The sequence below is a fragment of the Nuphar pumila genome, chromosome 11 (genome assembly GCF_984573655.1).
Source record: "Nuphar pumila chromosome 11, dmNupPumi1.hap1.1, whole genome shotgun sequence".
Lineage (NCBI taxonomy): Eukaryota > Viridiplantae > Streptophyta > Magnoliopsida > Nymphaeales > Nymphaeaceae > Nuphar > Nuphar pumila.
Window position 1 is genome coordinate 11,174,816 of NC_143259.1, and position 72,089 is coordinate 11,246,904.

General features: G+C 38.0%; 1 protein-coding gene and 1 pseudogene across 3 annotated transcripts in view; both read left to right on the forward strand.

The window, feature by feature from the left end:
• LOC149821950 (uncharacterized) overlaps positions 1-2,691 on the forward strand; it is a 2,865-nt gene extending 174 nt beyond the window's left edge. The window contains exon 1 of the mRNA XM_089980948.1: positions 1-2,691. This exon is cut by the window's left edge and continues 174 nt beyond it. Coding sequence (XP_089837074.1) covers positions 91-2,373 — 2,283 coding nt within the window. The 5' untranslated portion in view covers positions 1-90 and the 3' untranslated portion in view covers positions 2,374-2,691.
• Positions 2,692-45,590: 42,899 nt separating this feature from the next.
• LOC149821951 (uncharacterized) lies at positions 45,591-53,437 on the forward strand (annotated as a pseudogene). 2 transcript variants are annotated; one of them, XR_016425992.1, is made up of 3 exons: positions 45,591-45,754; positions 46,101-47,739; positions 53,098-53,437. The product of XR_016425992.1 is annotated as an uncharacterized LOC149821951, transcript variant X2 (transcript). The 2 variants fall into 2 exon arrangements; XR_016425991.1 differs by lacking the exon at positions 53,098-53,437 and having other exon boundaries at positions 45,593-45,754; positions 46,101-47,904.
• Positions 53,438-72,089: the final 18,652 nt, after the last annotated feature.

The window sequence follows — 72,089 nt, forward strand, 5'->3', positions numbered from 1 at the left end:
TGGTTCTTGAATCTAGAACAGTGCAAACTTTTGTATGGATGGGAGAAACTCATTAATTGGATCACCTCCACACTCAGAATCTTGTCCAAGATGCAAACAATGAGTGTATTTCCGACGAATTTGGAGTTTCTGGCTACACCCAAGTTTCAGTGCGAGTTGGGTGCTTCTTACATCCCTAGAAGGAGGAGGAGAAGGCGCAGAGAATTTGGTTTTGGTGTTTCCTTTAGATGCAGTAGCTACAGGGACTGTTTTCCCAATAATGGTTTGGGTTTGTGTTCTTTTCTTGGAAATTCAAGGGCTCATCAATGTGGGCAATGCCATTTTAGAGGTGGGTTTTGGGTGACAAGTTGTGATAAGATTGATTTTGGTTTCAATGTTGAGTATGAGCACCACCATTCATTGAGGGTACCTTCTGCTTTAGCTTGGCTTGAGCAGCAGCACTCAGTCAGTAAACAAACTGATGATGATGATGATGGTAATGATCGTGATGATGAAGAAGATGGAAGTGATGTTGTCTATAAGAAGGCTGTGAGTTGGAAGTTGGATTCGATTGTTGGTAAAGAAATCAAAGCTGGGTCTGAATCAAATAGGGAGAATTCTATTTCGCCTGATACAGAAGATGGAAACAGGGGCTCTAGTGATCGAAGTAGTGCTAAAATTGACGTCCAGGATCTTGCGCAGCGGTTAAGATTTGCGGAAGATGTAGAGGATGTGGAAGAGGTTTTGAAAGGATTGGAACTGCCTCTTCCTGTATATTGCTCAATCATCAAGAGTTTCGGGATCGACCGAAGACTGCCACCTGCATTTGCCCTTATCGAATGGCTTAAGCAAAAGAAGGCGGCCAAGCAATTCAATGGTGTTGACGTCCTAAACATTTACATATACAACAGTCTCCTGGGTGCAGTTAAGGCATCTCAGCAGTACGGTGAAACACAAAAGATCTTGCAAAACATGGAAGATCAGGGGATCCCTCCAAACATTGTCACCTACAACACGTTGATGAGTATTTACCTAGAGCAAGGAATGACTAAGGAGGCTCTTAAAATTTTTGAAGAGATTCCAGCAAAGGGCCTTTCTCCAACTTCGGTTTCCTACTCGACAGTACTGCTCATATATCGGAAAATGGAGGATGCAAATGGTGCAATTCGGTTTCTTGCTGGGATACAAGATAAGTACCAAAATGGGGAACTTGGACAAGGGTCGGATGAAGATTGGGAAAGTGAATTCCAGAAAATGAATGATTTTATAGTCAAAATTTGCTATCAGGTAATGCGGAGACGGCTCGTTAGTGGAGAAAATGTTACTTTTGAGATTTTGAAACTTCTTAATGATATGGACAGGATGGGGCTCCAGTTCAGCAGAGCTGATTACGAGCGCTTGGCATGGGCTTGCACAAGTGAAGATCATTTTTCTGTAGCAAAGGAAGTTTATAAAAGGATAAGAGAGAGGGGGACAGAGATAAGCCTATCAGTGTGCAATCATGTAATCTGGTTGATGGGGAAGGCTAAGAAATGGTGGGCAGCCCTGGAGATTTATGAGGAGATGCTGGACAAGGGACCGAAGCCGAACAATTTGTCATATGAGCTTATTGTCTCTCACTTCAATGTTCTTCTCACATCAGCGAAGAAAAGAGGAATCTGGAGGTGGGCCGTGAGGCTGATTGACAAGATGCAAGACAGAGGTCTAAAACCGGGTAGCCATGAGTGGAATTCTGTTCTTATAGCCTGTTCAAGGGCATCTGAAGCATCAGCAGCAGTTCAAATATTCATGAGGATGGTAGAGCAGGGTGAAAAGCCTACCATCCATTCTTATGGGGCTCTGCTGAGTGCTCTTGAGAAGGGTAAGATGTATGACAAAGCCATCACTGTGTGGCAGCATATGCATAAAGTCAATGTCCAACCAAATTTGCATGCATACACAACTATGGCCTTGATCTATACCGGGAATGGAAACTACAGAAATGTGGATGCGCTTGTACAAGAGATGATTTCACGTGGGATTGAACCGACTGCCGTCACTTTTAACGCCATAATTAGTGGGTGTGCACGTAATGGTTTGGGAAGTGTTGCATTTGAGTGGTTTCATCGTATGAAAGCAAGGGACGTTATGCCAAACGAAATTACCTATGAAATGCTGATCGAAGCTCTTGCCAAAGATGGTAAGCCAAGACTTGCATATGACATCTATCTGAGGGCAAGAGATGAAGGAATGGCTCTTTCTTCTAGAGCCTATGATGCTATTCTGAGGTCATCCCAGATCTGCAATGCAAACATAGAAGCAAGTCTTTTGGGACCTCGGCCTCCTGGAAGGAGGATGGGTGCAAGGACCAGATCAGACTTATTTGGTGTAGAAGATGCAGCTAGGAGAGGGTAACACTCAAAGGTGTAGAGGTTTATGAATGACACAAGGAGAAAATAATGGAATTGAAAGTTATACAAGGAAAGCAACACTGCCTGGCAGTTTCTCACTCAATGTACATTTTCTTTATATATAATTTGCTTAATGGTGTGTTCATGATGATTTTTTTTGCATTTTATAGCATTTTTTCTTATTGTTTGCATCAAAAGCATATAGAGTTGCTCATGTTCTTGTTTCCTTGTACATGAGAGCTTGAAGATCTCTGTACTGACATGGTTCATGTACAAACTGTTCCTTGGATTTAAAACAAGTTCTAATGTTACATCCATTTAACATCTTCTTATGACTTGTTTCAGTGTGGACCTGCTTTGTGAGTGTAAATCCACTGGGTTTTAAATTTTTTGATCTGATAAAAGTGGAATATGATTTCTTAAATAATAAAACTTCACATGTCTCGAACCTCAAACATGGATGCTAGATAGTACATCTATCTGTTGGTTAAGGTAGGCAATTTTCTGTTGATTTAGTAATTTTTATATCAATGTAAATATCTATTCTCTTCCATGGTACAATCATCTGATTCTGTGAAAATATTATGAGTTCTTTGTGATTTCCATTGCATGTACAAAACTAGTATTCTTATATCATACTCTATCACTTAATAGATCCCACTTGTCTTTATTACCGTCACTGGCTGCAATTTCAAAATGATCACATTGTATAAAACCTTGGAAGTATCTCACATTTTGGAAACAGTCACTTTGCTTGTGATTTAGGTTGGACATTTTTTCTATTTTATTTCAGAAGACCTGCACAATGCTACTCTGAGTTTTATCCAATTATTAGCGAAAATGTGGCAGTATTTTTTGTACATATAGGAGGGAAGGAGGGACATGGGAGGGAGGACTGCAGTATCCTTAGTGTATTGCTTAAAAAACAGGGAATACTTGGATATGCTTTTAACATGTCAGGTACGGTATGACATAGGTAATCCATGTACATAACCTTAGCAATTCACTTAATCATGAAAAATGAAAGTACGGATTATGAAACATATGATGAAGTGTAACGCCGACCAGGTGGACGTACCCAGGTGGGTCGGTTGCTGTGAGGAGAGGGCAGTTACCCCCCTATCTCCCACGTATGGAAAGTGGGGAGAGAGAGGGGGGAAGACACCTCTTAAAGAGGCAAGGGGGGGGGGGGGGAATTGAGCAAAGCAGGTTATATGTTCCCCCCCCCCCCGAACAGGGCAGTTAGCTACATCTTATGATCGGGGGTCCCAAAGAGCACCACGTATGTAAGCATGTGCGTCTCGTATCCCCATGTTTGTCAGCATTAATTAGCGTTGGAGTTTGATGCGATTGCAAAGACTTAAGTATCCTCTCCTCCATTGGTGCAAAAAAAAATGGCGGTTCTTGAAAAGAAGTGGTTGTAAAGACTTAAGTGCCCCGAAGATGATTATTTAAGACCCAGTCTCTGCACTGCAGGATTATCCGAGAAAGAAATCTCCCCTGGAGGAGGCCATGAACATCAACCCTCTTACTCTCTCTCTCTCTCCCTTCTATTTCTGCTTCTGTGCACATCCATTAGAAGATCATACATTGCTCCATCAAGCACCGACTGACCTGCACAGGAAGAGGGTCTGGGGGCTCCTCCCAGCGTGGGTAACATCACCAGTGTAGGTAGCATCATTCAACTTGAAGAGTTATGGAGTCTGATTCAGAGCTTTTACCCTTACAGAAGGGGGGTCTAAGGGCTCCTCCCAGCGTGTTCATGGCCTTTTGCCCTTACAGGAGGGGGGATTTACATTTCGTAGAACACCCGTCACCGGAACGAGATGAACACCCGTCACCGGAACGACGGCTCCGCTGAGACCTCCTCGCTTGAGAGAGGAAGACGACGTGGTGGAGCTTCTGCTGGCCATCCTCAGCGCGACTGCATCGACTGGGTTGCTGTCGAGGAGGAGGGCGAGAACGGTGACTCTTAGCTTGGGCAATCTTTCTTTTGATGATTGTGGTTGTAATGTATCGTTGAAGTTAAAATGGGGAATGAAATGACAATAAAATTTGCTGAAAATTTACAGAAATAAACTAGACTCAATAACGAAGACCCCACTTTTTACGGATTTGGAACATGACCTCTGGTTAGGGAGATATGGCCCTGACAAGTTGGTCCTAATTCGGGTAGCGATTTACAACGATTTGCTTACTGAATAACATTACAAATCGCTATAGCGATTTGCGAAAACACTACAAATCGCTATAGCGATTTGCGAAAGAATCTACAAATCGCTACAGCGATTCACGGAAGACACTACAAATCGCTATAGCGATTTGCGAAAGAATCTACAAATCGCTATAGCGATTCACGAAAGAATCTACAAATCGCTATAGCGATTCACGGAAGACACTACAAATCGCTATAGCGATTTGCGATTTGTAGTGTCTTCCACAAATCGCTATAGCGATTTATAGTGTCTTCTGCAAATCACTATAGCGTTTGGTTGGAGACCCGAAAATACTACAAATTGCTGTAGGAAAGCCCGATAATACTACAAATCATTGTTGGAAGGCCCAAAAAAAATTTGGTCCGGAGGGCGCTACCCCCCGAGCCCCCCGCCAGGGGCAGCCCCCCCTGGACCCCCGCCTGCTGACCGCGCAGCGGGATCCGCGCCGGGGGGAGCCCCCGGACCCCCCTCCTGTAAGGGCAAAAACTCTAAATCAGACACATAAGTAAAGAGAGAAGGGAGAGAGAGTGAGAGGGATGGTGTTCATGGCTTTCTCTAGGAGAAACCCTTTACCTCCCTTGATTTCTTCTCTAGAGAAAGAGAGGGTTTTACAGTGTTTTACGAAGAAGGAAGAAGAAGAAGATGACGATGGAGCAATGTAGGATCGTCTGTTGGATGTGCACAGAAGTAGAGAGAGAAGGGAGAGAGAGTGAGAGGGTTGATGTTCATGGCCTTCTCCAGGAAGAACTCTTTGTTTCCCTTGATTTCTTCTCTAGAGAGAGAGAGGGTTTTACAGTGTTTTACGGAGAAAGAAGAAGACATGTTTGTCCTTTTTTTGAACAGAAAAAGAAGAAGACTTTGAAGAGTCAACATCATCCTCGACTTTCTGGATGGAGGACATGTTTGTCCTTTTTTTGAACTGTTTGTTTTTTCTTTTTTGAATGAAGGGCATTTTTGTCATTTTCTCAAACCATCACTTTATGAGAAGAATAGCAAGAAAGGGTACTTAAGTCTTTGCAACAACACCAGAGTCCGATGCAAAGTTATGTCAACATACACGGGAATACGAGCCCCATGTGCTTGTATACGTGGTGCTCATTCAAAGCCCCGAACACAGACGTGGGATTCAGTGAATCATCGGGGGCGAACATACACAACCCTCTCGGAATTGAGGGATAAGGCCCCTTACTCATGGCTATAAAAAGCCATGGGTCCCCTCTCTCTCCCAAGTCGATTTTTTCAAAAAGAGGAAGAAAGGGGGACACACAAAGAGAGTGAGAGATTGAGAAAAAGAGGGAAGAGGAGGAGAGGAGAAGAAGCAGGAAATAGCGAGGATCGTCATCACTGACGGACCAAGTAAGTCTTCTTCTGTCCTCTTAGAAAAAAAGGAAAAGCCGACAACCATGTGGTTGTCGATGACTGTAGAGGTGCAGGGACAGGGAGGCAACCTGTTCCTGCCGCCCAAAATGGCGAGGCACAAAGGGGGTTCCTTTGTCCTCACAACCAGCAACCAGCAGGTTGCCGATGACAGAAGAAAAGAGGGCCGCCGGTGAGGACAACCGCCGCGATCGTGGTGGAAGGCAAAAGGGGAGGTGCCTTGCAGCAACCGCTAGCAATAGTGAGGTTGAGGGAGGCAGCCGAAGTAGAGAAGAGGGGGAGACAGAGAGTTCCAACTCTATGTTTTGACCCTAAGTGGGCGGAAGAGACTCGATCTACACCGAGTCGGTTTGTTTTGTTTTGGTAGACCGAGCTAGGTCTAATTTTTTTGGCAGACAGACTTGGTTCAGACCGAGTCAAGTCTGTTTTCGGTAGACCGATCGAGTCAAGCCAGCTTTTCGGACAGTCTGACTCGGTCTAGACCGCGTCGGTCATGTTTTTAAAAAAATAATGCTAAAAATATAAAATGTTTATGTGTATATATATGAATGTGTGTAAGCGGATATGGACATGTATATAGAGCGGGGCGAGAATCAAGACGGTGAAGACCTCGATTTTCCCAATACGAGTCAGATCCGGGTTTGGATTTGAATTGGATCCAAACTAAGATCAGATCCCGTGTACATATAATGGATCCAAAATAAATTAGATCCAGTTGGGTTTAGTTCAAACCCAAGTTCTTTCCATCGTTGACGCTATACTTATATCAAACCTATTATGAAAAGATTTGGATCGATCATACCGGATTCAAGATCCAATCAGGTTTATAGTTGAAAAACTTGAAGGATCCACATAAAATAAAAGTGGATCTAGATCCAACACTCAATCAACAGATCCAGTTAAACTAAATCTGAACTATAATGAATGCAAATTAGGTGTAGTGTAAAGACAAAACGAATATGGAAAAAATTACATGAACCCAGGGATGGTCGAAGAGTAAAAAGATCATTTTGCCCTTGATATGTCCGATTAGTAAATGGGGCTTGACTTTTCACCGTAATATCAAATTCAAGTGATTTTGGGATCATTGAATTCTTCTTTTCAAGTAGAATTCATTAGCAAAGGATATGATGACAAACTTTAAGAAAATAAAGTCAGAGTTTAGCATGAAAGCCTAGGGGCATTTTCATAATTTTCACAAAGATGAGATTATAATGATGATACATGATTTTTGTCTATTTTATATTAGAACTTGCGAGAAGACTAAGGTTATCCCTTAGATTTTGAATTTAAGTGTTTCAGGTAAGTGAACATTTGTAAAATTTTTCTAGTTAAATAAATTATGTGCAATGTGATTCCATGTGTTATAAGTATATTGATTTTATCTTATTTTGAATAGCATGCTTAAGAATCTATAACCTTGATGTTTAGTATGATGCTTAAATATGATGATACATGTTACATGTTTCATGATTTATGACATAATTTAAATTATAAATGTATCCAGTGTAGAGATAATCATGACATCGATGCATATAAAATATTGTTAAAGGTTAATGTATGACTGTGAGAAATGAGTGCAGAATTTTAAAGTTTTAGGATATTATTTGTCCTAAGAATGTCACGCCTATGCCTTGGGAGGGGCATTGTAAGTGTCATGACTTAATGAATTGACTCTACGGTGGGATGTTATCCTTAGATACATGTGTCTACATGTTAAAAGTAGTTAATGAACATACATTGATGATTAAATAAGGCACTAGTGTTAAGAAATGAAAGTTGAAAGAATAATGTGCATAGGATAACAATACAGAGCATGATAAGAAACTTTAGTAGGTGAGACATGATTTATGACATTGTTTGAAATGTGTATATCGTTCGTAGCTTAGGATTGCTCATAATTTCTTAGGTGACCCTTAGGGGTTAAAAACATTGCCCACTAGACACATGTAGAATATAGCATGAACCACAAAACTTTGGGGGGCATATATAACTCCTCGATACTTTGGGGGCAGATATAGCTCCTTGAGTACCTTGGGGATAGGTATAGTTTCTCGAGCTCTTTGGCTAGCTACTGATGAGCACTTTGTGGCTCTTGGCTTGCAACCGACAAGCAGCTGCAACACTTGTAAGTCTATAGTTTGGGCCAGTTTGGACTATGTTACTGTGAGTGATTTATATGTCTGGCAAACACTGTAGACTCTAAGTTGTCTACATGGGTTTCTACGCTCAAAGAGGCTATTTTCGGAATAACCGATTATAGTAAAATATGAAAGTCTACTTTGAGAATGATGATAGAGAAACAGTAAATGAAGTAAAATCTATAAATAACATGTGTGCTTAGTTAACAAACTAAACTAAGATTAAGAGCTTAGAGCTCACTACAATTGTAATGGTCGTGTCTAATTTGTAAATGAAAACTTGCTGAATTGTAGACTCACCTCCTTTCTTGGTTATAACTGTAGGTTTAGGGATGACTTCCAACCGAAAGAATTGACTGTGGACTTGGACTCCACTGCTAAAAGACTTCTTGTCACTTCAAGTATTTTTCATTTTGCTTTTCCTTCAATTATAAATATGTAATTTGGATTCTTTTATTTGGATGGTAGCAGTTGTTGTCGATGGATGTATGAACCTTTAATCCTTATGAAAAAAAATTGACATGGTTTTTTAGTTTATTTTGATAATTTTTCTCTAAGAACTAACGTCCACGAACTCGATCTCAATAGACTCCGATTTGGGTTGTTACACGAAGTAACGGTAGGGCATAAGATATGTGTCATATATCATCATCACAGAACACGTGAATTGTGACAATAGGATTTTAAAGCACCAATTTTAGCTTTTAATAAATGTGGGCCTTTGACAATGCCAAAAGCGCTATTATTCCATGCATAAGTAGCTTGTTTTAGATACTCATAAGCTTATTCAGTTCTGCTATTTTTTGGACTCTTTTTCAGCATAGTCATCAATACTGATTATAGTTGGAAAATATCCCAAATCTAATACCATATATTTAGAAAATTTATGAAGCCCCAATAAAATCATGATATTTTTTATAAATATCACATATGTCCAGACTATCGTGGAGGAAGAGTACTTTGGTGTCTTTATATAAGAATAAGGGTGATATACAAGATTGCACAAACTAGCGTGGTATAAAACTCATGAGTCGTACTATGAAACTTTGGGAGAGGGTGATTGAGTCTAGGTTGAGGAAGGTTGTCATGATATCGGAGAATCAATTTAGTTTTATGCCTGGAAGGTCAACTATGGACTTAGACAACTTATTGAAAGATATAGGGAGAGGAACAAAGATTTGCATATGGTTTTTATTGATTTAGAGAAGGCATATGATAGAGTACCTAGGGACGTTCTCTGGTGGACAATGATGAAGAAAGGTGTTTCTCTCAAGTACATTAGTATAATTAAAGATATGTATGAAGGAATAGTAACCAATGTCCGCACTTGTGGAGGGGTGACAACCAATTTTCCGATAACGGTTGGGTTACATCAAGGATCTGCTTTAAGCCCTTTCCTATTTGCGATAGTGATGGATGAGCTTACGAGATCAATTCAAGAAAATGTACCGTGGTGTATGTTGTTTGCTGATGATATTGTTTTGATTGATGAGTCTAGAGCTGGGGTTAATGCTAAGTTAGAATTATGGAGACAGACATTGGAAGCTAGAGGTTTTAAGTTGAGTAAGAGTAAGACTGAATATATGGAATGTCGGTTTAGTAAGCAACGAAGTAGTGATGAGAGTGTAGTGAAGCTTGGTGAGCAAGAAATACCGGTGAATGATTATTTCAAATATTTGGGATCCATCATTCAAAAGTATGGAGAAATTGATGGAGATGTAAATCATAGGATAAAGGTTGAGTGGATGAAATGGAAAAGTGCAACTGGAGTGTTGTGCGATCGTAGAATGCCATTGCGGTTGAAGGGAAAGTTTTATAGGACGACTATTAGACCCGCTTTACTATATGGTATGGAATGTTGAGCTGCCAAAAGACATCATATTAAAAAAATGAGTGTAGCTGAGTGGCGGATGCTTAGATGGATGTGTGGAAATACAATAAAAGATAAGATTCGAAACGAGGAGATACGTAAGAAGGTAGGTGTTGCACCCATTGAAAATAAGATGCGAGAGAATCGTTTACGGTGGTTTGGACATATTCGGCGAAGGCCTAATGATGCTCCAGTTAGAAGGTTGGAGAAATGGGAAAATATATTAGTTAAAAGAGGTCGGGGTAGGCCTAGGAAGACTTGGATGGAGATGATAGGATAGGATATGAATGCTTTGAAACTCACCGAGGACATGGCATTGGATAGAAATGATTGGAGGAAAAGGATTCATGTGGAAGACCCAAAATGAATTTCTTTTTTGGTTCATATCGCTGACCCCAATTTTTTTGGGATGAAGGCGTAGTTGTTGTTGTTGTTGTTGTATCACATATGTCCAGAAATATAATGATATTTACACACTATTACTTATATGTTACAAAAAAATTATATTTTCTTTCTTAAGAAATTAATTTATTGCATTATTTTCCTTGTGGATAAAATTTCAGTAGTGAGATTTTTTGACATTGTTTTAAGTGAATCGTAATGGATGTGGGCTTAAGTTATTCTTGCAAAAGGCATTTTTGAATTGTACATGAAGAAGTTACCACCATATGCCAAGTCTAAAGAAATAATCGTATACATTATTTCTTGCGACTGGATGTGATTTTTTGGAATAGTATGCTCCATACTGTTGATTGAAACTCTTATCCATGAGTCTGGGTGTATGCTTTTCCAATGTCCAGTTTGGTCAAACTCCATTTCTATATTTGTTTTTTCCTTTTTAATGAGCTAACTACATTCTGACTTTTGATTGTAACACAACAATTCATGTTTGACATTACTTCAAACTTCTTCCTTTCTGCCCTGTATCTATTTCTATTCATTTTGGGTTCTTCATAATGCTTGTTGAATGTCTGGGCAAGGAAAACGTTGGAGGTAATCAAAAGATTCTCATGATATTTTTCATCTTTGAATAATATCTCAGTGGCTGATTTTTTTTGGACGCTATAGACTTCTCCCAAGAACTTATTAAAGCGCCCCTAGTTCCTCGCCTATGCACCTAGGTGATCAAGCATTTAGCACCTAGTAGCAGTTAGGTGCCTAGGTGCGGGTCACCTAAGGTCCTAAACAGTATGTTTATATTCTTTCTCTTATAATGTTTCAAAATTTATAATATTTGGAAACATTTGGTTTATTTATTGTTTCTTAAATTTTTATGAAAGTTCAGTTTTTTATTTTATCATTTTTTGTGGGTTCCTATGCGCTCACTAGCGCTCTTGACTACTAAGCATAAAAAATCAGTTCCATTCTCAATGTATTCCAAGTGTAATCTCTTTTGGATTTTCTCTGATATCATTTTGTAGGTTGAGGCCAGCACGTTAAATTGTTGACCAATGTATACAGCTGATAAAGGTCAGATTTGAGGGAGAAAAGAATCAGTCGTGCATAGTTCATTCATAGACCAATGCAGCAAGCATGAACATCAGCTTCTTCAAATTGTTCCTAAATCTCTCCCGCCCCTCCTCTCCCCACTTCTTCCTTTTTGTTTCATCATTCATCTTGCAACATAGACATTGTATATTAAGATTTTTACTGAAGATTTAAATATTTCATGTGGTCATTCAAAGCTTATTAGATGGTGTTGAATCAATCAGTTAATGGGATTCTCAACTCCCAATAGCTGGTCATGGTCCATCTTTTCTCGAGGCAGTCAAGAGATTCAAGTTGGCATTCATAAAAACAATAATTGGAATGGTAAAAGAAAGAATACATACAGGTAGTCGCCATAGATGAAATATGCATTGGCACATGTGCACGACGTTCTCCTCCGCCTATAATGCCTACGATGAGCCCAAGCCATCAAGTCGATGGTGAGCAGGATTCTAAACCCAATGAGAAAAGAGAAAACCTTGGTTGCCCTCATCAAGCAGTCATGCCTCAATTTATAATGGGAGGAAAGTGAGGGGTTACATACATGGCATTCATGTATGTAAACCATTCACATGTCATATTGAATGTGAACCTTTCACATTCATGTAACTTCTTCTCCACTAATGCTAACTAAAACCTTCATTAGTGTCAAACTGGGTCACACTTAGGGTTGGACTTGATTCGAAATGTACAACATTCTTTCATTTGACTCATTGACACGGAAAGACACAAAATCAAGGATTATACTGTTATCTTGACTTAATTCTTCATGTGGGTTCACATGTTGTCCGGTATCACACGAATGAATCATATGAATTATAGAGATAAACACCTTTTTATGAAATGTCATATTTTCATGTACTACAATATAATTCATTTGCAGTGCTTTAGTATGTTAAGATTATCGTTATAAATAGGTTAATTTCTAACCCATTCTATTGGTCCTTTAATATTGTTATTATGTTATTCTCTCTAACCAAATGAGAGATTCTTTGTACAAAATCAACAATACACAAAGCCATAGAGAATCAATTTAGATTCACAAATGTGATCACATATAATCATAATGTATTGTCATACATCAGAAGGAATTAAATATACCCATCCCCTTTACATGTTGAAAATATAATCTCGGTGCTAGCCTTTTAGTAAGGGGATCCACAGTCATTTCTTTCGTACCGATTGTATCAACACATACCATATGATTCTCAATCATTTCTTTAACAACAAAGTACTTTAACTCTATATGTCGATGTGCGATTAAACTTTTGTTGTTATTCGAGAATGACACAACTATTTCATTATCACAAACGATCTTTAGTGGTCTCTCAATAGAGTCCACAATTTTAAGACTCATAATGAAGTTTTTTATCTAAACTGTTTGAGATAAACTCTTGTATAGAACAATGAATTTTGCCTTCATGGTATGAACATCGGTTATAGACTATTTTCCGTTTCTCCATGAGACTGCATCACCTTCTAGTAGGAAGATGTATCCAATAGTGAACTTTCTACTATCGAGATATCCTTTCAAGTTTGCATCAGAGTATCCAATAACCTCTAGGTGATCAACTTTTCTTTAGGTCAACATATAGTTATTTGTTTCTTGCAAATAACGCATGACCTTTTTTGTTGCCTTCCAGTGCGCAATGCCTGAATTTAACTGATATCTATCAAGCATTCGTACAACAAATGTGATATCTAGTCGTGTGTAGGTCTACGCGTATTGCAAACTCTCAATCGTCGAAGCATATGTGACAACTGTCATCTGAGCCTTTTCATTATCATCTTGAGAACAATCATTTAGGCTCAACTTATCCCATTTCACTATGGGTGCCGAACCAGAAGAACAATTCTTCATCCCATATCTTTTAAAAACCTTATGAATATAGGATTTCTGAGAGAGATCAATGACACCCTTAGTTCTATCATGACAGATCTCAATTCCAAAGACATATGCAGTCTCACCCATGTCCTTCATATGAAAATGAGAGAAAAAAAATATTTTGGCTCATGTAGTATGCTCAAATCATTAGTTGCAAGAAAAATGTCATTAATATATAAAACTAAAATTATGAACTTACTCCCACTAGCCTTAAGGTATATGGACTGATTAACAATATTTTTAGTGAATTCAAAGCTTAAAATTACCTGATTGAACTTTTTATGTCACTGACATGAGACTTGTTTAAGTCTATAAATTAACTTCTTTGATTTGCAAAATAAATGATTTGAGTCATATGCACTGAAACTAGGAGGTTGTTGCATGTATACCGCTTCTTTTAGATCCACATTCAGGAAAATAGTTTTCACATCTATTTGATATAGCTCTAAATCAAATCAGCTACGAGGGTCATGATTATCATCAATGATTTCTTAGTTGAGATGAGAAAAAATCTCATTATAATCAATGCCCTCCATCTGTGTGAAACCCTATGCAATGAGCCTAGTCTTGTACCTTTTCACTTGACCTTTGAAGTCTCTCTTGGTCTTAAAGATCCGCTTACAACCAACAAGTCTTACTCCATCATGTTGAGGTACAAGATCTCACACTTGGTTCTTTGTCATAGAGTCAAGTTATTCTTTCATGACATTGATCCAATGTATCGATCTTTCACTTTCAATGGCTTATGTAAAGGTGAAGGGATCATAATCAATATCTATAAAATCATTAGGCTCTTACAAATACACTACATAGTTTGGGATAATAGATTTTTTTGTCCTCGTAGACCTTCATATAGGTGCTACAGGTAGTTCAAAAGGAACCCCTGCATCATTTTATTGGTGTATATCTTCATCAACAACTTATTTTATTTGGGATTGATGTTCATTGACCATATTTTCTCTCACATCATCCAAAGGGACAATGATAGAAAAAGCAAGGTCTTTATCCTTTGCAGGTATAAAACTTGAATCCTGCATTTTCTCAAATTCAATATTTTGAGATGTATTTATCCCAATAGAATCATTTTCAAGAAATCTTGCTTTATCTGTTTCCACTATCTATGGTGTATGAGATGAAGAATAAAACCTAAAGCCCTTTGATCTTTCTGGATAACCAATAAAAAATTTACTAGTCATCCTACGATCAAAGGCTTTTATATGTAGGTTATATAACTTAGCTTCAGCTGAACATCTCCATATGCACATATATGACAATAAAGGTTTTCTACCAATCAATAACTCGTAAGGAATCTTTTGAAAAACCTTCGTAGGAACCTTATTCAAAATATGCACTATTATCCTAAGAGCTTCATCCCATATCGCTAAACCATTTCTTTATGCGTATTGTTTATTATTTCAACTATACTATTCTGATAAGCACTATGAAGCATGGTATATTGAGGTACAATACTTTTCTCTTTTAAAAACCATGCTAATGGCTCTTCTTTTTGTCCCATCTCAGTAAAACAATCATAATATTCACCACCTCTATTAGTCCTAACCACTTTCATAACTTCACTGGTTTGTTTCTTTACTTCTTTCTTAAAGTCTTTAAAAACCAGAAAGACTTTTGATTTTCCAAATAATAAGTAGAGATACATATATTGTGAGTAATCGTCTATAAATGTGACAAAATATATTTCTCTCGTATAACACGAAAAAAATGCCCACAAAAATCCATATACACAATTTCTAATTTTTCATTGTTGTGTTTGACATCTTTCTTATATGTGCTATACTGCTTAACCTTTATGCAGTCAACACATGGTTCTGTATCTGTGAAATCAAGGGATTCAAGAATTTCTTCTTTCATAAGTCTTTGGACTCTCTCTTTTGAGATATGTCCTAACCTTCGATGTTGAAGCAAATATGATTGATCCTCCTTTAGGTCACATTTATTGTCAATCATAGTATTTTCAATGAAGTAGAATTCGCAAATTTAGAATTTGGTTTTTGAACGATACAAACCATCACATACATATGCAAAACCTATATGAATAAATTTTTTAACAATAATAAGCTTGAAGTTTTTAAATTTAAAAATAAAATCAGACTTATCAAGTTTTGAAATTGAAATAAGGTTTCGACTATAGGATGAAAAACAAAATGTATCAACCAAAACCAAAATGAATCTTGACTCCAATACAACTCTGTAAGTCCCAACGTTCTTGACATGCAAACACATCTTATTTCCTGATAAAATATTTTTTCTTACTTTGTTGGTTCTCTTTTGTTCAGAAATGCCTATAAAGAGTTGACAATATGCACTATGACACTAGAATCAATCTACCAATTATGCAATGGAATATAGATCAAATTGCACTCATGAGAAACGAATTACTTATTACTTTTATTGTCGAGTCATTTCTTATGTTTCAAGCAGTCTACCTTCTTATGTTCATTCTTCTTGCAAAAAAAAACACTTTATAAAAGAAGCACCTGCCTCGGATTTGGCTTTCGCTTGAGAGTTTGAACTTTCACCAGATGTTTTCTTCTTGAAGAAACTTCTCTTTGCCCTCGACGTATGTTTTTCCTTATGAGAGAACATATGTGCACTTGGCACCTTCTTACCCTTCAGTCTTTCTTCCTCTTCAACACACTTGGTCAAGAGGTCATTAAAAGACTATTCATCGTTATGCGTACTATAGGAGATCTTGAAGGGTCCATATTCACTAAGCAATGAGGCAAAAATCAGATGGACCCAAAAGAAGTCAGAAATGAAGAACTTCATGTCATTTAGCTGAGATGCAATGTTTCTTATCTCTAAGATGTACTGTCAAATGTGACTCTCGCTCAAATATTTCATAGACATCAATTTGGACATCAGTGCACTGACCCTAGCCTTATTAAAACTGATGAATTGAGCTTCAATAGCTCTCAAAAATTTCTTCATTGTCCTATAGTGAGGTATAGCGCCTCAAATGTTCTTAGCCACTCGAGATTGCAAAAGCAATAAGCTAAGTCTATTCGAGCACTCTCACTTCTTAGAGGTAGTCTTCTGTTCGATTGTACTCTACTCTGTAAGAGCGTGAGGTTCGTCAATCCTAAGGGCTAAATCTTGGTCCATGTAACCGAGAGTAAATAATATTATTTCTTTCGAATATGAAAATTTGGATCTGTTTAACAAGGGGATGTTACTAGACCTCTTTATGATGAAAGAACCTGATACAATAAAGAATGAAAAAAAAATACTTTATTATTGCTCAAACGAGACTCATGTTGAAAAGGTAAAAATTGAGACCCTTTAATATTTACTATTTCTTAGACAAGCATAATTGGGTCATTATCGTTCTACTTTGGTGGAAACGATAATATTCATAGTTGATTCGTCTCCTCAATTCACAATGAATTGACTTCAATTGGTGAAACTTGCATATCATATCATCAGAGGTAATTCAACACTGTACCTTTGGGTACAAACATACTTCATGGGTTGGTATATATATCTAGTATTACACTCTGTGTGAATTTGGAACACAATGACCTACATTTGAGTAAAATCGTTGTTTAATAAAGTCACATACAATCATAATATTGAATCTTAACATGGTCTAAAGAATCCTCAATCAACACAACTTAGATCACTTTAGTGATTGCATGAATCAGTTAATTGAGATATTTTACTGCAAACATATTTGTATTATGGAGTATGACCATGCATACATGATAATGCATGTATATTCATGACAAAATATGTATTATATCATCAAAAAATACAAATTTATGCTTCAACTTATATGTACAAATAAATTTTAATAAAAGCACATCACAAATGTCATGAATTTAGTTATAATTCATGTTTAAATATCATGCATAACTTAAATAACATATAGCACATGTATTAGACATGCATAAGTCATGCTTACTTAACAATAAATACGTATAAAGCATAAAAAAATGACAAAAACATGCACTTATGGGTAAAACTCGGGGTCCTCAAGTTGGAACCGATCTAAAAATGCTTCGAACTGGTCTGAAATGGCCCCGAACCGAAAAACCAAGGGTCTGAACTGGTTTTCGAACAATTGAACCAGTCTAAAATATGTACAAAAGCTCATAAACCCCTAAACTGAATGAGAAAATCAATTTTCCTTCATAGATTCACGAAAATAGAGTTTCTATATTTAGAAACCAGTGAAAACATGATAGGAACTCGTAAAAAATGACTTTGAATCGGTCCCAGAACACTCTATATCAGTCACAAAACTGGTTCAGTTTTAAATGGGTTTAAATAGTACATAGACCTTATTTTAGACTTGATCCGATTCAATCTGGATCTAGATCCAATTTTGATAAATTTAGATAGGATCCCTTGAGTCTGGATCCAGACCCATAATGATTGGGTCTCGGATTGGATCCCATGATCCAAACCCGATTCAGATATAGATTCGTAACAAATCTGAATCTTGAAACCTATCCAAATCCAAACCCAATCCAAATAAAACTCGAGTCAGATCTGAACCTCAACCCGGTCCCAATCCATATAGGGCTTGGGTCAGATCTAGGAACCCGACCCGCACTAGACCTCGAGGGCCTCGGTCAGATCTGGACCACGGTCCGGTCCGTCATGGTTCCACCCAAACCCAAAACACAATTGGATCCGGGTCTGACCGATCTGGATCAAACCCATACCCAAAACCACAAATGGGTCTGGTTGGATTCGATTCACCAGGTACGGGTCTGACCTACACAATGGGTCTAGACCCGATCCACTCAGTCCATAACGGATTTGGGTCTGGATTGAGTCTGCCCCAGGATGGGTGGAGACCCGATCCACCCGATCCGTAATGGATCCAGATCCAAATCGGGTCCGGTCTTAGGAACATATCTAATACCAAATCTATACGGATTGGGTTTTGAATCGGGCCACTCGCCGGGTCAGGTTCGCATCCAGACCCGACCCATACGGAACAGGAATCCCGATAAGGCAAAAAATCAAAAGCTTTCGGTTTCTGAAACTAAATGCTTTTCAGTTTCAGAAACCGAAAGGTCCAAACGCACGTCGCCCCCACGAACGCGCCAGACTTCTGATGGCCACCGGCACCAGTGGTGCCGCTGGCGAAGGCCACCCCACGGCGACTGCGTGCCGCCGACATGTCCTAACCTGTGCCGGTGAAAGGCAAAGACGTCCCTCAGCATCTCCACCTGAAATCGTCAGCCCTCGTCCGCCACCGATGAAGACGACCGCCGGTCAGCTGATGGCGGCGGTTCCGCCAGCGACGGTGCCCCCCCCCCCCTTTCGGTGATATCAACCCTTTGTTAGCAGATGCGAAGGTAAAAGAAAAGGGTTTCTTTTTTTTTTGTCCCCCGTCCACCGACGGCGACCAGTCGCTATCGGCTACCGCTGTCTTCCGGCGGTTGAAGTGGCCGGAAGAATGTGAAAATACGAAACATGTTTCTGCCGTTTCCCGTCTAGAGCCCATAACCCAAGGGTGGCATTTATGAAAATGATAACTAGAATGTTGAAAGCATTAGTACATACCGGTAGTAGTCATAGATGAAATGTGCATCGGCACAGGTGCATGACGTTCTTTTCAATCTATTGACACCCACGATGAGCTTAGGTCGTAAAGTTCATGGTGATCTGGACCCTCAACCCAAAAGACACCTTGGCTGATCTCATCAAACAATCATGCCTCGTCTTATTGAATGTGAATCTTTGTCATTCATGTAACTCCTTTCTCACTAATTTTCCATTAATACCCTATTAAAGCCTTTATTAGTTTCTAACTTGGTTATACTTAGGGTTGGACTCAATCCAAAATATCCAACAATTCATTCTCTCATCCATTCATAAATAGGTAGGTAAGAATGAGAAAATCCCTGCATGAAAGTACTGGGAGATCTGAATAATATATAGCAAGTGCTTTTTTATTTTTTTGGACAGTTCGGCTTCAGATTGGCTGGCCTCTGGTTGGTAAAACCCTTGAGGTTTCTCCTGCCCATGGGTGAGTACACTCAGTTTCGACTTTGAAGGCAATGGACGCCATTGGTGGGTTTCAAACTTGTGACGTCCAATGCTGATAACAAGGGAATCATGAAAATTTATCCTGCAAAAATAAACTTGGCCCTGTTTGTAAACTGATAGCAGGGATGGAAAGTGGCATCTGCCAAATCCTGGATTTGATCAATTTCATGGTGTAATGTAAATACAATGCCTTTCCATCCCATATGCATTAACTCTCATCCCATGTTACAAGTTTCCAAACAGCGACCAGGCGATAGTTTGACCAACTTTTTGCCAAATGTATTTTACTCCTCTCCAAGTTCTTAGATTCCAAATAGGGCCTATGCAACTCAGAGGTGATAGGTTTCATCCTTATTAGTATTAAGCTTCTATGCAACAGAAGCTCACTTGCTATCAGGAATGGAGGGAATGGAGCTGATACCAAGAGGCCCTCCAGTTATTCCAGTTTCTTTGACAGGTGACGTTCTTGCTCTTTCATGTGTTCTTGACTGAACCATTTATAGATAACCAAACAAACATTGTAATCTCATTCTTCAATTTTGAAACTTTCATACATGGCTGGACCACATATATATATATATATATATATATATATATATATATATATATATATATATATATATATATATATATATATATATATATATATATATATTAAGAAATCAGACCTTTATGAATCGGATTCTAGAACACTTGTGCGGTTTCAGATTTGAAACTCTCATGGTTTAACCTTGAATCCGGGGGTGTATATGTGCATTGTATATATATACACATTAAAATTCATTTTTTTTTATACCTTGAGACAATCTTTTTTTTTTGTAAACACTACATATATTTATCCATTGAAAAGCGTATGGATGGTCCGAATTTAAGGTAAGAGACATATAAAATGTTTTGAAATTAATACATATATTTACATGAAGACTAATCATTCTAAATGCACCTATATTAAATCTAACCATTGAACATATATCCAAAAATAATTTTTCAACCATCGAAAATACTTTTGAATGTAAATAATTATTAAACATTTATTAAAAATATATCATTACTATTGAGCATGTATTAAAATAGATTCCAACCATTCCACATGTATTTAGTCACTCAGCTTCTTAGTGGGGCTGTGCTGTAATCAAGTCAGATTAAGCTTGGTCAAATTATAACCAGCCCTTTTCGGACTTGGGCTTAGCTTTGCCTGAATCCCATTCTGACAAAAGAAACCCAACTCGAACCTAGTGAAGATCATCCTGTTTTCTCTTTCAATTTATTGAATTGTTTTCAAAATCCAAGTTCAAATCTTAATGAAACTTTCATACCTGATCATGTCCAACTCAATTTTCGTGCTAAGATGTGTGTATGTGTTCGCGAGATGTAAATGGTTCGGAAATGGATCTGTCTATCTGGGTATGGAAGTGGGTTTGAGCTGATGTAGACGTGCTTAGGGCTGTTAATGGGTCTGATTTATATTAGGTACCTTACCTGACCCGAACCCAAATTCCCAGGTATGAGCATGGAAAGTACCGATCCCAATAGTATTATGGTCAACCTGAATCCGACCCGAGCAATATGCAGGCCGGGTTTAGGTCATGATTTTTGCAGGGTACCCAACCCAACCCATTTATTTGCCAGGTAGAAGTCAATAAAAAATTTTGCCAAATCACTTGCTGGACTCTTGATGCCGAACTTAGGTCATGTTATTCCTTCAAGTTAACTCGAACTGGAGTGTATTGACTAGGGTTGGACAACAGGCGGGTCGGCTGGCCCAGCCTGGTTAGTGGATGAGCTTGATGGGGCAAATGACGGATTAGGCCTCGTCAAGATGGACCTGCTAACCAACCGGGTCAGGCCTAAGTCTGGTTCTAATACAAAGCCTGTGGCCCGCCCGTATGGCCCATGGCCCTAATTTGGGTCGGGCCCGAACGGGTTACAAGTCATCTTATACACAATATTCCTGGTTTATTTCCTTGAATGCATAAGTTTTTTTTTTAATAAAAATTTAAAAAATACAATAAAAAAAAACAAGAGTCCAGCGTTGATGGAGTTACTCTCATGGACTACCAAAAAACCGGGTAATCTGACTATTTTTTATTGAAAATCACCTATTCAGTTTATGAGGCCTCTCTCTCTCTCTCCCTCTAATGTGTTCTCTTCTTGCATGCACTAGCATTTAGCTTTAATACCGGGGATACACGTCAGATCACAAGTAGAACCAATGCACGTTTGGATCCACATTAGATCCAATGAAGCAAGGTCGTATCTGAATCCAAAAATTATATAGTTTTAAATAAAAAAAGAAAAGACTAAAAACAAGCTTCCTATATATAAAATAATTTACTCCAATTGGATTTTGATATGGATTCAAATTAAATCAGACAAAAAAAATACTTATAAAAAATCCACATGCATATTTGGAACTCATTCTCAAGATTCAAATCCCCAAATAACATGTTGGATTGACCCGATTATGCTCATTCTGTTTGCTCCTCTAATTAGCACATGCCCACCATATTTTTGAAATGGTGGGTACTTGTTAAATAAAGAGTAAATGGATTTGATTCGATCTCAATCTAACGTCATTTCTAAACCTGAATCTTCAAAATAAGACATGAGTTCACGTTCAGATCTGATTTAGATTTGCTAAATTGAATACTTTTTGTGATCAGATTGGATTTGAACCCGTATTTTTTGGTAAGATCTAATGTGGATTATGATAAAATCCAACCTGATTGCATTATTTTACTTTTATGAAGTTTTTTTTTTTACCACAATCAATTTTAGCACATAGATTTCAGATCCAGGTTGAAGCTTAAACATTTGGTTATGAATACGATTTCAGTTTTTACTATGGCGGTTTGGATTCAAATCGAATTTGGCATGATCCATTATAGTGGAGAGAGAGAGAGAGGTCTCATTAAAATTGCGTGTGATTTTAAAGGAAAAGATACTACTTTTTGTAGGTAGTCCATAATAGTTACTTTGTCCACGATGGACTCTCGCTTTATTATAACTAAAGGTGAAAATAGTTAACGTCACTGCTTTCTATTTGAGCGGGCGCTGAAAATATTTTCGATTGAAGGGGCAAGATGCTAATCAACAACGTCCCAATGCTCAAAGTCAAGAAAACTGTAGGGGTACCAAAGAAAAAAAAATTATGAAAATATTGTTGGACAAATCTGCAACAAACAGAATTACTCAGCCATCAACTGTTTCAACTATCCCTTCCAATCCGAAGAGGTTTCTAAAGTCCTTGCCTTAACCATAGCTGATAGCCATGACTCATAATGGTTTTCTGATACTAGTGCCAACCCCCCCCCCCCTGTGAGAGTTAACATTGGTCAGTTGTTTAACCTCAATGATACACCCGGTCATGATAGTGTCATATAGGAAATCGAGAGAACCTTAATATTTCTCATACTAGTAACACTGAGATTAACTCTAAACAGCCATACTTAATCTTATGTACATAGGAGCATGATGCACATCATGATATGCATAACATAGCATATGCACAACATCACATGTATAAAATTACAGGCGTGCAATACATGTTATTATTGAAACAAAAAGTTACAGGTTATGGATCAATATATAATCTCAAGTAAAAGCATAATTATATACTCTAATATGGTGTGTGTTTATCTGATCAAGCTTTGAGACTCCTACATGTTCAACTGATCAATTTTTTGAACCATGACATAAATGCAAATAATAGTTTCAATTCAGAATTACATTGACATGAGGTGTAAAGTCTGTCATTGTCAAAATATAATGAAATAAAATATAAATTTTTACAGTAGATTTACAGATGTGTTAGCTATCTACACCAAAAAACTTTGGTCCAATCTCATTCTTGATAAAGGAGAAATAAATATTTTATTGAAACTGTTTTTTTTCACATAACAAACCTGATCGGTTTGACTTTACCGAATAACCATCAATTGATTAATTTACAAAATTTATTTCAGAGGCTTTCTAATAGATATGTACTCATATACAAACCTATAAGGATTCATAAAAGGATTAACATATTAATACACAAAATATTATCTAAAAAATATTAAATAATACATTAATTTAAATCAATAATTTAGATATAAATAAATAAATAACTACTTCCAACAACACCAACATGTTGGTGATGTTCATTCTTCTAGTCTTTATACTACTCATACTTGCATAGAGGCACGCAAGTGTGGCAACTCCTCATGCGAATTGTTTGATACAATTCAAGTCTGTCACTAGTTCAATATACGAACTAGAGCGACTTTTTCACAACTATCGATGAATACGCATATGCCAAGGAAGTAGAGTAAGAATGCTCTGAGCTTCTTATCTAAAGTATTATTGGTACCGACCTTCCCTCCAACACACAATAGCTTTTACTTCATTCTCCTCACCATGTTGTGGTTAAAGTGATTTTCTAACCATACTAGCTTTAGTCTTTCTCCTAGGAACACATCATCATTGGCTTCCAAATTAATATCACACATGTGTTTCAAATCTCCCCACCAATGTCTACTTACTAGCTTCCTGGGGCATTTTCAACTCTTCTTTTTTGTAAATCCAATCATGTATAGATGTGTTCTGTATGGTGAATTTGCTAGGAATCAACTGTTGGATAATGTATTTTTGATGAAAAATCTGATTTTTGAATGCTTGAGTATTTATGAAGATTATGAATCGTTGATTTTAAAGCCTTAAAAAACTCATTTACGTATTATAATCGGATGTTTCATGAGCTAGTCCCTATAAAACCAAACATGTGGATCACATACATCCATATGATTAGATGTAAGAGAGAAAAAAAACCATGAAAATCACAGTTCACATGGTAGTCCTCATATTTTCAGTTCTCATATTGTAGTTGGATTTGGTTTCTTTTAACCATCCATATGGTGTGGAGGGTACTGATTTTTAAGATTTTCTGGTCATGTTTATGAAATCAGACCCGACAATATGTTCAACAAGATCCAATTGCTAGAAATTAAATTAAGGGATCATTCTTTTTTGACCAAAAGATATGATTTTATGAACTTTAAAATTTATAAAAATTCTAAGCCATTGAGTTTTGAATTCTTATAAAAATCCACTCGCATCATGTCACAATTGGATGATTTAAAAGCCGATTCTTACTAACCAAATAATGTAGATAACATATGTAAGGTTAGATTAAAAAAAAAAAAAATTTGACAGTCCACACCCTCCTACCATTAGGAAAAGCCAATCACTATATATATTCACACGTGCACACACACACACCATCTCATATTGAAAAATACCTTGCATAAAAGTTGAATAGAGGTGGGCATCGGGCCAGGCCGGGCCCTTTTAGAGCGGAGCCTGCAGGGCCTTAAGTGCGGCCCAGTTCTTAATGGGCTCTGTTTTGAAGAGCAGCCCATGGCCCGGCCCATTGGCCCAAAGGGCCAGTGTGAAGTAGGCCAGATCCAGCCTGGCCCGACCCAAATCTGTTTTTAAATAGTAATAATTAACAAGTATCCAACTTTTCATGTACCCAACTAATTATCTTTATAGTTTTTATAAAATTAATGAGACTAATTAGCTAAATAATAATAGTCATTACAAGTTACTATGCAATAGTTATTTTTTTATATTATTAAGAAATTAATAAATAATTTAGGGCTCATGTATATAGCGGGCCGGGTTTTGGCTCTGTACCTAACGGCCCGGGTTTTGGCCCGGACAACCCGTTGCCCACCCCTAGTGTTGTTGAATTGCTTAGTTTGAACTTACACAAATGTATTATATATAATTTACATAGTGGATTGTGGAGTGATATGTAGATGCTTGATTATGTGGATATGTATCATGATTGTATCAAGGCCATTTCAGCTCATTGTTTGTTCGGTCGATTAGTAGCCTGAAAACGCAGAGGTACTTGAATTAGAAAACCGCAAAAGCCATCCGCACTTCACATTTCTACAGGAAGGCTTGTGTTGGCAGAAGCTCATTGAAAGTCATGGTCTGTGCACTCTTATCTATAATTCCCTTTTGGTAGGTATTGACAAGAACAATGTCTTCGGTAAATTCTGTTGAGAGAGAGAGAGAGAGAGAGAGCTTGGATGTGCCTCACACCATATTTAACAGTGTTTCATTGACTTGAGCAAGAACTCTCAGTAGTTATCACACTTGATGAAATGCTTGGCATGTGCGTGGTGTGAAGTGTTACCAAAACTTGAAAATTCATCTTGTAAGACCCTGTTTGGATGACAGAGGGCAAAACCTGGTTTATACCAAATCTAAGTTTTGCCAAAAAAACTGTTTTTTTTATGTTCGGGTTGTTAGGAATCGCTCAAGCAAAAAAACGAAGAAATAAGAATAATCAAATCTCAAAGAAGAGGGACACATGAATTTACATGGAAAAACCTCCCCTCAAACTAGAGAGCGTAAAAAATCATGATTGCCCATAGAGAAATCTTATTGCTCTGTTTTTACTGTTACAAGATAGAACGAAAAGAAAGTATTTATGCAAGGCAACGACGATAACCCTAAACCTAAACAAAACAGGTCTGAGCCATAAGAAATCGGGTCTCAAACATAAGAAACCAAGACCCGCGCCAGCGGGAGCATCCGAACCCTCCTTCCTTCAAGGGCAAAAACTCTGAATCAAACTCCACAACTCATCAATCTCTCACTTGGAGACTAATACAAAAAAAAAGACCTCCATCTACCTTGTCTTCTCAATCTCTCATCAACATCTCCGGAACGGCAACCCTCCCTCATGCTCAATGAAGGAGTCCAACTGAGGCAATGCACAACCTCGGTTTCTCAGTGGTCACACCCTTTGTCAACATGTCTGTTGGATTATTGGCACCAAGAATCTTATCTAATGACAACATCCCATTATTTATCATCTCTCGAATGTAATGATACCTCAATTGAATGTGTTTTGTTCTTGAATGAAATATTGGATTCTTTGCAAGGTACAAAGCACTTTGACTGGCACTGAAGAGAACACTTCTGTCATGTTCTTTGCCAATCTCCTTCAAAAAATCCTTCAACCACACCATTTCCTTTCTGACCTCGGAAATAGCAATATATTCAACTTCTGTGGTTGAAAGGGCAACACATTTTTGATGTCTTGACATCCAACTGATTGCTGTGTTACCAAGTGTAAACACATATCCGGGAGTGCTCTTCTGTTCGTTTATGTCTCCACCAAGGTCTGCATTTACAAAACCTTACAAGTTTGCACTTCTCCCACTTAAACGAAGTGACATACCTGATGTCCCCTTCAAATATTTCAATAGTCACAGCACAGTTTCCCAATGTTCTGGTCCGGGATCCGCCATAAAATGGCTCATAACTCCCACTGCATGAGCAATGTCCGGTCCGGTGCACACCATGGCATACATGATACTGCCAACGACTGAGGCATATGGGACCTTAGCCATTTTCTCTCGCTCCTCGTCTGTCTTTGGTGACTGCTCCTTTGAGAGTTTGAAGTGACTTCCCAACGGGGTGCTCCTAGGCTTTATATCTTGAACTCTAAACCTCTCCACCACCTTTTCAATATATTTTTCCTGTGATAGGTTTAGAGTTCCCTTCTCTCTATGCTGAGTGATCCGCATACCAGGAATCTGGTTTGTTGGGCCCAAGTCCTTCATCTCAAACTCTTTTGACAATTACCGCTTAAGTATGTTAATTTCTTGCATGCTAGAACCTGCAACGATCATTTTCCTTCTCTCTATCCCGAGTGATCCGCTTAAGTATGTTGATTTTTGGAAGGCGTTGCCCCCCACGACCCCCCGTCAGGGGAGCCCCCCTGGATCCCCGCCCGCTGACCGCGCAGCCGGACCGACATCGAAGGGATCCCCTGGACCCCCCTTCCTTCAAGGGCAAAAACTCTGAATCAGACTCCACAACTCATCACGGGTGTCTACTACAAGAGATGTTGTCTTCTTTCTTTCTTTTCTTTTTTGTTTTTTTAGAAGAAATGTTGCCTTTTGTGCTAATTGGTGTTAGCTTTATGTATATTTCATAACTGATCACATTCTTACATGAGAAAAACATGTTCTAGCGCTTGATCCTTAACAGAGGAACCATGTTGAGCACATCTATGTGGTTAGATGAATCTTGATATATTATCACTTGTTGCATTTAATCTTTTAACAATATCTCACAATGTACCAAAATCAAGTAATTAGGTATGATTATGACAAGTTATTAGGTTTTTAAAGGGGTCCAAAAATCAATGTCTTACAATATACCAAAATTTCATAACTCAAAAGATCACATTCTTATATCAGAAAAACATGATCCAAGGCTTGATCCTTAGCAAACAAACCATGTTGAACACATCTATGTGGTTAGATTGAATTGACACAATTTGCACCTATGATTTCTTGCTCATTAGTTTCTTACCTTCATTAGTAGCCAATATTTTTTCATATATATATATAAAGCAAGCCTATATGAATCAAGTTGAGCATGCATGTCATGTTTGTGTCTAACACATCTACCTAGATGAGATGAACTCATGCTTAATTTTTAAAAACTCGCGACAATGTTGAAGACCATTAAACCTTTTGTTGAAAGCAATTTCTCGATCATTTGAGTATACTGTTAGCCACTAAAAATATTCATAATCATTTAGCTTTTTGTTATACAACTCCTCATACAACTGAGATGTCACTACTTTAATGATTTTCAATTGCTCTTCATTGTATGAGAATCTAATGAGAACTTATTCAACCATGTCTTGTTACAGTAAAAACATAAAATAATTATATTGTCCAACAAACGCTTATATAGCTTATACAACATACCAAGGGTTCGACTTCTCAAATATTATTTTGCAGTGTTTTCACCCTCCATTATTTGTCCAATATCAATAGTGTATTGGTCTTCTCTTATCTTTTTGAGCCTAACTCTTCAAACATGGTATAATCATCATTATCGATATCATTTGATTCTCTATTATCCATGTCATCGTTGCTACCACTAATTGGTTGTTTCAGTGCACAAACTAAATCAAAATTCATTGTATCTAGAGCTTTCTGTACTTCCATGTGAAACATTCATGCATTTCTAACTTTTAAGATTAACCATAAAAATATCACATCCATCATCATAACTACATTAAAAGCATAAATTGCAAAGTCTAACAACTTTTGCCTAGTTTTGTCATCTGCCTTGAAAGGCTAGATGTCATCCATATTAGTACAATGAAAATCATCGGCACTTGTTTTTTCATGTGGTTTCACATCATTTGCAGTGATCATTTGATCATGTACATCAATTGTTTATACAACTTCTTCATTACCTGTATGTCAAACATCTATATCCCTAATCAGCTCAAGCAACTGTATGCCTGAGCTCAATGTTTGAGACATCAATATCGTTAACTATTTGAGATAATTGGATATTCTTCATAAGATTGAACTCAATAGATGGTGTTTGTGATAGATGCACATTTTCCACAGGATTTTCATCATTTCATTCATCAACTACTTCAAGTTTAACTTTGTAAGTAATAACTTTAGCTTTGCAAGCAACTAAGTAAATGTTGTGACTAAATAACATCTATTTTACATCATCATTGTCCAACATATCTATCCATATATGTTAGTTATCTACGTTTAGAGAGTATCTACACCGAAAGATCTTTGACTTTTCCACATATACAGTTTTATAAGACATCAAAGGTATAAGTTTCTTATAGCTACTCTTTTTGGAGACCACTATAGATCATCGCAAAATTTTTTCTCTCTCGTAATGTTTCTCTCTCTTCCTTCTCTTTTCCTTTCCAACTTCTATTTCCTCCTTTTTTAAGGGAGAAAATAAAAGACGAAAAGAAGGAGAGAAGAGAAAAGAAAAGAAAAGAAAAGAAAAAAAGAGAAGAGGAATTCTTTTGCGGGGTCTCACTTGACCTTAATTTTGAAAATATTTAAAAAAATGACTCGCCTCCGTTTTGAAATATTTGCGGGAAAACTGGGAGACGGGATCCACTCGTCGGTACGAGGTTCGACCGTTCCTGGCGCCTTTACCAGGGGTAATCGAACCAAAGGTCGAATTTTATGCCTTTTGCTTTGCTAAGAAATTATCTAAGAATCTATTCTAAGTCCAAAATGCACAAAGAATTATGCTTGTGCAATGCAAGGATGTATGCTCCTTTTGAAAATGATTTGAAAAAAAAAATCCCAAATGTTTCTGAAATGAATCTGATAATGGAGTGAAGAAATGATTTTTAACTTTAGAACTTAAGATTTAAAGTTCTAAGTTTTTAGAATAACCAGAGTTTGAGAATAAATCTTGACTTTGAAAGGAATGATTCTGAAAAAGGAGAAGAAAGGAAATTTCAAAGTCATAAATGGACTTTGAATCAGAATAGAGATGAAAATGGAATTGAATTCTAACTTTGAAGTTTGAAAAAAAATGAAATGTGGGAAATCTAAAGGGAATTGAGAAATGGGATTTGATTTGAAAGTTGGAATTCAAGATGGAATTCGAATCCAAAGTCTGGATGGAGTTGAAAATTCAGGATGAGATTTGAATTCTGGTTTTAGAATCCTAAATGGGAATTGGATTTGAATTTTGGGATGAAATGGAATTGGTTTTAAGAATTGGAACTGGGAATAGAAGTTGATTTGAAATCTGGAATTCAAGATGGAATTTGAATCCAAAGTTTGGATTCTAAAATAGAGTTGATATTTAAAATCAAATTCTGGATTTAGAATCCGAAGTGGGAATTGGATCTGAATTCTGGGATCCAAGATGAAATTGGATTCTGATTTTTAAATGGAATTGGATCTAAGATCTGAGATCTGAGATCTGAAGGGGAATTGGGTTCTGGATACTAGAATGGATTTTGGATCTGAAGTCTGAGATCCAAAGTAGAATTGGATTATGGATCCTGAAATGGATTTAGATCTGAAGTCTGAGATCCAAAGTAGAATTGAATTATGGATTCTGAAATGAGTTTTTGGATCTGAATCTGAGATTTGAGATTTGAGATCTGAGATGGAGTTGGATCCTAGATCCTAAAATGTATTTTGGATCTGTAATCTGAGATCCAAGGTGAATTGGATTTATACTTGAAAATCTGGATCCAAGTTGGGATTAGGTTTTAACTTTGGATTCGGATTCTGAAAAGTCCAAATAGGACCTTTAAAGATGGATCTGGGTTTTTTAAAAAAAAAACAGATTGAATCTTAAAACTTTAGGAAGATTTAGATTTTGAGATTCATAATCAATCTCAAACTGTGATTGGAGATAAGAAGATAAACTTAATTTTGGTTTTGAGAATGAATCAGAAACTTCAAAGTTAAATTTGAACTTTGAATATATAAATGAATTTCAAATTTGATTTGGAAATGAAACTTTTGAATACATACATGATTTTCAAAGTCGATTTAGACTTTGAAACTTGAATTTTGGAATTTTTAGAAAATGAATCAAGTTGAATTAAACCTTGAATTTGATTTCAAAGTCAAGATTTGAACTTTGAAAACGAGATAGAATTGAATTTGAATTTATAGACAAGATTTGATCTGAGAAAAGAATCACTTGGAATTTTGAAAAAGGAATTTTGAAAATATGATGCAATTCTATCCCAAATGATGAATGAATTTGAAGAATTTAGAAATTGGATTTTGAAAGTCATATTTCATTCTTTAAATGAATGTAAATAGGATTAATAATATAATACACTCTTGACTATGGTCATTGAATGTATTATATAATAATCATATCTAAATTCAAATGAAAAATACCTTTTGGTGCTTTTATAGAGTTTAAAATGAAATTAATTCTCAATATATCCTGACTATGGCCATTGATATATGTATTGAATCAATTTTAGACTAAACTCTGATAAAAGAGGAAAATATTTTAAGAAAAATATGATGAATTTTAAAAAGGATCCAGTGTTATTTTATAAAGGGTAAAAATCCTAAGTTTTGTTTACATCCTGACTATGGCCATTGATGTAAATCATCGACTTAGGATTAATTACCTCTTACGAAATGGTGCACGTGCCATTCGTGTTCCCATTTGTGAAACTTTGAAATAAAAGAGAAGAATGATATAACAATGGATAATTCATGATATTTATATGCTCATTCATTTTATCTAGTGCAGAAAATATAAATTCTCATTATAATCTAACTTATTACAACATTTGAAATTGAAAATACAACTCCCAAGTAATGACATTTTCCACATATTCCCTGCAAAAAGAGCTAGTACAAAGCCAAGGTAAAGGAAAAGAAATGCACAAATGTGGATGGTTTATTCTAACTTGTATTCATGCTAAACGAAAGATGTATATGGCATATTATGAGAAAATATACATGTATGTGTATATGTATATATATGTATACATGCGTATGTATATACATATAGGCAATGCCAGAAGCAAACGAAAGCCTATACATGAGAGGGTATATGCAATGGATGAAAGCAAGAGCCAGGATGGTCCAAGGTGAACCGTCATGAAATGTGGTAGTTCCTGATGAACCATCATAGAAAGGAAGAGACACGGTGGTTCATGGTGAACCACTGTGAAATATGGCAGCTATGGTAGTTCTTGATGAACTACCATAGAGGAAAGGGGACACAGTGGTTCAATGTGATCCATTATGAGAACACAGCAGTTATGGTAATTCATTATTGAATTACCATAGGGGGAAGAGAAGGCACAGTCATTCGTTGTGAACCACTGTAAAAACACAACCACTATGGTAGTCCATTGTTGAACTACCCTAGAGGCGAAGAAGGCACAGTGGTTCGTTGTGAACCATTGTGAAAACAGCAAGGTGCCGAGCATACGGGTGATATATGAATGAATGTAATGGAAGAATGGAGTAATATGTGTTGTTGGTGTAATTGCAGTAAGTGCGAATGGAATTGAATATGCTGGGCACAGGGAAGGGGTGTTGTAATATATAAAGTGCAGTGAAGGATGCTGGAATGCAATGTGCAGCAAGCCAATGAAGAGTACACAGGTGTTGTGCCTATATGGGCAAGTGCAGCAATGCTATAGTCTAGTGATATGGGGTGTTGTGTAGGGAGATGAGAAGTGAAGAGAGTGCCTGTGCAGCAGGTGAGCAAGTGGAAGTGCCACCAAGAATACAACTAGCTAGGGAAAGCATCTTGGTAACGTGAAACAAATTGAATGAATGCAAGGTTTTAATGATCCTAAGCAAAACATACCAATTTAAATGTTAAAAAAAAATGAAAGATAATATGAAAGAAGTCTAAATGACAATTTCTGAACGAAAATGATTACTAAATGTTAAATAAATCTAACCACTAACTAACTAATTACAAAGCAATTGACGATGCTAATTATTTTACTTAACTAATACCACTCAATTAACTAATGTCCAGCAGTTGATGAACTAACTACTTGCTTAACTAATCAACTAACTAATCTATCTAACTAAACAACTAAAGAATTAATAAACTAACATTAGCACTATTATTCAATCGACATACTTAGATAAAAAAAAACGGTTAACATACTTAGTAAAAAAAATTTAACATTCAAGTAAAAACATTGCAGTGAAACTTACTTGTTTTCCAATGATTTCCGAATAGAGATTTCACCGTTTGAACAATAACCCTCGATTTTCAATGATTTTTGTCAATAAGATGTGGGATACCAATGATCTCCAGCTGGACATATCTCACTGTATTTCCATTCTCCAAGGCTCAGATGGTCTGCCTGCAAAATCCTCTCCTTGGACCTGAAGATCAAAAATACTTTCCCAGAGGATATCATCATGAGTAACAAGGCATTCATCAGCAAATAGCATAAGCATTCAATATTGCATCCTGCTAAAAAGAATGATATCATTGGAATCCCGCGTTATGCTTGGTACATGATCAGGAAAGGGGCATAAGATATCCCACCCCACAATGCTCATTACACTCTTTCCCTCAGAGGCAGCTATTTTAGACTCAATTGTTGGCAAAACAGGAAAATCAGATCACTTTTGACGCACTCCCTTCTCAGACAAGGGGTATTGCCTGAAGCAATATTGTTCTGTCTAGTTTCTTCATCAGCATTGAATCCATTCTTGAAAACCCAATCTGGTGAAACAGAATTTGAAAATTCTGCACCCACATCCAGCTCTAATTCGGATAGCCCCGGAGATGACCAGAAGCACCATCAAATCCACACGATACTCAGTAAATTGTCAAGAACAGGGAATAGGGAAATGAAAATAGTGGAGCGACGCGAGCCAAAGGTAGGGCGTATGCAAATGCAAAAAGAAAGAAAGAAAAAATGTCTATGATAAAATATTGATACACACATGCACTGGTAAACATGTGCAACAGTTAGCTAACATTGTGCAGAAAATTACAGGAATTGCAAAAGGGACTGTGTGCACCCAGTAAAGCGTAGGTGGACAGATACTAATGAAACGAGATGAGGTGAGGTGATACCCTGTCGGATAAAAATGTAAGACTAAAAAAAAAAGAAAACACATCTATGTGATGCCAGAGTGACTGCAAACATGCAGATGTTAATGTTGGAAAAACTAATTGGATGCTCAGAGATAACACAATACTAATCAAGAATTCACTAAATAAAATAAAATAAAATGTGAGATGAATGCATACATAGAAAAAATATGGGCTGTGATGTGGGATGCTAACCCAACATGTGTCTAAGGAGGAAATGTATAAGACAGGACTACAGGGGAAAGGTATTGCAAGAAAATGCAATAAAAGACAATGAAAGAAATCTAAAGCTGAAATGAAAAAAAAAATCAGATGTTGTACAAGAAGGAAAACACCGGATAAGGCGAAGATTTTAACAGAGACGAGAGAAAACAATAAGTCACAGAAATATCGCTCCCATATCACAAGTTGCAGAGATATAGTCTCAGAAGATGAAATCGCCAATACGAGTGACATCCTCCCATCATTATCTGCAGAAAAGTGATCTCAGGGAAAAATGGCTAAAAGGGGATTGGCGACTCTGGCTGGTCATTTACAGAAATGTAATCTCAGAGCACGCATATCGCCAAAATGGATTTAGTCCGTTCAGATTATAGAGTTACAAAACACATATAGCATAGAACGGTATTGGAACATAAGCAAGATAAAAGAAAATAAAGAGTAAAATAATAAAGAAAGAGTGATGCTATGAATCATACCAAGAGCATCGGTTCTGAAGGAAATCCATACTTATACCAGCTAAATAGATCTTGAGAAGAAGAATTGTAAAATCGGAGACAAGATGTGGGAACTACTCGTTCCATTAATGTTGCACAAAGGGAGGGGTTGATGTTGCTATAGGCAAACCAACCCCTCTGTAGTGCGTTAATGAGGTGGTAAAAACAAAAGGGGAAGGAAAAGAGAAAGAAAAAAAAAGAAAAAAAAGAAGAAGAAGAAAGAAATGAAGACTTACCTGTTTTTTTTTTTTTAGAGGATTTTGATCTCCTTTAGGCAATTGTAGAGGAGGAACAGAGAGAAAGGGGGTCTTCTTGATCTTCCTGATGGGCTTTCCCACTTGATTTTTCTTGCGAGGTTCTTGAAGGAGGGAACTCGGATGAAGGCTAGAGCTCTTGGTTTTTGCAGTTGATCGTTCCTCCCCTCCGATGGAAAAAAAAAAAACAGAAGAGGAGATAATAGGAAGGAGAAGAAGAAGGAAAAAAACTTTCATGAAAGAGGGGTGCGGGGGTGAAGATGGACGGGATAATGGGGCTTTCTGCGTGCCCTTTAAAGGAGGAAGAGGGGAAGGTTCGGGAGGGTGGTCGGTTGGAGATGAGCGGAGGAGGAGGGTTTCAGTGGATTTGTTGGAGATGGGCGGCGACAGAGAGAGGCGGGGGGTTTCAAGGGTTTCGTAAAAGGGAAACCGAGAAGGTGAGAAAGGGAGAAGGAGAAAGAAAGGGTTTATTTGTAAAAAAATTTGGTTTTTTCCAAAAAGAGGCTCCTTCAACAAGATTTTTTATAAAAAATGGTTTTAAAATGAATTTTTTTTATTTAGCGAAATTGACTTAAAAGGTTTAAACTCATTCGTTTTTCTCATAATTTTCCCAATTTTTGGTTTTTGTTGCGTTATCTTTTAATTTTTTTTTTGTATTTTTAGAATAAAATCCTAAATTTTGTGAAAAAACAAAGATTAAAACTAATTTTTTTTTGTGTTTTTGCAAAAATATTTACAAAAGGGAATTTTTCTGAGAATTTAAAAGCTATTTTGAGAAAATTTCTTCAGAAAATGCATTAGGATCCGGGTTTTGAGGGAGTACGGATTTAAAAAACTGGATTCGGATCCGGAATTGAATTTGATTACATCAATATGAAATTTAATTCAGAAAATCTGAAGAATGACTGAAATTTAGCTTTGAAATCGCTTTGATTTTCTCAGAAGATGGAGTCAGAGGCAAAAGGGTCATTTTGCAAATCTTTGAAAAATTTGGGGTGTTCACAATCAAGTATGGTGATTAGTGCTACAATAGTACATTTTAACCCTTTTAGATGTCATCATTAACTACCCACACCAACCACACAACATATCATCCATCTAATGAAAATAGCGTTTAAGAAAATGTCATCCATGTATACTTCACACATTCAATTAATATAACTACTTACAACAATCACTTTGAAAATCAACTACCCCACAATAGTCTTTGTTAGAATCTCCTCAAGGTTCGGTTGGATCAGTATAGAGTCTGGACCAAAAGAGAGTCATGGGCTAGCAACACACAAGTACTCTAGTTTGAGCCTGACAAAAGCAAGGGGATCGAAGCTGAGGTTTTTGGCCCTCTGAGGCTGGGCTGGACATGTCTAGTGTGTAGACCCTCACTGAACACGATGGAGAAGTGGTCTAACGATAACTATGGTGAAGGTTTAGAGAGATTCTGGGAAAAGGCCTAAAGATACAAGAAAATTAGATAGGCTAAAAACGCTCTTGAAGGTCAATCAAGAGAAAGTTTCGGTTCAAATCAGATATGGACTAAATCAAGAGCTTGCTGGTCACCTAGGGATATGTGTAAATGTTAGGATAGTTTGTTATAGGTTAGAAAATAGTAAAATAGACCGTTTAAAAACTAAGAAGGTGAAACAATAAAAATAGGTCTTTTCAGGTTAATCAGGTAGATGCAGTTTTAGTTCTAAGGCTATGAAAAGCAATCTAATGCAACCTAGGATCTAGTTACAGGTCTAGAAAACTAATATTAGAGGATTAGAGGGTTGAGTACCTAAGTTAGACTTTAGAGAGGGAGGTACAATAGAACTACGACTACAAAAGCTTTTGAGTCATTTTCTCATCAATGTAGATTTCTTATATATTTGAAAAAAAACACGTAGGATGATTGAGATATTGAAACCATAGCCAAGTGAAAGAACCTCTTATTATCCAATCTCAAGTCTTTGCATATAATCTTTAAGGTTTGTTTAGTAGAAAAGGAGTTTTGAATCAAGTGACTACAGCCCCAAAGGGGTTCGGCATAGTGGGATGGGGCCTAGGCCCCTAGGCAGACTGTGTAGGTTCAAATCAAATGGACATCACCCTTTGTGCAAGCCAAAGTGTGGCGACTTCTTGAGGGCAAGGAGTAAGCCCACAGAATTTTATGAGGCCAAGACAATGACTATAAGTAAGAGTCAGTGCGGCTAGGTCTTTGTTCCTTGGGTCCGTATAAATATAAAAAAAAAGAAAATCATGTGACTACACACTTGATTGTAGGTAGGTTTTGTAAGGACTTAAAAGATCATTGATCCACCATGCATTAAAATTTCATGACTAAAAAATATCATATATTTAGATTGAGATAACATGATCCAAAGGTTGATCTTGAGTAAAAAAACATGTTGAACACATTTATGTGGTCAGATGCAAAAAACCTAGCGAAACTTGTGAGAAAGTTAAAATGCATGGGTAACTCGTTTCTTATTAAGTGAGAAACATATTTCACATCACATGGAAAACCTACTTACTTTATATGGGAAACTCATTTCCCTTATTTGGAAAACACTGGTACATTTCTTTTAAGCTTTTTTTAAATAGGAAATTTCTTTTTTAACAAAAAGTTGGGATATGTGTGTTATTCAAAATTTAAATATTATTTAAAAAACTTAACTTTGTATGTATTTTTAATTTTAAGAGAATGTAATATATCAGATGAATTTAAGAATTTAAAAAATATGTATAATTGAATTATGTTTTCTTATATCCTGATTGATCTAAACCTATGTTGATTTTGAATACCTCATTTATGATATTTAATATTTTATTAAAAGTAAATATAACCAACTTTATAATAGTTTTGTAGTTGTAGTTAATGTAATTTTCACATGAAATTTAGGTCTTGTTTCTCGTTTCCGTTTTCCTTATTAACAACCTTGTTCAATTGCACCAAATACTAACCCTTTTGAAAATATCACAAGATTTTCCAAAAATGTGATTTGTTATAGTGGACATTGGTGCCGGTGGTCAGAGGGTCTCGGACACCTGGTCAGGCATGCACAGGCTTGACTTCGACCTATGATGTGGCCTACTAGCGAGCCAATTGACCTCACCGAAGATGGATCCATAACCATATTAATCATCCAAATAGATCCAACACCTCTTAATAGGGCATGCACTGTCGTCTGAATATGGATATGGATTATGCATGAATCCAACCAGGACCAAACATATCCAACAATATGGATATGACTTCGACCTATGATGTGGCCTACTAGTGAGTCAATTGACCTCACCGAATATGGATCCATAACCATATCGATCATTCAAATATATCCAATAACTCTCACTCTCATGTATGATGAATTATACTCTAAACATAAAATGATCACTAAGGTGGTTAAATATAAACCTTTGAGATATTGCAGGATCTGGTTTGGATATGGACTTGTGTCTGGGATGATTAGAAAGTTTCAAACCCAAACCCGTTTTCAGCATTAGTCCCAAGTATGCATGCCACAGTTGTAGATTTCCTACATCTATGTAATTTCCTAATGTTTTTTGTCAATGCTACATGATGTAATTACTTCATTATTACTGCTCAACAGAATATGTTCATGTTTGGAAAGCCAGCCTCACCTCCATCAGAGAAATCCTTTTCCTTCTCTTTTTTGAAAATAATATAAATTTTCCTTTTTTTTTTTTGGAAATAATATACATTTTCCTTCTATTGGCTTTATGTTCGCCATTAAAAGGCGAAAAGGTTACTCTTGGAGCATTCGTCAACAGCCAAAAAAGAGAAGATGGCTTCCAAGGCAGCGTTAATGGAGATCTTCAAGACTCTTCTGCTGCTCTTACTTGTCACTGCGCTCTTCTTCTGCGTCGGTAAAACATGTTCACCCTTGACTCCTTTTTTTATCCTTTCCTTTATATTGTTTATTTTCTGATTGGATTTGGAATCTCAAAATACATTATAGGAAGTCAAATGGGTTCGGATCTGGGATAGCCAAATTTTGCATGTTTGGCTTCCTGAATCTGACCTGTTTGCAACCCTATTCTATTGTAGTGTATAGGTAGGTTTTAGAAACTTTTAAAATCAAACTCACCATGATTTTAAAACTCGATTTAGTGTTTAAGTGTTTTTTTCTTAAATAGGGACACAATAACACAACTTATCTTTTTAATTTCTAATGATTTTTTTATATTTTAATATATATATATATATATATATATATAGAGATAGATATGTGCTTTTTATATTAAAATATTATTAAAATTACTAAAAAAATATTAGCAACAACAAAATAATGGTCGTCTCGTACATGTTTGGATATGTCATAGCGTGTCATAGACACGGCCGATTGGGGAGCCACAATTGTCTGCCATGTCTGACTATGCTTCGTATTGTTGGACATAATGCTGCAATATCAGGACATATTGCTTATATTTTTTAAGAACGAGACGAATCGGAACTGACGAGTTTAAGGGTTGCATATCTTTGAACTGCAGTTAACGGTTTCAGCGTGGAAAGGGTTGTTCCTTCTGGCGATTGCCTGGGGCCCTGCTCCCAGTTTTTGCACTGTGCGCAAGATTGCAGCGATCGTGGCTATACCGATGGACGTTGTTGCTTTGGCCCAGAACCAACAGCGGTTTGTTGCTGCGATCGGTGATCTTAAAACAAATCTTTCAGTTCCAAACAATAATGTTGATCAGCTATGAACCGTGAAGATTTCCCTTTTATTACTTTCTTGATCAAGTGAATGGTCAAAATAAATGCAATAGACATTGCCTTTTAGGCAACAAAGACCATATCAAAAATCTGCTAATGTGCTATGTTAGACCTCTCTCTCTCTCTCTCTCTCTCTCTCTCTCTCTAGGTGATCATGGAATTTGAATTGGCACAACTTTTCAAGATGCAAATGAAAGCTAGTGTTGCGACATAGAGTGACCTTTTAACCATAGAAACAAATTCTAATCAACAGAATTATTCTTTCATAGTTCAAACCCGGTACCAGACATTCATTCCACATCATGACTTCACAGTGCTTGAGGCTCCTCGTTCCTTTTTTTACAATATTCCTCATCCACTTGTTGAGATTCCTCTTCCCATTGTTGAGGTGTTTCCTATAATTTTCCTTGTTGAAGTGTGTCCTATGCCCTTCTATCATCCATATTCTACTTGACAGTGTCTTCAACTTTATTTATCTGGTCATTGAGGTTAGCAACAACCTCAGAGTGAGCGCATGGGTCAAACTTATTGCTCGCTGAGTCCTCCTTCACCTCTCCATCGAATGCTTTCAAGATGAGAGACATGATTATGTTGACAAATCCTTCATCATTTTTTGGATGTTCTGCTTCAGTTTGCGCCACCCAGGAGTTATTAAGTACAATCTGACCAACATTTCAGGCATTTTGTATTGCTCCCTTAACTCATAATTGAGTGTGCATTCTTTATGGTAAATGTTGGATGATCAATATTTTGGCCAAAGAGTAAGCTCCCTCTCTATCCAAGTATCAAACTTATTTTGTATAGAATGACTCAATACACCATTTTTTTGACATATCTTGTTGTACTCCAACAATAGCAGACGATGCAGGTGTGGGCCTCTCAAACAAAGCCTTTTCAATAGCCATATTGTGTCAAACTCTACAAACTCAACATTAAAATATACACAATATTAAAAAGCACAAGAAAAAAACAAAATTCGTAATGCCTATATTACTGCTACAGTTTATCAAATAACTTACAAAGAGATGTAAAAGACACAAGATGCAACAACTTAAGGAAAATGTTTAACGAAAAACTCACATGAAATATTGTGCTTAACGAAAAATAATTCATCGTTAAGAATATGCTTACCATAAAACTCACTGTCAATAAATCTAAAAAATTGAACGATGAAGTATTGTCAATGAATCACCGAAAAAATATGGCAAAAAATAGTTGCCAAAAAAGTCGATGGATTTTTTTTCGAAAGATCAATAAGGGGACCATAAAGAAACCCTAGAATATGTGAAAATAGCCTTCGAGCATGGACAATCACTTCATATACCCTCCAAGAGTCGTATTTATTCTATGTCAATTCACACAATTTTTGACAACTTTGATACTAGCTATATGCGATTTTTTCTAAGGTATTTATGAAGTTATTATCATAAGAAGGTTCACAAAAATTATTTTTGTGTGCTTCGTGAAGACCACAAATGAATATATGTGAACATACATTTAAGTGAGGGTTAAAGAAATGAGAAAGGTGAAAGGTGGTTCGCATGATTTTTCATGACTTTGGTATAAACTATGCGATTTTACTAAGATATTTGTGATTGTACGATTAGCAGAGAAGACTACATAAATAACATAATTGTTTGCACACTTTATTAGTTAAAAAAACTTATAGAACTCCTTTTAAGTGAGAGTTTTTAATACTCGATGAGCAAAGCGATATATTGCACAAACTTTGTGAGTTTCAAACATATTCATATAATTCACATATATAAAATAAAGTCTGCACAAATGTATTAGTGAACTTCCCGTAACTAAAAATGTCAAAACTTCACAAATAATAGGAGATTCTCAAATTTATTGAAGACTTTGGTACTAGATATATGCAATATTTCTAAGGTATTTGCGACATTATTATCATAAGGAGGTTCAGAAAGCTTGTTTTGTGCGATTCATAAAGACCGCAAAAAAATATGTGTGAACATACATCTAGGTAAGGGCTAAAGAAAAGAGAAAGGAGGGAGGAGGTTCGATCGATTTTTTGTGACTTTGGTATAAAATATACGATTTGTTTAAGGTATTTGTGATTTTACGATTACCAGAGAAAACTGCATAAATAACATAATTATTTGCGTGCTTATGAGGTTTGCAAAAAAATATGTAGAACTCCTTTTAAGAGGGAGTTTTGAATACTCAACAAGCGAGAGATATATAATAAGAGATTTGTAAGTTTCGCACCTGCGAAGGGTAAAAAGGTCCTAATGAAGTTGGTTATTTATGGTTTTGGTCATCGGCAAATTTTAGCAAATTATGCTTTTTTAGGGAAACATGTCATTTGTTCATATAGTGCCATCATTTTCAGCTCTTGAAGCATGGGTAAGGACATCAATGGTTCAAGTTTGGACATTCTACAAAACAAAACCTAATTAATTAGGTTTGGTAAACAATTGAATCAAATTAGACGATCAACATTGGGGGATCACAACTTAACATTCCATAATGCATATCACGGGCACTGACATGAGATTCAACATGTGACGAGATCAAATTTGGGTTCAAAATCACTTGAGCTTGAACCATGGTTCGGCCGTTGGCACATCGTTTTGTACTGTGAATCATGGGAGGTTCGAACCAAGGGATGAATCTTACTTGATGGTGAAATATACCAGACCCAACCGAACAATTAAATTGAAAAATCACATATATTAATAGGAGCTCAAGTCATACTTGGGTATGGCATGAAATTTCACAAAAAAGACCATGCTTCATATACTTAATTAAATCTTTTGTATTTTATACATATTTACCCATGTATCAATACTATGGGGTGACAACAATATACCTATGTATTTTTCTTTTAGAAAGGTGTTATCTAGTAGAAGAACTGGATGACATCCTTTAATAAATCATCGATGCATGAACAAAAAGATAAGAACATGTACATAAATCGATTTCGTGTATCAGTCTCATTGACCACCCTCGATCCTCGGTTAATCATCTTTAATTGATGGCGATAGGTGGGAAGCAACCTGAAGGAGTCTTCGAATAAACTATATATCTCCACCCTACCTACTTTTTGTCCACACATGCTTGTTTGTAACTAAGCTTAACACATTTTTTACGACTTATGTCATTCATGATTTTTCTTAGAGTCATCTTCTGGTTTTTGTGCAACCATCCATGAATAATACGTGAAATCCACTTAAAAGACACATTTTTTGCTACAAAGTTGCCCAATGATTTACCGCATGTGTGCTCACTTTGATACTTCATTTGAAAGAACGTTGCTCCTTGAACCTTTGTGCAATGGATCTTCTAGGTGTAATCAATCTTAGTCTGTAGGTTCTTTTGCATGCATATGATAGTTTCTCTATTGCTGCAACTCTTTTTTATTTTTGTTTTTTAGTTGTTTCTGATCATATGATCTTTCAAAAATTTACGACAATGCTTGACATCATTAAACCTTTTGCCGATAGCAACATATCGACCGTTGAACTTTGTTGATAGTCATTGAAATTGTTTGTAATCATTAAGTATTTTCTTACGCAACTATTCATACAACTAAGATGTCTCAACAGCAAAGATTGCCAATTGCTCTTCCATAAAATAAAACACATCCATCGAGAACCTAGTAAACCCTAAACATTATCGTATAAACCTAAAACATTTCTAAATCCCAACAAATACTCATAAAACTCACACACCATACCAATGTTTGGGCTTCTTATATGTCATTTGTGCATCATTATTAGGATGCAGATCACTAGAACTAGGTTACCCACGTGGTTCCACATCCTCTCTAGTGACACTTTGTTGATGTACACCTTCAATTGTTCATGAAAGTTCTTTATTGTCGGCAGGTCTAACATCTATATTCCCAATCAATACGGGTAACCACATGTTCTCCACTTGTACAACATTACTTTCATTTATTATTTGGGACAATTGCATGTATGGCTCATCAACATCATTCATTGTTTGTCGCCACTAAATAACATTGCTTTTATATTATCATCATAAAAAACATATACCCAACGTGATTCATCATTTATGGACAACAAATATGTATACCAGAGACTCATTAACTCTTCACTTTGTCATATTTTTTGAGACAACGTAGCCACTAATTCATTAAAGCTATTTGGGGACCACTAAAGATCTTCAACTACAATCATCAGCGACATGATTGTGCACTTTAGCAGATACTAAAATCATATTAACTACCTACACCAATAACATAAAGTATACAATATCTATTGAGAATATAATATATACAACAACTACTTTGCAAACCCAACTACCCACACTAATACCTTATGCACGGTCAACCCAAGCCACATTATACATACACAAAAAAATAAAAAATCATATAATAATGGATAAGCATCTTCAAAGAAGCAAAAATATTATTTTTCTATACGATAAAGCATCTTCAAAGTAAAAACAAACCTTTAAAACAAACATATTATATTCTTTAAAAAAAAAACCTTAAATTGTATGTGCAGAGGAGATTCTGGGGTCCATAGGTTGGGGACCACAAAGAACTCACATTTTGATCTAACAAGTGAAGTCGATGGAAAAAATGCTGTAGCGTCGTCGAAATCATTGAAAAGCCATTGAAGATAAGAAAAACTCAAAAATTGTGTAGAGGGGATTTTAGAGACCACAGGTTGGGGACCACGAAAAACCCAAGTTTTTTGTTCTTAAAAAGAAGCAAAAATTTTGAGATGCTCGTATTGGGTTGAAAATAACCCTAAGCAAAAATAACCCTGATCCAGACCCAGTACCAGCATCTAAAAAAAAGTGCGTATTTTAAAATTTAAAAGATAGTTCACAGATTTTTTATGCGACGTTATTTCAATTTTTATGTGAAGTAACTCAGGTATTTGCATAGTTTCTCGATTCGAGTTTAAAAGAAATTTCATAGATTTTTATGCAAATTTAATAATTTTATATACGAAGTAACTTAGGTATCTACGATGTTTGGAGGTTCGAGTTTAAAAAAAAGTTCGCTTGCACTTATTTATGGGAATTTCATAATTTTTTTATGCGAGGTAACTCAAGTATTTGTGAAGTTCATTGGTTCGAGTTTAAAAAAAATCATAGTTTTTTTTATGCGAAGTTATTACAATTTTTATGCGAGGTAACTCAGGTATTTGCGAAATTTGGAGGTTCGAGTTTGAAAAAAAGTTTGCATTTCTTATGCGATGTAAATAGTTATTTATGCAGTTTATCGGTTAGAATTTAAAAGAAAATTTACAAATTTTTATGCCAATTTAAGAAATTTTTATGCAAAGTAACTCAGGTATTTGCAATGTTTGGAGGTTCGAGAGTTTGAAAGAAAGTTCTCTTGCACTTATTTTATACGAGATAACTTGAGTATTTATGAGGTTTATCGGTTCGAGTTAAAAAAAATTCACAAATTTTTTATACGATGTTATTATATTTTTTATGCGAGGTAACTCAAGTATTTGCGAGGTTTGTAAGTTCAAGTTAAAAAAAAAATTATAAATTTTTTTTATACATCGTTATTATGTTTTGTATGCGAGGTAATTCAAGTATTTATGATGTTTATCGGTTCAAGTTTAAATGAAAGTTCGCTCACACTTGTTTTATGCGAATTTGGTAAATTTTTAATGTGCGGCAACTAAGTTCGAGTTTCTATCAGAAAATCGAGGTCATTCTCTGTCGTTAAGTGGCGACTCCTACAGTCGTGATGAAATTTGCCATACCCACGCCACCAGGAGATCCACCGAACACTGGTTTTTTATAGGGTGATGGAGATTAAGCATCGGCTGCTGCCGACGATGGTATGGCTAAGGCATTTCTGATGGATAAAAAAGAATTTTGCATGAGAACAAAATTCACATCGAAAATGCTAGGGTTAAAAATGTCCTAAAAATTATAGTATTTGCGATTTTGGACCGCAGACAAATCTTTTAAATTTCAAGGTCTTTAGAAAAACATGTGATTTTGGTGTTGTACAATGCGGTCATTTTTCGTTTTTAAAATGATGTATCGTTCGAGTTTGGGTTGACTACCCGATGAAAACCCGATCCATTGAGAGCCCTAACAAGACATTATTTATACCCAAACCCAAACAAAACTGAATCCTCCTTAAGTCCTGAGGGAAACCTAGGTTTCCTGACTCCCGCGTCCTCTCGCTTTTTATCCTGCGCTGCCTCTCTTTTCTCTTCTCACCATCATCTGCGGCGGCCTAAGGATTCCGACAACCCATCACCGTCACCGGCGGAAATATCCGGCCATCGGAATCAGGTTCTCTCTTCCTCTCTTGTAGATGGCGATATGAGCCTGTTGATATAGACTGTGGTTGTCTATAATGTGCCTCTCTGCTCATTAGCAACTTGAAACTTGTTTGACATCGGCCCATTTGGCTCATGAAATTGTTTAGCTTTTGAAATGATTGGGAAAAATGGTTTCGGATTGGTTTTTGTGCCTTCAAAGGAATTATAACGAACATCTTATTCATGTAAGCAAGCTTTTTTCCTATGTGGTAAAGCGATTGATGTGAGTTCATTTTTTACCTATGCAGTACCTACTGTGGTGGGTGGAATTTGTCCGATTGAAGTGCTTGACACTGCTTTTTATATCTGTTGTACAGGCACTTGTTTGTCCTTTCAGACTCTTTAGCCATGGCCGGAGAAGCGATGCTGGGCATGTTTCAATTGCAACAAACGGTTGGAACCGTTCTCTGTTGCATGTGTGGCGTACCCATGACTCCAAACAACGCAAATATGTGCATAAAATGCTTGCGCTCCCAAGTTGACATCACTGAAGATTTACAGAAGCATGTGATAATCTACCACTGCCCAGAGTGTAATTCTTATCTGCAGCCACCCAAAACTTGGATCAAAGCCCAGTTAGAATCTAAGGAGCTTCTTACGTTTTGCATTAAAAGGCTCAAGAATCTGAACAAGGTTCATCTGTCACATGCAGAATTCATTTGGACTGAACCTCACTCTAAGAGGATCAAAGTGAAATTAAGGGTGAAAAAGGAGGTTTATGTGAATACAATATTGGAACAAGAATATATCGTCGAGTACTTCCAGCAGGAGCATATGTGCGAGTCTTGTACCAGAGTTCAAGCCAACCCTGATCAATGGGTGGCATCTGTGCAACTAAGACAGCATGTTGCTCACAGACGGACCTTTTATTTTCTGGAGCAGGTTGTTCTTAAGCACGATGCAGCTGCTCACGCTATAAAAATTAAGCAAATGCATGAGGGTATCGATTTCTTCTTTGGTAACAGGAGCCATGCAGTAAAGTTTGTGGAATTTGTTGGTAGTGTGGTACCGGTTAGGAATCGGCATGACAAGCAGCTGGTTTCACATGATTCGAAGAGCAACAACTACAACTACAAGTACACGTTTTCTGTTGAGATCAGTCCAATTTGCAGAGAAGATTTAATCTGTCTTCCTCCAAAAGTTGCTATTAGCATGGGGAACTTGGGTCCTCTTGTGTTGTGCACGAAGGTTAGCAATAGCATAATGCTTATTGACCCATTTACTTTGAGGCATTCTTTTCTGGACGCTAACCAGTATTGGAGGGCCCCCTTTAAGCCTATACTGTCAAGTAGGCAGCTTGTTGAATATGTGATTTTGGATATAGAACCTACAACTTCAGGTACCGCCCCGAGCGGCACAAGGTATGCATTAGCAGATGCACAAATTGCCCGTATCTCTGATTTTGGGAAAAATGATTTGATTTTCAATGTGAGAACGCACCTTGGTCACCTTCTAGCTCCTGGGGATTATGCACTTGGTTATGATTTGTATGGAGCAAACAGTAATGATATTGAACTTGACAAGTACAAGGGGTTTAGTCTTCCTGATGCTATTCTGGTGAAGAAGAGCTATGAAGAGAAGCGTCAAAAAAGACGCGGAAAACCTCGTCCTTGGAAGCTTAAAAATTTCGACATGGAAGTGGACAATCCTTCCAAGGGTAGGACAGATACTGATAAGAGAAACATGGAGTATGAAAAGTTTTTGGAGGACTTGGAGGAAGACCCAGAGATGAGGTTTAATGTATCACTATATAGGAACAAAGATTATCAACCATCTGAGGTGGCGTCTATGGTGGATGGAGATGATATTCCTTCTGTGCCATTGGAGGACCTTCTTGCTGATCTTGCGTTAAGTGAAGAAGAAGAAGAAGAGGAAGAAGATGATGGTGATATCATGAGAGAGTGATGTGTTGTGGATTGTTCATTGCTGTGTTGTTTCACTAGTTATTCTTCACTGGTAGGTGCCTCTACTCTGCACTTCAGCTTTCATGGATTTGGGTAATTTGTTTGGGACTAGTTGATTCTGGTTACCACTATATGTATTGTTGTTGGAATTTCATATCCTTGTATCACATATTCTCTGCAATATTTAAATGGGAATATGTGCATCTGTTGTTCACAAGAGGGTGCTGCTGTTTTTCCTCCTCTTCCTCTTCTTCTTCTTCTTCTTCTTCTTCTTCTTCCTCTCTTCTTCCCTCCGTATTCAGGAAAACATACACTTGTTTAACACTGTAGCATTCCTGTCACTTTTCTTTATTCCGTTTGAGTTTAAATTTGAACAGTAATGGGGTGGTTTCTTTCTACACATCTGTCATAAAAAAATAGTTGAAATGGTGAAATGAAAAGAGGTTACGAGAAAAGCAGATGGGGCTTGTTTACAGTACGTTGCACCCTTTTTGTTAACTGGAAAAAGGTTTGGCTGTTTCTTAAATTGATTTTCTTTGTTTACTGTGTGGTAGAATCTTTGTAATCAAATGTTCTAAGCAGGAACATATGGGTACCCCAAATACATATAGAAAATGGCCATATACCCTGTGTGGCCCCAGATTTTGTAAGGTGTAGGATGGAGATTGTCCTAACTGTTTTCCTTTCTTTTTACCTTTTGGAGGGAGGAGGTGGGTGCGTTCAAGAAGTGGATGCTCTTAGAATTTGAGCATGTGTTACCAAACTGACCTGCTCACTTTTGCCATTGCACTGAACATTGGTTCTCATGCCCCAAGTAAATATATTAATCACAAGCTATGTCACACGGGTGCGGCACGGCTGCGGAGCAATTTCAAAAATTTTGGACACGGGGACATGGCTATATATATATATATATATTTAAAAAAAAATATATATATATATATATATATATATATATATAACAATAATAAGATTGTAAATTTTAAAGCAATAAGTTGACCGGTCAAAGTTGACAATATATATATATATATATATATATAACAATCATAAATGGACAAAAATAGACTCGGTCAAAGTTGACCGAGTCCAAAATTAATTTTAATAAATGAACAAAAATAGACTCGGTCAAAGTTGACCGAGTCCAAAATGTGGATGGACTCAGCCCTGGTGTGTTGACCGAGTTTGACACTTAGTTGACCGTGTCCACCCCGTGTTCGAAGCCGCACCCGTGTCGGGTACGGGCGACGTGGGTGCGTCGACCTTTTAGCTGAGGCTGTGTGACTTAGATCACATGATAAAAAAGTAATATATTACAAATCTGAAAATAGGCAAAGGTTTGTAAATTCTTTATTATATTGTTAGGTGCCCATTTCACTGTGATCCAAAATTGGTTATGCTGAGCCCTTTCATTCAGGTGCTTTGACCACCATTGGTTGTATGAGAGTCAAGGCTGTTTTCAAAATCATGAGACATCAGCCTTTTCCTTTTTTTTATCCTACCTGGGGGATCTGTAAGAATCTTATTAAAGTAATTCCGATGGGTTGTTTGTGGAAATTTATATTTTTACATTGCTGGTTTTGCTTCCATTTTGAGTAGTCATGACATTTTTCACTGGCTCTGTTATTTTGAAGGAAAAGTTGTTGATGCTTTTTTATGTTTTGACTGGCATGCATCCTCTATCATGTCATTCTGGAAGTTTCTTGCTTTAATTCAATTTTGTGGTAGTTTATGTGATGCTGAATTTGCTTTGCTTTCTAACTTGCCATGTTTGTGTCTGTTCCTTGTACTTCTTTAGTGGCTTATGAAAAAAAAGACTTTGGACATTGTCTGACGAATCAACATCCTTTCATGGTTGTACTACTGGATTGGTTCTTGTTCAAAACTGGTCTTACTTGGTCCTAGTTTTTGTGTTTTTATGTCAGTTGATGCATGTCCATGACTATCATGATGGTCTGTGCTCTCCTTTATTATCGCCTTTTATATATGTGGGACTACAGTGTGAAGATGTGGAATTAGGAGCGGAAGAATGGATGGCTAAGAAAGGGAATGGGCCAGTGAAAAAAATGTATATGTAGTTTATTGTTAAAGTGAAACTTTATGCATATGGAATGATGGAAATCATTACAGAATGATAAAGGGAAGTGAATCTCATGCCAGCATTTATAGGAAGTACATGGTAATAGGTTCCAGTTAGTCCTAGTTTTGGTGTTTTTGCGTCAGTTGATGCATGTCCATGACTCTCATGATGGTCTGTGCTCTCCTTTATTATCGCCTTTTATATAGGTGGGACTACAGTGTGAAGATGAGGAATGAGGAGTGGAAGAATGGATGGCTAAAAAAGGGAGTGGGCCATTGAAAAAAATGTATATGTAGTTTATTGTTAAAGTGAAACTTTATGCATATGGAATGATGGAAATCATTACAGAATGATAAAGGGAAGTGAATCTCATGCCAGCATTATAGGAAGTACATGGTAATAGGTTCCAGTTAGCGTTTATTGAACTTAAGGTAAGATAACTTTTGGGAAACCACGGAGGTTTTGGTAACCATGTCTGAGGGATTGAAGTTTTTATATGCTACTACAAAAAACTGAATGATTTCACAGTATTTTTTCAAAATATCAGTAATGCTGGTGATGATGCACACAAACAATTTTTAAGTTCACCATATTGGTGCTCCGTCAGCCCAAAATAATGTAGCTTATGGCTTTAGGCTTGTTTTTAGCTTGCTTGCATTTTGTTAGTAAGGGTGTATTAGGAGTTAGACTCGGGTGGTATACTTTATTAGGAGGTTGAATGTTGTAAATGGAGGGAATAATAAACTGTTTTGGCTAAAATTTTTCATTGCATCATTTGGAATTTGTTGAGAATCTCCTGAAACATCTAAACGCAATTGATAGTGAACTGATTTGGCTTTTGCACTTCTAAAATTGAAATGATTTTGGTTTTCCTTGCTGAATCCATCTCCCACTTGTATACCCTATATGTTTACATTTTTTTTGACGCCTTCATCTGAGGATCAAGATGGAAGCTTAGATTGATGGTAGATTTTTTTTTGAAATGAAGTGTATTGATGGTAGAGTTGAGTCATCTAGGTTGAACAAATCATTTGATTTTGAACTTAACAAGAATCTTCCATGTTAACTGACCTGGAAATAGTCTGTGCCACCCTGCATGAACTTGACTCTCTCTCTCTCTCTCATCTTGATCAGTAGGCCTGACTTAAGGGCTGATCTATTGCTTAGCTGGTTCATCTATACTCAAGCAGCACTACTGAGCGTTGAATCATCCTCCTTATGTAACATGTGTGCAGAGGAAGTTGTAAGTGAAACTGATAATGGTGCCTGTCTTATGAATTGATTAAATCCATTTCTGCTTTAAATGTTCCAGGTCCTGGAAGTTTGTGTCTTGTACTCAAGTAGATGGTTTACTATGTCACATAGGTGCGGGTGCGGAACTTTAAAAAAAGCTGGGGTGCGGGGGTGCAAGGAGGGTATATATAAATATAATTTTGTTGTTGTTGTTAAGTTAACACTAATGAAATAAAAACAATTATCATATCATCAATTTATCATGCATAAAATTCATGCAATAAATCAAATTAACAATCTATAATTGCTATTCCTCACCAATAAAAAATAAACCACAATTAGATCAACCTAAATATATATTGGCTACGCTAAGTGAATTAAACAAAAAACAATCAAACAAGTCAAGTAAAAAAGAAGTCAATTATACTAATAAAAAAAACAAACAATGTGTAATTGCATGCGAAAAGTATATCGTACATAATGTATATGAGGATGACATAATGATCCTAATAATAAAATTCATAAAAAAAAGCTAGCCGAAATCAGAACCCAACCCAAGCTTGGGATCGGTTCTGGTGAACCCAGGCTCTAAGTTCACCAGAGCTGAACCCAGTCTGCCTGGGTTCACCAGAGCCGAACTGTTACGGACCTTTTTCTGCCCTAGGTTCGACTAGGATATTTGCCCCAACCTAAGATCCACCCAGTTGGAGTCCCGCCCAACTAAGATGCGCGTGCGACAGCCTCTTTGGCGAGTCCATGTGACATAGATGGTTTATTTTATCAATGTAGTGCAGCTGCAATTGTTGGATCTGGTCATTCTTGTCTGAAAGTCACGTGCTCAAATTTGTGTACATATATTTTCTTTTTGTATGTAAATGTTTGTCTAAATATATTTTAATTTATTGCTCTTTGTTGCCATTCTTAGGGATGTGCTGGCATGTTTCTTTAGATGTGGTTGACTTGCTTTTCATATTTAATGAGCTCTATCTTAGAATTATCATTGACCTGAGCCAAAATATTTGTGTATCACACCTCTTGGCAACCTGCTTTTGCTTCACGATTGAACTTTATGAATTTCACGTTGGTTCATTTTCCCTCAGGATTGAGTCTTTCTGTGAAAGGCAGGGCTGTGAACTAATATTTGTACAAAAGATTAGATAACTCAAAAACATAGAGGTCCCTTTGAAATTTGTAAGACATGAATGCAGATGCACCCATAATGAAGGTATTTGGAAGAGATCCTCCAGACATCGTTGAGAGAGGGATCTGATAATTTGATCCCCGTTGAACATAAGAAAAGTGTAGGGTGTGCCTTATCCAACTTACGAGGCTGTTCTCTGGAGCCGCTTCATTATTCGAATGTTGCGGATTTTCTTCTGTTTGGTAGACGAATCTTGCTTTTTTTGCATGGTTTTGTTGCTCTTGTTCATGATTTAGTTACTACAACATTCAGCAGGCTATGTTGGTTCCCATCTTGAGAATGATTACTTTTAGCTTAGCTTGATTTGTTGCTGAAATTTTGATAGCTGTCTTGTCTTGTCCTAAGAACAAATCATTCTCCCTATCTCATGCTACTGACACAGGGATTGACTGTTGCCTAGTTCAGATGCAGAGTTTTCTAAAAGTTTTCAATCGCTCTTAGATTTTGTTCTGTACCTACTACCTACTTAGATGAAAGCTACTTGCTCATTTCCCCGCAAATAGCTGCATGAAGGTGGAACCTTCCTCATGCTCTTTAGGAAATCATTTTGTGCTTTATGTGGCTTGTGGCTCATCCGTTGGTCTTGTGACTCTTGTAATCCCGAGAGTGTTTAGATGCAACCACTTATCCAGATGAATGGGATAAGGTGGGATCTTCTGTTATAGATGGTAATGTGATTTCCTAGCTTATCCCGTTTATCTGGATAACTGGGTGCACCCAACCAAACACCCCCAAGTTTATCAATATTAATGGATGTTTTGCCATGTTTTTGCTCTTTTAATTACGAGTCTAAATCTTGCTATGGAAATCAATGAAACAGTTGGTTGGGGAAAGTGTTTTTGTTGAGATTAGGTCATGGTAACCTGTTTCTTGTATGTTATCTTTTTTTTTTCCTGCAGATTGTGGTGACTCCTTGTGGAACTCTAAACGCGAGTAATGCTATTTTGTCATGAAGTTATGAGGCTGTCACCTGTTGTACTAAGGCATCTGGAGAAACAGGATAATTAACCTGCGCCTATTCAGTATTTTATTCATTGTTTTTGGAGAGGATATATATACCCTTCTGGTTTGCTGCTGGCTCTTTCACTTGTTCTGTTGCATCTTGATATTTGTTCCATTCAGATACTTCCGGTGTGTTTATCAGGGCTGTTTCATTAACTTGTGCTCTCAATTTTGCTCGGTTATTAATTTGTTCGAACTTTCAAAGGAAGAATAAAAAGGAAATTGATATTCGGTGCATTATGAACTTCATTGTGTTGAGTTGGGCTTAAAGGGCTGAGCTTGCATGCATAAGCTGGGTTTGGCTCATAAAGTTGGAATAGTGTGTGCATCTTATGATATATATGATATAATAATTTGCAAATAAATTAGTCTTTAATCATGCCTTAGAAACTAGAGGGCTGGTCACTTTTTCTCCAAAATATCTCTTGTATTTGGTTTCTTGTATCAGATATAAGATTTCCTTGGTGCTGATGATGCAAATTCATTCGGTGCTTAGGTTGTGTGTGGGTATGCAAGCAGCAGTGCTCTTAGGTGTGTACCCCATATTTGTTCGCGAAAATGGAGGTGGTGTGGACTCACTTGCAAGATAAGGATCAGGCCTGGGCTCATGATCGAGTTAGTGTTGCAAATCGGCCTGTTTGGTTAATTTGCGAGGCCAAGTTTGAAATCACTAATGCCCTTTTGTGTTACTTGAAAACGGTGGCGAAAACAGCCGCCATGCATGACACTCATATGTTGTTTTTGAAAAAACCCTTTATTTTGGTCGAAAAATGCCTCCACACCTTCTGGCTTCCCTCTTTGGCAGCGCATTTTGGCACACTTCCCACCTGGCCATGGGCGGTTTTTTTTTTTGGGGAAAAAATCACCTTTCATATGAAAGACACTTCTCTTTCCTGCCTTTCATACTAACAAGTCTGAGTCTGTTTGTTTTACTGTAAAACATGAGAAAAGCAGGCTATGAAAACGGTCTTCTTTCTTTTGAGAAACCAAACACAAAAAATGTGGAATACGGTCAATGGGGCTCATGTTTTTGACAGCTCGGTTCATAGGAACATGCAATTAGACCCTTTAATCTGAGAGCGTTTTCTCACAGCTTTCTCCCATAGAGGGTCTCAACATAAATACAACAACAACTACGCCTTCATCCCAGAATAATTGGGGTCGGCGATATGAACCAAATAAGAAAATCATTCTGTGTCTTCCACATGAATCCTTCTCCTTCAATCATTTCTATCCAAAGTCATGTTGTGAGTGAGCTTCAAAGCATTCATATCCTTTCCTATCATTTTCATTCAAGTCTTCTAAGGCCTACTCCGACCTCTTTTAATTAATATATTTTTTCATTTCTCCATCCTTTTAACTGGAGCATCATCAGGCCTTCGCCGAATATGTTCAAACCACCGTAAACGATTCTCTCTCATCTTATTTTCAATGGATGCAACGCTTACCTTCTTACGTATCTTTTCGTTTCAAATCTTATCTTTTATTGTATTTTCACACATCCATCGAAGCATACGCATTTCAGTTACACTCATTTTTTGAATATGATGTCTCTTGGCAGCCTAACATTTCGTACCATATAGTAAAGCGAGCTTAATTGTCGTCTTATAAAACTTTCCTTTCAACCGTAATGGTATTCTATGATTGCACAACACTCCAATTGCATTTTTTCATTTCATCCACCCAACCTTTATCTTATGATTTACATTTCCATCAATTTCTCTATCCTTTTGAACTATAGATTCCAAATATTTGAAACAGTCATCCACCGGTATTTCTTGCTCACCAAGCTTCACTATATTCTCATCACTACTTCGTTGTTTACTAAATCGACATTCCATATATTCTGTCTTACTCTTACTCAACTTAAAACCTCTCGCTTCCAATGTCTGTCTCTATAATTTTAACTTAGCATTAACCCTAGGTCTAGACTCAACAATTAAAACAATATCACCATGGCACATTTTTTTGAATTGATCTCGTAAGCTCATCGATCACTATAGCAAATAGGAAAGGGCTTAACATAAATGCCAAAAAAAATGCCTTTTTTGGACTTACGGATAGATTTCTTACAAAATGGGTAACTAACGGATATAACTAGTTTGATGAGGAGAATACTTATCTGGTTTTATTATCATCTTGTCGAGTGCATATCTCAATAAAAGTATGCATGAAATGCGTGCATCTTTGCATGGGATCGTCCTTGAAGTGCCTTTTCAGTTTACATCAGAGAAACCCAGTGACTCGTCAATAGGATCCTCCTTGATTGACTCGTAACTCAGAACACCATGGATAGATAGGTTTCTCATATGGATATCATAAATATTTTGAGTCATTCAAGTTTTAGACGAGCAGCATCTATAATGCAAAAAATGAATAGCTGAAACAAAAACAAACTTGGTAGCGTTCTGGCTATCGTTCATCACATGAATGAATGGCATCCAATGCAGCTTTGACTGTATTACCATCAGAGCTGCCTCGTTTGATAGCAACAGCCATGTTCCTAAGACAAAGAGGAGCCAGTGTCAGGTGTCATCACATGGCACACTTTCAGGTGCTTCTGCACCTGGCTGCCCTCCATCTGCTTTTAGTCTCCACAACTGACAGAGTCGGCCAAAGATAGAGGACAGCCAAGTTCAGAGGCACACTCAAAGTGTGCCATGTGATGGTACTTCGACAAAGAGGTATGATCAGGTGCAAGTGGAGTCTGGATCGGGTGCAATCACATGGCATAAAATCTGTGCTTTAAGCACCTGATCGCCCTCAATCAGGCTTCGGGCCCCCACAACTGACAGGCCTGTCCCAAGATGGAGGGTGATCAGGTGCTTCACAAATATTTGTGCAATCATATTGCACCTGATCTTTTCACTATTCAAACTTGCACTAAAAAAATGGAGCTTATAAAATGCCCACACGAGACACCCCGGTAGGCCCACCGCCCAGCCTGGTGCATCCCGCCATGTGCCCAGTCATGGCCCTTTATTTTGGATCCCAACCTGAGCTGGGCTTTAGCCCAGTCCAGCCTGTGTGTATGTGTGAGTGTTTGTGTCTATCAATGTGCAAGTCTATTTTTTTTTTTTTTTGAAAAATTGGGCATGGCGATCGGGTGCTTAATGCACAAATTTTTGTCCAATCATATTGCACCCGATCCTCTCTGGTTTGAATACCTTGGGTGTGCTTTTATGCTCGAGCCTCATGTATCTTTGGTTGGACCTCAGGTGGGGCTAAAAAACTTACTATGTTTTTTATTTTGAAAGGCTAGCTGGGTTAGGCAGACCCCCACCAGTTATTATTCAACTTTCTACTGAGTTTAGAACCTGCAACATCCCACCACAAGGAGACTTGCACTGTCAGCTCCTGCCAACGATGCGGTCGCGTTGGTAAAACTAGGACTAAGTTTTGGTGTTGAACTGTGAACTAGAGGTTTTCAACACATGCCCTACATGGTCTCCATTTAAAAATGGAATTTTGATACCAAATAGGGATGTTGTCGGAGCACAGAAAATAAAAACAAATCAAATTTGAACAATCCATTTTAAATAGTTTAGGCTGAATCAGTAGGCTTAGTAATGAGGCGGGCAAGGGGTTTTAACTAGGGGTGTCAACGGGTCGGGTTTGGACCCAGGTGAAACAAGACTTGGATCAGATTTTTTATTATGATATTGGGTTCATATAGTAATCGGACTTTAGGGTCTGGACCTGGGTCATAATGGGGTCTTCTTATTTATCACCATACCCAGACCCTATAGGGTTTGGTTCGGGCCCCTTGACACCCCAAGTTTTAACAGCCTTGAGGTGGGCCAGATGACATAAATTAAATATCTGTTGGCCCCCACCATGTGAATCGGGCTCAGGCTCAGCATTGGCACTGGGATCGAGGGTCCTAGCTTTGGAGTTTTATGCTTCTAGAAGGACCGTAGGTGCGACAGGCTGAGCCAATTATTTAATTTTCTTTTAAGATGACACATTTAAAACTGATCATCCATTTGGATGATCCATTTAATCCAAGAGTAATAAGAAAACTTCATTTACACTTTGAACCGATTTTAACTTACTTCATTTACACTTTGAACCGATTTTAACATCATTGGGTGGATCTTTCACAGAGAGAGAGAGAGAGAGCTGCACGTTTGGGGTGATCGGCTTGTAATTTGGTTGAATACATGTATACGTTGCTGCAGGGCAGACCTTTTTTTTCAAAAGGTAGGCATATGGCTTAGCCTAGGAGTTTTAGGCTGCTGGTAGGTATGGCAGGTTGAGCTAGCGTGACCAGGTCTTTGTGGTGGGTGCGGTTTATTCAGGTTATAAATTAAAAAAAAGGCCTATGCCTGACTTGTTCGGATCAGGCCATGTTTTACATTCGGGCTGTTGGGCCCGTTGTCCAGCCATGTAAAAAGTAAGGGTGTTTTTGCGAAAATGGATTAGAGAGGATATTCTTGCAAAAAGGCCATAAGTCATGGACTATTTTGCAAAAATCCTTTAGATTTTTTCCGTCCAAAGGAAATCCCAATATGGAGGCTTGAGATATTGTTTCAGCCGTAGCAATTAGGGATGGCAGTGGGGCGGGGCGGGGGACAAGGTCTCCACCCCCGCCCCGCCTCAAAATTTTATCCTCCACCCCCGCCCCACCTCCGCGGCAGGGATGGATTTTATCCTCCACCCCTGCCTTCATCCCCGTTTCATGTCCTCCATCCCCGGTTCAAACGGGGATGAGGCAGGGCGGGGATATTGCGGGGAAAAGTGGTCGGGGCGGGGTTGGGATGAGGCGGGGAAGGGGCGGGGCCCACTGCCATCCCTAGTAGCAATGTACCTCCACTTTAGTTGTACGGAGGTTGCAAGTTTCGTAGGAACACTCGCCCAAAAGAACACGATAAAAATTAGGAAGCCAAACAGAAAGCTCGTGTCCTTGGCTGTCTTGACCGTCTATGCTGGTTTCATATAAAATAAGGCCCCATGGATCACATGGTTAAGACTTTAGAGTCTGAATGAATTCATGTTATGAAGATGTAGAACCCAACCGAATAAAAGTCTAAATGTATGCAAATTTTATGAAGATAAAAGAACTACACAGCCTTTGAATACTTTTTTCTTTTTTCAAAAGAAGATTGAGTAGTGACCACGAGGGATCCACTCATCTGGTAGAGGAGGATTTGTGAATGTCAAGTTGACAAAACGTTACAAGTTTGAAGCCCATGGGTGGCATCCCTTGCCGCAAGGTTGAAGCAGGGTGTACACCCACTGGAAAGGGGGGACCTCAAGGGTTTTATCAATCACAGGTCAGCCAATGTGAGATCTGTGATGGGTGGGTTTTTTCCCTTGAACTATAAAAAAAAAACAAACAAAAAAAAACTCGAGTAGTGAGATTTTTTTGACACAAATAATAGCTGGTCTGCATTAGATAGAACTAAGTTGATTCATTTTATATCTTGCCTAAAACCTACCCATTTACACCACTATGTTTAGCACAGTTTTCCAACTTTCACATCAATGAGTGCCAAGGGGCCAAAACTGCTGAGTGACAATGGACATTCACATGTGTTCTCCATATACAGCACAACTAAGACCAAGACCATAACCAAGATTACCTTCTCAACTATGATAGAGCAACCATTGACAAGGATTTTAGGCATTCGTTTGTCACAGTGAAATCTCATTTAGGTTATCATACACAGAAGGGGTCCCCCTTTTCTGAATTCATACAATTTTTTTGAAAGGCAAGCAAAATAATTTTATTAAGGCAAACGAGTTACATGAGAAAAATCAGGGCGATGAGATATCAACCCCGAAATTAGCTACAAAACCCGGTATATTATTGAAGATGGGTTGGATCCAACAAAGGTAAGAATGCGGCCACTCGATTCTGAATTCATACTGTTCCAAATCACAATTGACTTAGGAACCAGTTAGTGGTTGGCAATGCAAATATACCTCCACATAAAATATCCTTGTTTTACATAGCACGAAAGATGCTAGTGTTGAGTCCGGGCGGGATTTTCCGGCGAGGCGGCATACCAAACGGTATCCCTGTAGTCATGGCCCTGCAAAGACAAAAGAAAAACAGAGCCTTCGTACCTGATGCTGCCATTTGATGGAGGGCGGAGGATGTTGCTGGAGAAAGGGGTTCTTCAACTTAGCCTGTCCGCAGTCACCACAAGCGCATACCTCCTTATGCAGACGGTGAGTCGACCTCTTCCCTCCTCAAATTTCTGTATTTTCACTCATTGAAAGGGTTGCTCATGAAACCCTTTTATAAGCCACGAAATGGGAACGGTTGAGTAACCGTTCCCTCTGATTTCAGGTTTAACGGAAGGAACACTTCATGTGGGGAAGCGTTACCCACATCGTGGGTAACCACCACCAACGTGGTGGTTTAACTCAACATTCTCCCACTTGTTCCGACGATAAACCCTTTAACCAGAAAACCTTATGGGAGTAACTTGATGAATAGAATGACCTTTATATTCTATTCTAAAGGTCCTTAGTTGAATCTCTAATCCTTAGGAGATTAACAACAACCATAATGAGAATAAAAAAACTGAAAGTGATCACTTTATTTATATGCATATGTCAAAAAGAGTTTAACAATCCCATCCTCATTACATGTTCGGAATATAATTCTGGTGCTAGCCCTTTAGTAAGAGGATCAACGATCATCTCTTTGGTACCAATATTGATAATATGCACTAGATGATTCTCCGTCCTTTCTTTAACAACAAAATACTTCAATTCTATATGCTTGCATGACGTATTACTTTTGTTGTTGTTTGAAAAGGAAACCGCAACTTCATTATCACAGTAGACCTTCAGTGGCTTCCCAATGGAATCAACCACCTTTAACTGTGATATGAAGTTCTTTAACCATATAGCCTGCGGAGTAGTCTTGTACAATGCAATGAATTCTGCCTCCATGGTGTGGGCAGCAGTGGTCGTCTGCTTTTCACTCCTCCAAGAGATCGCTCCCCCAGCAAGTAAGAAGATGTACCCAGTAGTAGACTTTCTACTATCAAGACATCCTCCTAAATCCGCATCTGAGTAGCCAATGACCTCGAGGTGATCAACTTTATGATACGTTAACATATAGTCTTTTGTCCCTTGCAAATACCGCAAGACTTTCTTGGCAGCCTTCCAATGGGGTAAACCTGGATTAGACTGAAATCTGTCAAGTACCCCTACTGCAAAAGAAATATCTGGACGAGAACATGTCTGCGCATACTGCAAGCTGCCAACAACTGATGCATATGGATAAGCACTCATCTGTGCTTTGTCAATATCGTTCTGTGGACAATCCTTTAGGCTCAGTTTGTCACCTTTTGATATGGGTGTAGAAGTAGGAGAACAATTCTCCATCCCATATCGCTTTAACACCTTTTCTATATAGGATCTTTGGGAGAGATCTAAAAACCCTTTTGCTCGGTCTCGACGAATCTCAATGCCAAGAACATAAGCAGCCTCACCCATATCTTTCATATCAAAATGTGATGCAAGAAACTGTTTTGTCTCTGAAAGCAACTTTATATCGTTGGTTGCAAGTAAAATGTCATCCACATACAACATTAATATCATGAACTTACTCCCACTTTCCTTAAGGTATATACATTGATCAATAATGTTTTCTGTAAACCCGAAAGTCAGAATGACTTGGGAAAATTTAATATACCACTGTCGGGAGGCCTGTTTAAGTCCATATATTGATTTGTTAAGCTTACAAACCAAACAATCATTTTCAAAGAAACCAAGAGGTTGTTCCATGTATACCTCTTCATTCAAATCCCCGTTGAGGAACACTGCTTTCACATCCATCTGATGTAGCTCTAAGTCATAATGAGCTACGAGGGCCAGAATAATTCTCATTGACTCCTTTGTTGAGACAGAAGAAAATGTCTCATTATAGTCAATGCCCTTCATTTGAGTGAATCCTTTAGCAACCAATCTTGCTTTATGTCTCTCTATGTTACCTTTGGAGTCCTTCTTGGTCTTAAAGACCCATTTACACCCTACGGGCTTTACTCCTTTAGGTAACGTGACAAGATCCCACACTTGATTTTTAGCCATAGAGTCTAACTCTTCTTTCATGGCTTCAATCCAGTGCGAAGATTGTTTGCTTTCAACAACTTTCATAAAATTCAACGGGTCATCATCCATATCTATGAAATCACCAGGCTCCTAAAGGTACACCACATAATCAGGATGTATGGCAAATCTCCTAATCCTTGTGGATCTCCAAACAGGTCGTTCCTCAGGCTCAGATGAAACCTGATCATCTTGCTCGTGCTCTTCCGCATTGTCCACAATAGGTTCACTTTGGATTTGTGCATTAACAATCGAATGATCAATCACACCATCATTAGGAATAACAATGTGGTATCTTTCAATGTTTTCCTTAACAGGTGATGAAACTGGATCCTGTATTTCCTCAAAACCAATGCTTTGAAGTGCACTTAATCCTACTGAACCATCTTCTAGGAATTTAGCCTTATCCGTTTCAACAATTTGTGGTGAATGAGATGAGCAATAAAACCTGTACTCTTTTGATCTTTCTGGATAACCAATGAAATATCCACTGGTTGTTCTTGGATCAAAGGCTTTAATGTGGGGGTTATATAGTTTAGCCTCTGCAGGACATCCCCATATGTGCATATAAGACAGTGATGGTTTCCTACCTGTCTACAACTCGTAAGGAGTTTTAGGCACAGATTTCGTAGGAACCTTATTCAAAATATGCACAACAGTCCTTAAGGCTTCACCCCACAACTTTATGGGAAGTGTTGAATAATTCAACATAGCCCTGACCATTTCTTTAAGCGTACGATTTCTCCTTTCAGCTACACCATTTTGATAGGCACTACCAGGCATGGTATATTGAGGCACAATGTCTTCCTCTTTAAGAAATCGCGCTAATGGTCCTTCCCTTTTCCCCATCTCAGTAAACCTACCATAATATTCGTCACCTCTATCAGACCTGACTATTTTAATAACCTTATCAGTTTGTTTCTCTACTTCTTTCTTAAATTCCTTAAACATCTGAAAAACATCAGATTTTTCAAAAATCAAGTAGAGATACATATACCGAGAATAGTCATCAATAAAGGTGACGAAATATTTTCCGCCTGTGTAACAGAGGGAAAACGGTCCATATACATCCGTATGGACTATTTTTAATATCTCACTACTGCGTTTGACACCTTCTTTATATGTGTTTGTATGCTTAGCCTTTATGCAATCAACACATGGGTCATTGTCAGTAAAATCTAGAGATTGCAAGATCCCTTCATTTACCAGTCTCTTTATTTTCTTTTCAGAGATATGACTCAACCTTCGATGCCAAAGCATGTAAGATTTATCATTCATCATGCTACGTTTATTTCCAACTAATGCTTATTCAGAAGTCAAAGACTCCTGAGTTTGGATCTTCACATTCAATCTATATAAACCATCATAAATAGATGCAGAACCAATTTCAATTGAATTTCTGAATATGAACAATTTGAAATTTTCAAACTTAAAACAATATCCAAATTTATCCAACTTTGAAATTGAAATTAAGTTTCTACTATACGATGGAATATAAAAGACATTATGAAGATATAAAACTACGCCCGTATCCAGAGTAATCCTGCAGGTTCCAACACCCTTTACATGTGAACGCATCTTGTTTCCCGAATAGATGCTTTTCTCATGCATTGTTGGTTCCCTTCTGCTCAGGAACAACTGTAGACAGTTGGAAATATGAACAATAGCACCAGAATCAATCCACCAGCTATTTTCAGAAATTTGTAATAAATTACATTCATGAGAAACAAATGACAAATTACCTCTCTTTTCCAACCACTTCTTGTACTTTATGCAATCTGCCTTTATGTGTCCCTTCTTCTTGCAAAAGAAGCACTTTATGGGAGCAGAGTTGGATTGCTTATCTTGGGATGACTTATCCCCAGTTGGCTTCTTCCTAGCATTTCTCTTAAATGCATTCTTCCTTGGTCCTACTTTGGACGTATGAGAAGCCATATGTGCACTCTGCACCTTCTCACCTTTCATCCTCTCTTCTTCTTCAACACACTTGGACATGAGTTCATTAAATGTTCATTCATCATTATGTGTGTTGTACGAGATTTTGAAAGGTCCGTATTCCAAGGGTAAGGATGTTAGGACTAAATGCACTAGGAAAGAATCAGAGATGGTGAGCTTCATGTAATTCAACTGAGACGCTATGTTTCTCATCTCCAAAATGTGTTGGCAAATGTTTTCCCCTCCAGTATATTTCATAGATATCAGTTTTGACATCAGGGTACTGGCTCTAGCCTTGTTTGAACTCACAAACTGTGCCTCAATGGCATTCATGAATTCTCTCACTGTTCTGCATTGTGGGATAGCACTTCGAATGTTCTTAACTACTTTAGATTGCAAAAGCAACAAGCTAAGTCTATTCGAGCGCTCTCACTTCTTAAAAGTAATCTTTTGATCAGCAGTACTCTGATCAGTGAGGGCAGTGGGTTCATCTATCCTTAGGGCCAGATCTAGATCCATATACCCTAATGCAAATAAAACAGTTTCTTTTCAATCACTAAAATTGGATCCATCTAGAAAAGGTATATAGCTAGAGCCATCTAAAATCACAGAACTAGAAACTGCATGACAAAAGACACGTATCAGGAAGCATTCATACGAGACTAAAACTTTAGTGGAAAAAGCAAAATAATAAAGGCCCTTGATATGCTTCTTTCCAGGCGAGTGAAGGGGGTCATCGGAGTCCTACTTTGGTAAGAGCTCCGACACGCGAAACCACTTCGCCTACCGACCATATTCGGTAAAACTAAGGTTCTTGTGAAGATAGACCATCAACACAAGGTATCTTTGGACACACATGTGTGATGTATCTCGACACATTTACCTTATTCTACCCTACTTAAATTCCAAACACGATAAAACTACCTTTGGGTCGTCTATCGTTTCATGAATATAAGTACAATGTGTATATCGGCTTAGAAACTTTATGATAGTATAAAATTCATTCATGACTCACGTGTATTCAGTCACTTTGGTGACATGAAAACACTGATTCATCTAACTATCCTTAATGCTAATATGCAAAATTATATCTTAAAATGGTTCGTAAACCGAATGCACCAGACATATGACCCTCGAAATGGTTCTTAAACTGAATGAACCAATCATATGTATCACAAACCGGTCTTAAAGCACTCTGAACCGGTCTAAAACAGACCCGAACCGGTCATCCAAGGGTCCAAACCGGTTCTGAACCTTATGAACCGGGTCAAATATGAACAAAAGTTCATTAACACCCTATAACCGTATGCCAAAACCCATGTATTTGCTTATATTTAAGAAAACAGGGTCTTAGCATCTCGGAACCGGTGAGAAACTGGAAGGAACCAGCCAAAAACGGCTCTGAACCGGTCCCGGAAGGGGACTGAGTCAGTCCCTAATCCGGTTCAGGCCAAATAGTGCCTGGACCCTTCTGGATCCGGGTCAGACCCGGGGTTATCTGGATCCGGGCCGAACCCAGTATGGTCTGGATCTGGGTCAGACCAGGTACAATCCGGATCCGGGTTGGACCCAGTACTAACTGGATTCGGGTCCGACCCGGTACAGACTGGATTCGGGTCAGACCCGGTACTCACTGGATCTGGGTCGGACCCAGTACATATCGGATCCGGATTAGACCCTGGGTTATCCGGATCCGGGTCAGACCCGGTTGTAACCGAATCCGGGTCGGACCCGGTTGTAACCGAATCTGGGTCGGACCCGGTTGTAACCGAATCTGGGTCGGACCCGGTAAAAACTGGATCCGGGTCTAACCCGACTTGTGTTGGATCCAGGCCGAACTCGGTAATTACCGGATCCAGGTCGGACCCGGTAACCGTTGGATCCGGGTCTGACTCGGGGTTTACCTTATCCGGGTCGGACCCGAGCGGGTCCCCACCCAAATCCCTGATCCGATCCGAATCACCTTATGGATCAGATTCGGGTGGGCGGGTCCGGTTCAGAAAATGAACCCGACCCGAAAAAACAAAATGATAAGGGTCGAATTAGGGTTTTCTGAACCCTATTTTGCCCTTTTTCAAAAATTGCAGGGTGTTGCCGCCGCATGCCGGCAACCAACGCCAGCGCCTTCCGGTGATCAACGCCGGCGCCTGCCGGCGACCAATGCCGCCGTCCGCCGGCGACCAACGCCGCCATCTGATGGCGCCCCAACTCCGGCGAAAGCATCCATCCGCCGGCCAAAACCGTTGCCGCAGAAGATTTCTGAAATTCGGCGACTCAATAGTCGCCGGCGACGGTCCCAGCCGAGCTTTAACTGGCGGATGTGGAGTGAAGCGCCGGCGGGGTCCTCGTCGACAAGAAACCCCCAAAAACAGAGGTAAGTATTTTTTTTTTTATCAATCTGTCGCCCAACGGCGACAGTCGCCGGTGTCGGATAGGCGCCGGTGACCAGCAGCAGGGTCACCCCACGGTGACCTGCGTTGCTGTTCAAACCAGAGCACACCCCGCGCGGAAGCGGGGTGTGGGCCCATAACACAATGTTGAGTCCGGCGGGATTTTCCGGCGAGGCGGCATACCAAACGGTATCCCTGTAGTCATGGATCTGCAAAGACAAAAGAAAAACAGAGCCTTCGTACCTGATGCTGCCATTTGATGGAGGGCGGAGGATGTTGCCGAAGAAAGAGGTTCTTCAACTCAGCCTGTCCGCAGCCACCACAAGCGCAGGCCTCCTTATGCAGACGGTGAGTTGACCTCTTCCCTCCTCAAATTTTTGTATTTTCACTCATTGAAAGGGTTGCTCATGAAACCCTTTTATAAGCCACGAAATGGGAACGGTTGAGTAACCGTTCCCTCTGATTTCAGGTTTAACGGAAGGAACACTTCATGTGGAGAAGCGTTACCCACATCGTGGGTAACCACCACCAATGTGGTGGTTTAACCCAACAGCCAGTGTTTGTGGTCAATACAATAACCTCAATCATGATTTTTTTTATAGGCAAGCTGAGGTTAAGCAGACCCCTACCAGTTACACAACGATAACATTGGGTTTTGTACTTGTACAGTCCCAACACAAGGTGACGTGCACTAGCTGCTCCTACCAGACAAGCAGAGCCCCCTGTTGGTAACCTCAATCATGATTGATAATAAGAAAAAACATGACTAAATTAATAGAGAAAAAAGTTATGTTTTGGAGCCGCGAGTCAGAGGTTGTGTTGTGGTTTCCGCAATGCTCTCATACTCGCGTGCTGTTTGGGAGCAGTGGCATTGCTGTAACAATGCATTGGAACCAGAGGCTGCTCAAGAGAAGTTGAGGCCCAATTTTTTTTCATTGTACATAAAAATTCTATTATTTATTAAAGAGTTGCACCTTTTTTTTCTTAAATTCTTAATATCCTCGGTATTTACTAATTGGGTTCATTATTATATGTGAGAATTCAGTTACTAAATATGATGAAAGCCTAAATTCATTTGCATTGAGTTCATTCAATACAGTGAGCTTCACAGATACACTTCCTCAACCATTTTCTCCATTCAATGCCAAACTCCATCCTTATGACAGAATACAATAAAAAAATATTCATTGCTGTTTTCCGTGTGGTTAGCAGAGATAAGGCTAAAATACCATCTCCTTCAAGTGGATATGGAATTAGACCTAATAAATGTCTTAACTTTGTTTTCTCTCTACATAACCACAATCTTTTCATCCGTGTGAACTTAGTTTTTATTATCTTTGATGTCACTTAGGATTTAGAAATGAAAGATCAACTGTCTTCAGCATTCATATGAATACCTTGCAGGATATTTTAGTTTCTTTACAGGCTTCATAGGCACTCTCCTTTTCATGCGTACTAAGTAGAGAAACTGGCATGTGATTCTTGCAATGAAGCTTTATCAGAACTTTTTTTATTGTCTATTGACTGCTTTCAACCTGATGTTTTGAACCTCAGATTAGCTATCGTGGCATCAGAGAGGCTGTTGATCACTCTCCAACCTCTTAATTGGGCTTTGAGGAGAGACCATGGTTTGCTTCTCTACCACAGCTGGTAATGTTGTTGCTCTCTCTCTCTCTCTCTCTCTGCTGTTTCAGAGCAGAGGGGAGCAAAAGGAATCAAACAAAGCATGAGTATGTATTTATTGATTATTTCACTATTTGTTCAGGAGATATGCAGAAGCAGTCCAAGAGCTTAGCATATGCATGGCATTTGTGCCAGCAGAAGAGGCAGAGGTTTTAGAAACATTTGTGGAGAAGTTGCATCTTCTACGGATCGAATCATCCCAGAAATTATTAGAGAAATCTAGCAAATCAGCTGTTTCTTAATGTTCATTTTACATGGTTTTTAAGCTATGAACAGTGAATGCAATCCTCCTAACTCTTCTACTTTGTGGACTCTAAAATTTGGAGGTCCCTCCAAAATAGGAGTTTCCTAGGCGGTGGCCTCAAATCTCAAAGAGGCCAGCAGGCATTGATTGGGACCCAACACCACATTTCAACATCTTTCATGAAAAGATATTTTTGACAACTCTCATCATCACACGTCAGTACTAAGTCACATGGACTCGACAAATCAGATGCCGCACCCGCGTCGATGCGACACGACGCGGGTGTGCGTGCGGGTGCAGCAATCGGTGCGGTCAACACGACCCTAGGTGCGGTCAATGCACCCAGGGTCGTTTTCATCCAAATTTTTATCGTAATTTTTTTTTGTGATGCCCGATCAAAAGGGGCTGCAAAAGAGGATTAGGGCACAATTTTTTTGCCCTAATCCTCTCATCTCCTATCTTGCGCAGCTCCGCTCTCTCGCTCGCCTCCTCTCCTCCCGACGTCTTGCAGGGGAGCCCAACGCCACCTCCTCCTCTCCCTCATCGCAGGTACCCTCTCGCTCTCTTGTTGGGTCGGCAGGAGAGGGGCCGAGTCCCTCTGCTCCCTCTCGCTCCCTTGTTGGGTCGGCAGGGGAGGGGCCGAGCCTCCTCCCTGCTCTCTCTGATTTCAGAGGACGGGCCGAGCCCCTCCCTGTTTTCGGCAGGGGAGGGGTCGAGCCCCCCACTCTGCTCACTCTGATTTCAGGAGAGGGGGTGAGCCCCTCCCTGCTCTGATTTTAGGGGAGGGGTCGAGCAACTCCCTGTTTTTGACAGTGGAAGGGTCGAGCCTCCCACCCTGCTCCCTCTGATTTCAGGGGAGGGGTCGAGCCCCTTCCAAGAAAAAAAAATTTTGGGGGGCGCTGCCCCTCAGTCGGGGGAGGAAACTCTGAACCCCCCAGTAAAGGCAAAAACTCTGAATCAGGCTCCACAACTCATTATTGGACTCAATATTATAAATCTTGATTGTCTGCATAATTGATTTTAATATAAATTTTTGTGTTTTCAGGACAAAATAACGGATAAAGAGAAAGGACTTGCGTCATCTTCATCCCTATATATGAGTTCTGTTGCTAGTTATGGTGAGAGTGATGATGTAGGGCCACTATAGGTACATGTAGATAATCTTGCAAAAACTGGAGGAGGTGATGAAAACAAGAGATTTTGATGCAAGCTCTGTGAAAGAGATTTTGTTGGGTCTTACACAAGAGTGAAGACTCATTTGTTGAAGATACCAGGACATGACATTTCAGGATGCAGAAAAGTTGATGAGGCAATGCGAAGATAATAAAAGAAGAATATGAGAAGAGAAAGACAATGGGTGATTCTTGTGCAATTAGTGTGTCATTTGGAAGCCACCAAGAAGATGCTGAAAAAAAAGAAAAATTAATGTAGGAGGTAAATGAACGATACAAACACCATTCAATACATATGGAAGAGAGGATATGGATAGAAAAGTAGGGAGGTATTTTTATTCTAGTGCACACCCATTTAATGCGGCTAGAAATTCTTATTGGAAGGATTTAGTAACATCTTTGGCAAATTGTAATTTGAGTGGCTATGTACCTCCAAGCTCAGAAAAAATATGAACCACACTTCTTGCAGAAGAGAGGGCAAATATGGAGAGGTTGATGAAGATTAAAAAATATTCATGAGAGCAAAATGAAGTTTCTATTGTTTCTGATGGATGAACATATATTCAAATGCGTCCACTGATCAATTTCATTGCTTGTTCGCTTAGTGACCCAATATTCTTGAAAACAGTTGATGCATATGAGAAATATAAAAATACAGAGTATTTGAAGGGGTTGTTTATAGAAGTCATGAAAGAAGTGGGTGATCAAAAAATTGTATAAATCATTACAGACAACACTCCAGTTTGTAAAAGTGCAATATTGAGTTTGAAAAGTGAGTACCCTCATATTTTTTGGACTCCCTGTGTAGCCCCAAAGAGCATATGCAACCCCAAAGAAGAACAAAATTTACAAGCATATGCTTTATGTTCATGGATTGAAGATTTAGAAAGAAATGTCAAAAGCATTAAGAATTTTGTTGTTAACCACTATCGTGCTAATGCTATATTTAATAGGCATTCTGACATGAAATTGTTGAAGGTCACTGAAACACGTTTTGCGTCCATCATTGTGATGGTGAAGAAGATTAAAAAAGTGAAGAATGCTTTGGTTAACATGGTGACTAATGAAAATTGGACATTCTATCATGCTGATGATGATATCAAGGCTCAAGAAATTAAGAAATTCATTTTTTATGATGAGTTTTGGGACAAAGTTGTATACTTTCTTCAATTTACACAACCCGTTTTGGAAATGTTAAGAGAAGTTGATAAAAATAAGCCCATGCTTCACAGAGTTTATGAAATGTGAGATAATATGATTGAAAAAATACAAGCTATAGTTTTCAAGCATGAAGAAAAAAATTCTCCATTGGATGATTCAAATTTTTTTAACCATATTTATTCAATTTTAGTCAGAAGATGAGATAATAGCAACACTTCTTTGCATTGCATGACACATTCTCTTAATCCAAAATATTATGCAAATAAGTGACGGAAAAGTGGTATTGGTCGTGTCCCTCCAAATTTACACCCAGAGCTATCAAGACATAAAAATATGTGTATGACAAGACTTTTTTCAGAAGCATATATTCTACATCAAGTCGGACAAGAGTTTAGAAAATTTTAATTTTCGAGATTATATGAACCGACATTATTCGCGAGAGAGGAGGATAATATAGATTCTATCATATGGTGGTCAACATTTGGATCAGAAACACCTATTCTCCAACATTTTGCATTAAGATTGCTATCGCAACCTGCTAGTTCATCTTGTTGTCAAAGAAATTGGAGCACATATGTGAACACCCCAAATTTTTCAAAGTTTTGTAAAAATGACCCTTTTGCCCCTAACCCCGTTTTCTGAGAAAATCAAGTCAGTTCTTCAGATTCTCTGAATTAAAATTCATATTGATATATTCAAAATCAACTCCGGATCCGAATCCAGCACTTTAAATCCATATTTTCTCCAAATCCGGATCAAAAACCCATTTCTGAAGAAATCTTCTCAAAATAGTTTCTAAAATTCTCAGAAAAACTCCTGTTGTAAACATTTTACAAAAACATCAAAAAATTAGTTTCAATCTTTGATTTCTTGTAAAGCTTTAGGATTTTATTCTAAAAATACAAAAAAATGGAAAAATAACATAAAAAATCAAAAATTGGGAAAAGCTACGCAACAAATAAATAACTTTGAGCTTCTTAAAATTGTTTTTGCTAAAAACCTCATTTGAAAAGCCATCTTACAAAAAAAAATCTTAAAAGGAGTCTTCTTTTTGGAAAAGGAGAAAATCCACAACAAACTCCTCCCGCACTCCTCTTTCCTCTTCTCTCCATCGCAGATCTAAAACAAATCCTTTGATCCTCACCTTCCATTTTCAACGAATTCTTCACTCGAACCTTCCGTCTCTTCTTTAAGAAGAGAACTTCCCCAACGATCGGGCATCCCATTTTTTTTCTTTTATCAAATTTCACGTAGCAACCCTCCTTCGGCATCCGTCCGTTTTCCTCTCCAGAGATCCATCTTTTTTTTGGAGGATCGATTATCTGAAAGCAACATCCATTCCCGCATAAGCAATTCTCCGTCAGCATCTGTTGATTCCTTCCATCGGGCGTCCATTCTTCCTCTACGATCATCCACTTTTCTTCCGGGACATTTCACGATCGATCGTTCTGTCAATCCCTACTCAAGGCTACGCAATAAGAGCAAGCCAGAAGGGCGAATCTCCCTGCTCCATCAAGAAGGTAAGCGTCATTCCTTTCCCTTCTTCATTTTCTTTTTTGTTTGCCTTTGTTTTCGGTTTCTTATTTCAGGCCCATAAATGCACCATTGAAGGCGTTGAGTTGCTTATGACAACTTCAACACCTCCCTGTGCCACATTGATAGAATCCCTGCATTCTGACATTGCTTCTGATTGCATGTTTTCCTCATTTTACTTCGATTTCCTACTTTGTTTTAATTTTCCCCTCTTAGTTAATTTTGATCACATATGTGCACTTTTTTTTATTTTATTTATTTTTTTTTATTTATCATTATCTCCCATTCGTTTGTCGCTGAGCTCTACTGAAATCTGACAATCGTCCGATTATCTGAGTTAGATGATGTCCATTTAATCATCGTTGTGTTGAAATTTTCGATTTAATCGGATGACTATCCACTGATTCTCCAGCGACCGTGCTCATTCTGATAGCCGTGTCGCTGGATTGTCTTGGTCAGAATTTGGAATCGACTCTGCTCTGCCAGAACGGTTTCCGACAACCATGTTCGTGCTAATAGTCGAGTTGCTGGATCACTTTGACCAGATTTTCCGGATAGATGCCGGACTCTCGTCAGATCCCTGTCACGACTGCAATCCAGCCCAGTTCTCCCATCGATTTTGTTTGCCGGAATAGTCCCTGCTCTTTTTTTTTCCGGCAGCGTATTCATATTAAGGGTTATATTGTCAAACCATTCCTGGA